Source organism: Varanus komodoensis, unplaced genomic scaffold (assembly GCF_004798865.1).
Source record: "Varanus komodoensis strain SLA01 unplaced genomic scaffold, ASM479886v1 scaffold37, whole genome shotgun sequence".
Lineage (NCBI taxonomy): Eukaryota > Metazoa > Chordata > Lepidosauria > Squamata > Varanidae > Varanus > Varanus komodoensis.
This window is the reverse complement of record NW_025335889.1, coordinates 473,543-527,289: the sequence shown is the minus strand read 5'-3', so window position 1 is coordinate 527,289 and position 53,747 is coordinate 473,543. Positions and strand designations below refer to the sequence as shown.

The 53,747-nt window shown below is 45.0% G+C and overlaps 1 protein-coding gene across 2 annotated transcripts; it reads right to left on the bottom strand.

The window, feature by feature from the left end:
• Window positions 1-6,199: 6,199 nt before the first annotated feature.
• LOC123028509 (plasmanylethanolamine desaturase-like) lies at window positions 6,200-36,504 on the bottom strand. 2 transcript variants are annotated; one of them, XM_044440386.1, is made up of 6 exons: window positions 36,177-36,504; window positions 27,761-27,880; window positions 11,754-11,845; window positions 10,086-10,230; window positions 8,635-8,847; window positions 6,200-7,333 (listed from the first exon to the last, which is right to left on the bottom strand). In XM_044440386.1, exons 1-6 carry the CDS (start codon window positions 36,487-36,489, stop codon window positions 7,212-7,214), a joined length of 1,005 nt encoding a protein of 334 aa, XP_044296321.1. In that variant the 5' UTR covers window positions 36,490-36,504; the 3' UTR covers window positions 6,200-7,211. The 2 variants fall into 2 exon arrangements, with proteins under 2 accessions (XP_044296321.1, XP_044296322.1); XM_044440387.1 differs by having other exon boundaries at window positions 8,635-8,844.
• Window positions 36,505-53,747: the final 17,243 nt, after the last annotated feature.

The window sequence follows — 53,747 nt, the reverse complement described above, 5'->3', positions numbered from 1 at the left end:
TAAATGCTGAGTGTCCCCATTTCTGCCATTGTCAAAAGGAGATTACTTGGGGAGACCTTTGAAAACTAAACAAGATTAATATATGCATGACTAAGCAGAAGAGATTCTAAACCTCTGCTCTCCAATAAATCTTTAGACAATAAAAGGTGCTAACCCTCTGGGAGTTCTCCTGCCAAACATTCTCTTTGAATGTTTGTTGTGCTGTTCCCATCAATCTTAATGGGGCTTGCTCAAGCAAACTTCCGAGCCTACTGGGATTGGAGTCAGTTTAGCTCTCTCTGTTGTAGGTTTCCAAATTCTAAGCCAGAGGTATTATTTTATTTATTTATTTATTTAGAATATTTATATGCCGTCCTTTTGCAGAGCCTCAGGATGGCTTACATAAATAAATAAGAATAATATAAAACATGATACAAATAAAATTCCAGATCCACCCTGGCTGCAGATTAAAACAAATATAGCTAATATTAAAAGTTATTAACATATTGTTGGAATAAAAAGGACTTAGCCTGGCGCCGGAAAAAAAAAACTTTGCCTCCTAGTATCTTTCACGAAGGGTTCCCAGAGGAGGGCCTCTGCTGCCTATCTCAGGGGGTGGGAGGGCATATATGGAAGAAGGCATTCCTTTAGGTATCCAGGTCCCAAGCCATTAAGGGCTTTATAGGTAATAATCAGCACCTTGAATAGAGCCTGGACTTCGATGGGAAGCCAGTGAAGCTGGTAGAGGACTGGAGTTATATGAGAATAACGCCCAGTCCCCGTCAGCAACCTGGCTGCTCTTTTTGCACCATCTGAAGTATCCAGACTGTCTTCAAGGGCAGCCCCACGTAGAGCGCGCTACAGAAATCCAACCGGAAAGTAACCAATGCATGTGTCATTGTCGCTAGGCAATCATCCTCCAGGTAGGCATGCAGCTGATGGATTAACCGAAGCGGAAGAAAAGCGCTTCTCACCACCGCAGTCACCTGAGCTTCCAGGGACAGCTCTGGGTCGAGCACTCCCAAGCTGCAGACCCTGTCCTTTAGAAGGAGTGCAACCCCATTCAGGGCAAGGTCCAAGTCACCTACCCAGCTCGAACCACCCACCAACAGGACCTCCATCTTGTCTGGATTGAGTTTCAGTTTATTGGCCCTCATCCAGGCCATTACCTCGGCCAGGTACCGGTTCAGTACAGCCACTGCCTCACCTGGATCAGTTGAAAAAGAGGTAGAGCTGGGTGTCATCAGCATCCTGATGATTTCACAGCCCACACCTCCTGATGACCTCTCCCAGCGGTTTCATGTAGATATTGACTAGCAAGGGGGACAAAATGGACCCCTGCGATACTCCATGGCATAGCTGCCATGGCGCAGAGCCAGAGTTCCCCAGCACCACCTTCTGGAATCGGCCGTCAAGGTGGAACGGAACCACTGCCAAGCAGTGTCTCCTACACCCAGTCCCGCAAGCCTATCCAGGATACCATGGTCGATGATATCGAAAGCTGCTGAGAGGTCCAGGAGAAGCAACAGGGATGCACTCCCCGTCTTTCTCCCTGCACAGGTCATCATACAGGGTGACCAAGGCAGATTCAGTACCATACCCAGGTCTGAAGCCGGACTGAAATGGGTCCAGATAGTCAGTTTCATCCAAGAGTGCTTGGAGTTGTCCCGCCACCACCCGCTCCAACACCTTGCCCAGAAACAGGATGTTGGCCACTGGTCTATAATTGGCGGCCATCTCTGGATCCAGGGACGACTTCTTTAGGACTGGCCTGACTACCGTCTCCTTTAAAGGAGTGGGCACCCAGCCGTCCCTCAGAGAGCACCTGAGGGATGGCCGGGTGTCCCTCAGATTGTGTGTGTTCCCTTCACAACTTGTGGCTGTCCAGATGTTGCTGGACTGCAGCTCTAATCATAGCCGACCAACATGTTGCTAAGGCATGGTTGGAGTTAAGATCCAACCATGTCTGGAGGTTCGTAAGTTGCAAGTGTAAGAACGTACCTTAGAGAGCATCTAGGAGGCCCAAGACATTTGGATTCCCAGTTTTGTTGGAAACAAAGCTCTGACCTCAGAGCTGGGGATCTGCATCAGTCCTCCTCCCACTTGCAGGTGGTCTAGAAAGAGCTGCGTCAGGGGGCACAAGGGATGAGGGGAAGAGACTGGGCCTGAGGTGTTCTCACAGTGCTCCAACCTCATTCCATCTGCTTCTAAAGCATCTCAGCAAGAGAGCCGAAAATGACCATCTAGCCACACTGTAGGGAAGTGCAGGGAGGTTCTCCTGCTCTGTACTGCAATGGCAGTAATTCTCCAAGTTCAGAGACTTGTGAACATCAAGGCTGCAACCCGCAGCACTACGTCCTTCTTGATCATTTCGACTTGCAAACATCAGCATGAAGAGTCTAGAATGGAAAAATTCACACCAAGTACTTGGCATAAATGGAAAAAATAAAAGTTAAGGAAGCATATATTAAAATATTAAAGATGAAAAAATGTAGGTGAAAGAAGCATTAACACAAACATTGCAGAGTTGGGAGAGGAATCAGTAAAGCTATATAGGAATTTTCCTCCACAAACAAAGTTCAACTGATGGAAAATATTTTCAATAGCTTAGATATTATGCACAAGATTCAAAATGCTGCACAGGGAATTAGCTTTACATAGCAAATGACTTTGGACTTGTATTCCTGAAACAGTACCTAATGGCAAACTACTTTTGAAATGGAGATACCTTTCCAAAGGTGCTTATGATGAGCTGTAGAGGGTCATACATTGATACAAACCTGTCACCCAGTTTAAGACCTTTTAGCATGCTTGAAGGAGGGATTGCATGAGGATTCCATTTGGGGATGAAGATTTTTCTAGTTTGACCCTGCAGATTTGTTCCATTTCATATATTATACACATGCCCTCTCTTGATGACACATAAAAACATGTGGAGAGAGGATCAAACTGCTAGAATATTTTCAAGACAGGAATATGCCACTGGGGGTTTACATAAGAGACTGGTGGACTTGTCAAAATCACCAAGAAAATATATATTTTAAAAATACAACACCATTTCCGCAAATGTTACAGTTGTTCTTCTGCTACTCCATGCAATTATTTTCTGGAATCAGACAAAAACAATTCAGCTACGTGCTCTTGCTGCTTACCAGAAGAGAAATGCTGCAGAATCCCAACTGCTTTAAGCAGAACAGAATCCCCAGCATCCCGAGCTTGAAGTACCTCCTTAGATCCCCTTTTTAATTTTTAAATGAAACTCCCACTTGTGTCCAGCAGGGGTCTCCATTCCCCTAAGAAAGTATTTCATCAACACTAAAATCCAATAGTTGATGCAAAAGTGGAGTCAGTATTTCCGTTTCTCATATATTAAATCACCACAGAATCATAGATTAGCAGAGTTGGAAGGGGCCAAGAAGGTCATCATGTCCAACTCTATACTGTTTCAGAACACCAATTTACACCATCCCACTCAGATGATTTTCCAGTTTCTTTTTGAATGTCTCTAGTGTGGGAGGGCCCATAACCTCTCCAGGCAACTGGTTCCACTGTTGTATTGCTGACAGTGAGGAAGCTTTTCCTGATATCTAGCTTGAATCTGGGTTGTTGGAACCTGAGCTGATTTATCTGTGTCCTACACTGTGGTATGAGAGAGAAGAGATCCTGTCTTTCCTCTTTGAGATAGCATTTTAGGTACTTACAGAGTGGTATCATATCCCCCCTCAGTCTTCCCTTCTCAAGGCTGAACATACTCATACCATACCATACCATGAGATTGACATGAATAAAGCTCACACAACTGGAGTGAAAAATACCCAACTGCCAAAAGCCACTCATATATACTCAAGTTAGGAAAAACATAATCAATTTGATATGATAAATCATGGTTCCTAAAGTATATTTAAAGAGCGTTCCCACTTCTTTAAGGTCCCCCAGATTCCTTGACCTACAACTGCCATCAGCCCTAGTCAGCATAGCTAATAGTGAGGCATGATTTTTTACATGATAGGTAAAAAAAAATCAGTTGCACAAACCAGGCTTAAATTCAAGGCATGGAGGGGTGAGGGGCTTCTCTAATGTGAATGGCCATTTTACAAAGAGGAACCCTGAATTCTAAAAGAAAATGGCAACAGGCTTTTGCGCAGTTGTCAAAGAGCACATTACAGCAGCAGCCTTCGATCACATTCAGTTCCACTGCCCAGATATACCCCTTTCACCCAACAAACACCCCTTTCTCCTTCACTGCCGTATGTCAGAAAGAAGGGAAGATGGACATCCTAAAAGGACTAGCTAATTTAGTTTGCTGTATGCTGGTTCAGCAGAAGAATACCCACTTTGTACGCAGAACATCCGAGGTTCAATCCCTGGCATTTCCAGGTAAGGGTGGAACTCGCAAGCTGCCACTGGTCACATCAGTACTATAAGGATCACAGAATGGACAGACCAATCAACTGACTCAGTGACCCAATTGGCATGATCAGTGCTGGCCACCAAGCTGTGAGCAATGGCATATACCAGACTGTTTCTGACTATTCAACCCATGGCTTGTCATGACATCCAAGTTAGGCCAGTGGGGAATGTACAAGGGTTTAAGAATCCTAGAACAGGCAATGGTTCCGGGAGGGTTGTTTATCCTTAACACAGCCCCTGCTGCCTAGGTTCAGAAGAGATCAGCCACAGCTGCAGCCTGATTTTCAAAATGGCCTTGCGCTGTTCAGGCATGCAAACTAGCCCAGTAGAAGGTTGCCTCCTATGTTCAGCACAATGCAAATTCTATGCATAAAAGGCAAGCAAAGTGTCACTTCCAGTTAGTGATTATGAGATATTGATACTGCAAAGGAAGCATATTAACAGTTCTTAGTTCAGCTTATCTTCAGTGAATTCAATCACATGGCTAGATAGTACAGGATACTTACTTAGCGCAACTGATTCTAGCTCAACTGTTTCACTGAAAAGCACTGAGATTTATTTGTCTGCAAAAGGAGCTCTGAAGGTGCTTCCAGAAAATCTTCATGTGTTGATTTGTTGTACCTTTAAGTCCAAAGGAAATTATACTAATTCCCCTTAATGACTGCCACTGTCCCAAATAACAGAGGAACAGCTGCCAACATCAATTTCTAGAGCTGCTATAAAAGGGCCTATGCCACCCCCTGCTCTGCCCCTGTTAAAGCCAAGTGCCATTACGTATTACTTTGAATTTGTGGAGAAACAGAATGAAATGGATGTAGCAAATGGCAAGAGAAGATTGGAAGAAAAGGGCACGCATGTATGTGCGACTACCATGTATCAAGTCAGTCAGAATCCAGGTTCCAAGATTTTCTGACCACCGATTCCCTGTATATGGGCAGGCATCCCACACTAGAGAAATATGTTGACACAGCTGCAAGGGTTAAAAGATGGACACACCTTTACATAAGCCCTCCATGAGCTGTCACCCACCCAAATCCCTTCATTATTCATCTGATGGGGGCAATACTTTCCACTCTTTTAAATTAAAAGACACCTTACGGCACCACTTTTCTAATACCAAGGATTGTTACTGATACAATTTCACTCACTAGTAAAAGGTTCACTGAATGTTACAAGTGCTCATTTTCTAGAATTTGTCCTTCACCGATTTTTTTTTTTTAATCAACACAACAGTAGTTACCAGTGGAAGACACACACAGTGACAGGCGGTGTGGCTCCTTTGCTTTCACCTGAATGTATCTGTACAGATTTGCATTTGAAATAAGATGCATCCACCTCTGAGAGGTGCAACTCAGCCACATCCTTAGAACTTACTATGAAAATGGAACAAGTGGCAATTTGCTGTCAACATTTGGTGGCTACATAGGATTCTGCACATGAGGAAGACGTCCCAATACTTATACAGAAGGGAAAGAGTGCAGGCAATAGCAAGTGTTAGTTTGAACAAATACTTACAAACATGAACAGCCACATTCCAGACACATTTTACAGAATGCTCATCTGTTTTGCAGGGGTGTTGACATCTGCCATACAGACAAGCATTTGCTTTGTAGGGCACAGAATAGTTCAACAATGTTGTATCTGTATCTATAGGAAATCCACCAATGGCTTCATGAATATGTTCAAGGGCTACTAAACCCTTGTGAATTCTAAATTCACAATGTGTTGCTTTTCCTGTTGATGAAGTGCTAGAGAGGGCATTTGATCCCCACCCCACAAAAAGAATAAAAATAATGAATTGCAGCAAGACTTAACAAAAGGCAATTAGTATAATCGAGTTGCTTGTTATAAATTATATACATTCAGACCATACATTAAAATATTATTCCATATTACACCAAAGAGATTAAGGCTTTATGATATTTACATGAATGAGCAAGCACCTTTAAAATACACACCATTGACCTATCCCTTCTAACATAAATTTAACAAGTGCCCAATTTTCTAGAACTACTTCAAACAATGATTATTGGAAAAGGAATTCTATAGCGACAAATCCAGTCACTGAACACTAGCTGACCTGGCCCAAGTGTTAAGGTTTGACACTTGTACAGAACATGTTCTGCATTTCCCCAGATTACTACCAAGTTAGTTACAGACTTATACAGCAATGGTCTGCTCAAATATCAAGGAAGTAAAACACTTGTTTTATTTTAGGAGACAATAGTAAGGATCCTTGATCCACTAGCAGAATGAGACTCCCAAATATTCTGTTGCACACCACATAGGACTAAGACTTGACATGATAGCGAGGGTGAAGCAACTGGAAGGTGTACCAAACACTAAATGCATTGAAGTGGTGACAATTTCAAAAACTTTCTTTCCCTCTATTTTCATGCAGTAAGTTTGACGCCGCTTCTTAAAATATAGTGCTTGTTATCTTTGTTACTCCACATTTTCTTAAAACTACTTTCAGCATGGTAATTCATGTTGATACAACACATTTTACTGTGCCAATGACATATCTTACTAGAAATGGTGCACTGTCTTCCTGAACTAATGGCTTTTTGAGTCTCGAGGATGACAACGTTCAACATCAGTTGATGTGGCTAACAGAAGGTGCTCAGCACAAACGGGAATGAGCCATTTGCATTTTCAAGTATTATTTTGAAGAGTGAGTCCTTTAACTGCAGTCTGTTAGCACTTTTAAAAAGCATTGTGCTTTAGTCCATTATTTCTTTGCAAGTCTTTAATTTGGCTGATGGCTTTTTCTTTTAAAAACATTGGCAACAAGTATAAGGACAACAGAAGCATGGCAAATGTTATTTAATTTTCTGAGCCCATTTCATGTCATCTGCTCTAGGTTTTTCTCCTGTCAGTCCTTGAATGATATTCTCGAGGAATCTCCAGAATCTGATTTTTTCCAATGGGTAGTTCAGCCAGCCTGAAAGATTGTAGAAGAAGGTGGGGGGTGTGATATGGATGTAAATTAAAATTTTGTAGATATTTGAATTGATTTGTTCCAAGAGTTTTAAAAACATTTAACACATTTCTTAGCCACCTTTCAAGATGGCTTTCCCAAGATGACTTACAAGCATAAAGGATAGGATACAATTTTGAATCAATATAGCACACTCATAAAACCATAAATAAATTTAAAATCAATGAACCAGTAAAAACATACACACATACCCCTTTCCAATAATAGTCAGCAGGGAAAAATCTATAAAAACAGAGGAACGCAACTGCATGCCTCAAAAGGGAGTTCCACAGGGCAGGGGCTTCCATCAAAAGCTCATTTTTACTGTCTACCAGCCTTAATAGTAATCCAGTGAACAGAACCTCTGACAGAAATCTTACCACATATAAGAGTACAGGTGGTCCTTTAAGGGAGCAATAGCCATTAGACAGCATCTGAGGAACCCTGGGAAAGTTTGGATTCCCAGCGCCAAGTATGACAACATTGCTCAATCCTGGAGCTGGGAATTGGAACTCTGCCCCCACTCCTCAGCCAGGGTAGAAAGAACTGTGTTCACAACACGACCTTGGAGAGCTGTAAAAGGGAACGCTCAGTGGTCGGGGACATGAGAAGCCTAGAGGGTTCAAGAAATGAGCTATTCTGAGGCCTCTCCAGCTTCCTTCCCTCTCCCACCATTTTCACTAGATGGTCAAACAAGCCCCTTTAACAAAAAATGGTGGCAGGTCAGGGAAGCAAAAATAGTCACCTCTTGCCTTAAACAGTATGCTCATAAATCTCCATGTTTGGGAGCTTATGAGCATTGAGAGCACAGTCCATAGGAAGGAACCCTGAGTACCCATGAGCATCAAATAAATGTCAGGCATAAGATCTGAATAATTTAAAAAGAAAGGATGTGCAAACCATTTTTTTGCAGGTTACTGGAAATAACCTGCCTGGAATCAATCCCATTGATCTAAGTAGAATGAAGTTCAGGTCAATGCAGACACACAAGCTTTATAAAGATGTGCACTTAACTGTAGAATTTCATCTTTGAAGTGCTGTGTGCGTGCGTGTGTGTGTGTTGTTCTACAAACAATATTTACGTCCAGTGAGAACACCTGGTCTGGTTAACAAGAGTCTTAAGACTCTCTTTCAAAACATGCTTAGTTCACTTCTTTGAGCACCTCATCCACACCTAAGGTCACATCCTGACCAACAGTCTGTTGCACAAAATAGGCGTGTGGAGTGCCTTCCATGTGACATGCAACAAGCATTACTTGGTTTACCTGTAGTAATACAGAAGTACGTTTCATGAGGAGACACATGATGGATCCTGTGATGTTTCCGTGGCAAGATAATGTGACAGTCCTGCAGGAAGGTTACCCAGCGAGGAAGACCAAAGTAGGTGTGAGACCACTTGTGAATCTGGTTTGTCAAAGTTGCAAAAACAGCCAGGGCAAAGACATAACACTCCCAAGGGCACGATTGGTGTAATGCTTCTGGAAACAAGAAGGAGCAGGCGTCACTTTACTCTCCTTGAATTAAGTTTACAAGAGAAGCTCATCATGCAAGGCAGGACAAAGCAGTTACCCCTTTCATTACTATGTCTGTTTCTAAGGCGTAATGACATTTAAGCACAGTGTTCTGCAATAACATACCTCCCAAGTCATCTCCAGAGACTGCCACAGGATCATGACTGATAGCCAGATATTCAGAGCAGGAGAGGGCTATCTCCATGCCCGATCTGCAGATTCCTCTGGACCAACTGGTTGGCTAATGTTGGTGGCAAGATGCTGCACCAGAGTAATGCGCTCTGATTCAGCAAGTCTGATTATGCTCTGATGACAACCCATGTTGTTCACTCTCTAGCTCCCTAGCATGTACTCAACACACATGAGGCTTTGGAGATGTTCTTCCCTTCAAATTCTCTTGCTTTTAAAACTCAACACTAGTGGGAAGTGTTCTACCTTCAAATTCCCTTCAACAAAGAGGCCCTTGAATTCAGTCAACTGCATCAGAGAAATGGTCTTATTCCACCCACACTGGGATGTTCCTACATTAAGTGGATTGTGTGTTAGATACTTCATTACAAACGAAGGGTAATATCCATCAGTGCACATGCTGAGGCAGCAGGATAGAGGCAGGACTGTGTTGCCACGGCCCTAGCAAGCTGCACAGACATTGGTTTATGCTAGTGCAACATCATGCACCAGCACACGGAACATCTGGATAGTATCCTAAGTCACTGAGGTTCCTTGAAGAGCTTTGCTTCAGGTGCAAAGTCACAGTGATCACATGTTTTTCACTCAGGGAAAAGCACCTTTCCCACTTTCCTTTCACCAGAGCAAGACTTAATGGCAGCCATTCTGGATTATTTTACTAATACATCCCTTTAATCCCAGGGGAAGCTCTTAGGTACCTTGCAGCCTATGGCTTTGTTTTTGTATTAAAAAAAAGCTTTACAACTGTGACAATAACATTTTCTCATTATTCTGCTCTCTTAATCATTTCTTTCATTGTTGCTTGCACAGGGATGGAGAACTGTCCCAATATAGCCGGACTGCATGTTTTTCAACCCTGCTCTAGCACTATCCTGCTGGGTGGACAGCGGGAATTACTTTCTCTGCAACTTCAGTTAAATGACTTCAGTCTGCCTCTCTTCAGAGTACAAAGGCCTATTTGCTGCACTTTGTGGAGGTTGCAAGTCCAGTTTACTCATGGATTTGTAGTCACTCACCTGGTGATAAAGAAACCAACTTGTAGGCCATGTTTGCTAATGGAAGTACTGCCAACATGCAGTTATCTCCATTGGTCTCTATGAAGTCATGTCTGGTAATTGCTGTTGGGTCAATGTGATGTTCTCTGAACGGTCGGATAAAAGCCTAAAATAATAAAAAAGCAGAAAAGAAACCAAGTTCATGGGTTTTCCTAGTCAGTACAAATTATACTAAGCTGCCAGCTCACACATAAGTGGGTAACTTAAGAGTTCAGAAAAGAACTACCATCCAGACTGTTTCTTGGAAGTGATTCTTGTTAGTGGCAGCCAAATACATGCCTATTTGCAAGCACAGTGTCATTACAATAAATTAATTAGGAGAAGTGAGATCATAATTGCCCCAAATGGCAGCTAGGAAATTCAAGTTACTATATAGCAGCTTGTCCTCTGAATTCATGGCAAAGGTGAAATTTGAATGTGGGAACTAAGGGCTCCAGATAAGCCACTTCATTATTACTGGCTTGAGTTCGTTAATGTAAGCATCTGTATTTATAGGTGGTGTGATCACTATGTGAGCAAATGACTAGCAGGTAAGTTGATGGTGAAATGGGAGTTAGCCTAATACTACACATGCTACAATCATAAAAGTCAGCATCAGGGGATGCTGATTGTGAGAAAGTGTGTGTGTGTGTGTGGGGGGGATATTCAGTCACCCCTGACATGCTCAACTTGGAACAAGTTTAGTCCAGCACTACATGCCAGTTTTACTCCAATACCACCAAGCTTATTAAGCTAGGATAAAGAGGTGAGGAAGAAGAGATCAAATATAGCCTTCCGTCAGGTCACCAAAGAAGGCAACTTGCATTAGGTGGCATTAAGACACTGAACAGTGAAGGGCTGTACAACTGTTTAGCACTTTGCGTTAACCGGTAACTTAAGCCACTCAGAACAAGGAGTGTATTGTATCTTTCTGTTGCAATATTTGCTTCTCTTTATGAACTGTGAAAAGTTCCAAGGCAGTCAGGAGATGGGCTGCATGTACTGCTTCAGCCTTGTTCTAAAAGAATGCACACCTAAGGAAGATATTTCCATGTGATAATTTGTCCTATTATCTGCCTTGGCATTTTAAAATGTCTAAAAGCATGAGGTTAAGCAACATCGGCTGGATTCAGGGGTTACACCCCAATGTGACGAATGTGTTTTGGGCTCAGACACTTCCTCCACCTTCTGTACATGTTTAGGTTTCCCTCACTTTGGGGTTTGCCATACCTATGGTTTCCAATGACACCTGAATCAGACAATAGTTTTTTCAAACATTTTTCAGCTCCAAACCAGAAGTTAGTTTGACACAGATTTCCAGTTCTGGTTTGGATACTGATTACAGTTTGCCATAATCATAGTTACTTAACCAAGACATCAGGGTGGACTGGTTATAGCAAACCAGGAAATGATGAGGGAATTAGAGGCAGTTTTCAAGGATCAAGTGAACAGCTGCACCATGGTTTGGCCAGGGTGTCTGAAGTCGGTCATTCTGAGAAGGTGAAACACAAGGCTCTCAAGCTACTTAGTGGCTCTGTACCCAAATGCTGTATATTCATAGCATAGTGTCCAATAAGCAGCAGCCATAAACAGAGCAAAGGTTCAATCAGGCAATCATGCAAAACCTTTAATTAAAAACAACAGTCAAACCTTTCCAACTATTGGCAGATCTACAGATCCCCACGTGTCTGCTCCCCAATGAACTAGACCCGAGACAAAGTCAGCAGTAATGACACCTGCAACTTTAAGATACAAAGGGGAGGGAAGAGAAAAGCAAAACATTAGACACTGAAAACAATACAAGCAACCCTTTAAAGAGGTTCTAACAGTATGGGTACTTTGACATATACATACACATTGGTATTGGGGAACATATTTTCCATACAAGATAATTTCTGTGACCAATTCCAAACCCAGGAGTTTTTGTAACTAATCATTACCCTCTTTTTGTTGTTTAGTTGCAAAGTCGTGCCCAAGCCATCACGACCCCATGGACAACATTCCCCCAGGCTCTCCTGTCCACCATCCCTCGGAGGCCACCCAAGCCCCCACCGACCACCCCAGTGACTCCAACAAGCCACCTCAATCTCTGCCTTCCCCTTCTCCTTTTGCCTTCAATCATTTCCAGCATCAGGGTCTTCTCCAGTGAGTTGTTCCTTCTCATTATGTGGCCAACGTATTTGAGTTTCATCTTCAGTATCTGGCCTTCTAAAGAGCAGTCAGGGTTGATTTCCTTTAAGATTGACTGATCTTAAAGGAATTGATCCTTTAAGATTTGATCGCTCATTGCCCTCTTGGATTGTGCCATATAGTCAGAATCCAGTTTTGGCCACCTAGGGAACTATTATTGAATACAGAATGCTAGGGACTGTTGCCTCCTATTCTCTTCATTCTGATCCCACCCACCAAATTTTCCATCCACCTGACTTCCCACCAGCAGTATAATTGTTGGTAGCGTAGTAAAGGCTGCTATATGGTTTTCTGCAAAAAAGAGTAGAGAACCTTTTCTCCCCAGGGATTCCAATATACATGGCTTTTTCTTCATTGCCACCATAATATCAAGATTACTGGAGAAGGTGGTGGAAACACATGGTATCATCAATTTCCCATCTGTACAGCCAACATACACTTAGACTAACTGTGCACTTTCAGGAGTTCAAAGCTAATCATATATATATATATACACTGGCTGGGTTCAGCCCACACAGCAAACAAGCCTACCTTGTTTCCACAACACTCGAATTTTTGCCGAAACAACTGGTCAGATGAGCACACGATCACGCTGCCTCCTGATTAAAAAGCCTCCTCTTACCTGGTCTGCTGTATTCCCGAGGTGGGTTCCCCCTTCCCCTTCCTGAGTGTACCTGTATGTCTGCAGTTCTTCCCAGCTGCTCCAGCTCCCACAGGGATTTTTATTAAATGAAAATAGACAGTTTTCTCGCGACTCCCCCCCTTACATGTATTTTTGCACTCTCTCCACTTCCAAAAGCAAGCAGGGAGATGAACACATCACTTGGCCAATGGAAATAAGGCAAGCAATGAGGCATCTGTGGCTAGGGAGGTGAGACAGTAGAGATCAAAGAGCCGGATGGCTGCCGCCGCCAGGTGACTCTATGGAGCTTCTACACCAACTGTAGGTAAAATGGCGATGCCAGGTCTGGACAACTGCAAAGGCTGTGGTGAAGCATGGGAATCTTAGAACAGACTGTGGATTCCCTCCGTGGTTTCAGAAAACTAATCCTACCAGACAGAAACTGGGTCCTGCCACTCAACAGATCTATAATGCTAAGATTCCACCATGGCTTCTCCTGCCATGCAAACCCGTATGTTCTTAATGCTGAAAGTAGGTCTGCATTAAACTTACATTGCAGGCTAACCATGTGACTAAACTAAGGCCTCCTGGTCATTTTACAGCAAAAGCAAGATTTCAGCTGTGAACTTTGAATCACAGCTCAACTCCAAAGCTACACTAGCTCTTGCTACAATGCAGTGCTACTATAATACAGACTTTCAAATGCCTTCTGCACAAGCCATTCATCTAATGGGGAGGCAGCAGGTGGGGAGAGACTTGAGAAACCAGAGACAAATTAATTTTTGACATGAAAAATGTGTACACACTCTTTTGGGACCTAATCAAGAGCCCAAAATTAATTCTGAGGCAACACAGTTCTCCTTCATCGGTAATGCAGAAGCAGTTTGGCTTCATCAGACTGAGAGGAAGTAACCAAGTCAACCAGGAATAAGAAAAGCTCCATTAAAATCAGATAATGAATTTTAAATAGTTTTAACTAAGGGGTGAGCTTTGCTTATTTTAGCATGGATTTTGCTCTGGAGAAAACAGTAGCAACACTTCTCTGCCTAAAGCTCTTGAAGCTGGGTAGGGGAAGAAACATAGAGCAGTGACAGAGCACGTGCTTTACAGGAAGGAAGTTGCAGGTTTGACCCCTGTATCTCCAGGTAAAGCTAGGAAAGAATCCTGCCCAAACCCAGAAGCATCTCTGACTCAGAGCAGAGCAGCTTCCTATGGGTGATCTCAATATTTTGCATGCTGCATCCAAACCAGCAATTGAGACGTTTGTCTTTAGATACTTGGAAACCCCTATTCCCAAAACACATGCAATCCCAGAAAGCTCAGTTGGCCCCTGAAAGTACAGTCACAGATCCATGACAAAGATGGATTTCATTTAGCCATCTCTGTTCGGCATAGCTCCATTCAGGTGTTTGCCTGATCATGCATGAGGTTAAGAGTGTGGCAGGGGGACATGCCTGCACCTTTAAGGACTGCCCACAGTGCTCCCCCCACCAATATCCAGGTAGACCTTTGCCCACTGAGCACAAAAGTCTGAAGACAGTGTGTTGAGCGGAACCCATTTACAAAGCACGCTCACGAAACCTGCCTCATCAGGATTTCTGGTTGGAGCTTAGCTGAACGCACTGACAGGACTCTCTTCAGATCTTGATGCCATGCACAAAGGTCTAATTGGTAGCCAGGTGAATGGGGGCAGGGCTCACACAGCCCTAAGCATTCCAGGCCAATGCTGTATAGGGCTAACACTGCCAGTTGTTTTAACTCCAGGACCCCAAATACTCAGGAAGAAATGAAAACACCTCTGTCAGAGATGGCACTATCTACTGAATGCACTGAGATGAAATGTGGGAGCAAGATTATCAATAAAACAGCAAAAGAAATGCTCAGATTTTCTTTTAGTCATGGGGCTTCCTGATGTGACAAATTACTCCTGAGGCACTAGTTATTTGGACACCTTATACACTCTTGGTTCCAGACAGAAAGCCAAAGAAGAAAGTCACTTGCTATGGATTATACTCATATACAGCTCCCTCTCTCCCACTGCTTCAGAATCTGAAGCTAGCCCCACTTCCTGGGAGACAAGGGGAGGAACAGTGAGAGAAGGCATGGCTATCCCAATTACCTGCAGCAAGGAAATGTGTAAACACCCTTATCTCAAGATTGAGGTGAAGAATTCAGAGAGCCTGGTAGTTGAGGATCTCATACCTTCACTGAGGCACGACAGGTTCTTTGCAGCAACTGAGTTTAGTAAGGTTCTGTAGCTACTGTAAAGGCCTATGATGGACACTGGGAACTGTTCACAATTAACTCCTGCTCACCATATCTTCTGGTTATCAGTCCCAATAACAAGTTTCTGGGCATAAAATACACTTCAAACCCATGGGGGTTTAATGTCATGTTTACTCTATGGTCTTATCTAGTCCATGTGCTTCTGCAAGTTTGGCCCTAGTCTGGTGTAATATAGGCAAAGGGTAGTTTTCCCATGTCCTTGCTTTAAAGAAAATTCACCCTTGTTGCTGCTTTCCCCATTGCACTGCTTATATTGCACAACCATTGACTATGCTAGTGAACCATCATTAGTACTAGTATCACAGGCAAATATACCAAAATATGTTTGCTTTTGAAACACAGGACAGTTTATACAGAGTTTACTCAGAGAATACCAGAGTGGTCAGGATAATAATGCAGAGGGTAAGGGTGGGAATGGCATAGGATCCCTTTCTAGAAGGGTCACGCAAAGCAAGAATTAGGCAGCGCCTTGATGGGAGCTCTACTAGCTGACAGAAGAGAAGGGGAAACGGGCCAAACTAAATGTGACAGTTGCATGAAAGCTAATAGCTAATTTGTAAAACTGCAAATAGCTATGACAAAGTGTCTGTGCGCACACATACGTACATGAATTTGCATACAAGTACAAACCTCTCTGCCAAAATCCTACCCAAAGGTGCTATTTTTCCAGAAAGGATGGTCCTATTTGGTGCCAGAAGGAGTGCTCCTCTGGAGCAGATAGTTACTGCAGGACAGGAAATGTTTGCTGGGACCATCACATGCAGAAGGAGCAAACCCCTTCCCCAAGTACTGCAAATGCAATTGTGCTTAGAGACTTCTGCAGCAGTCATTTAGTTCTTTTTGTTTTGTTTTTGTTTTGTTAAGCACTCCTGTGAGCTGCTTTCACACAACCAATGTCCTCCCTAGTCTGGCCCCAGTGCAGTTCCCAAAGAGGTGCTTGAGTCAAGTGCAGAGAAGGCCCTTGAGTCATAGATTATCCTCGGCCATGAGCAAATCCAAGCACGTGGCTCCCACAAATCATGACTGGTGAGCCAAACATCCCTTTCCAATCAGGCCACTTAGATCAGCTCTCGGAGATCCCAGTTAACAGGATTTTGTGCAGAATTAGCCGGATAGCAGACAGCAGATAAGTGCAACAATCCATAAGACAGGAAGCTACTTTTAGCAGTGCACTCTGCATTTTTTTTCATGTTTTTCCAGAAAGGAATTACATGGGCAAGACCCCTTTCCTACAACCCACGGCCAGGCATAGGTGACTTCCCCCCCTGCCCCCACCTGCCAGAAAACGTGCCTGAATACTCCCAGCCCCTGCAATCCAAAAGGACTCTGCAGAGCAGAAAACTCTCCCATGTGCAGGACAAATACAGACAGAGAAGGGTATGCAATCAAATCCAAGTGAGCTGCTCTGAAAAAGAAGCTGTGCCAAGAGGGAAAGGAGAAAGAGATCAATGGATATGAGAAAGTAGGTAAGAGGTGCTAAAGCCAGAGCCAGAGTGGTGCAGTGCCTAGAGAGCCATATGGAGACTTAGCAAAGCTGAGTTCTAGTCCCCACTGAGCCAAGACACTCTTGGTGCCTTTGGGCCAATCTCTGACTCAACCTAACCTGCCCCTTAGGGCTGTTGTGAGGCTAAAATGGAGAGGAGAAAGAGGACTGTGTAAGCTACCACAGGCTCCTTGCACGATGAAAAGTGCGATATAACTGAAGTAAAATAAAACAAAGAGCAGACCTGCTTACACAACACCCTGTTAGGGCTTCTTGCCAGGCAAAGATTTACTTACAGTGGGGGGTTCCCTAATGATTTCACTGATGCTTTTTTCATTGGACTGTTAGTTAGGATTCCGCATGTTGTCATTTGTTCTTCTGAAAGGGCCAGGGCCACTCACAGCAGCTGCAGCCCCTCACAAAGCAGCCTGGAGAACTGCAGAAACAAGGGGCTCCTTGTGGCTTGCCTGCTGCTGCCAAGCCTGGGACACTGGGGAGAACCTGGAGTGAGCACGATGCATCTCCTTTTCCTGTTACAAGGGCACTACAGTGATTTGTGTCTGTGGCCTCCCAAGAGTCCTGATAAGCTACAAAACATTCGGGGGAGACCCTCAAGACAGCCATCTATCTCTAAAGGCAAGGAAAAGCAAATCAAATTGGTAACCAGGCCCCTGAAGGACAAAAAACACTCTAAGATGACACATAGTATCAGCAGAAAAATATGGAAAAACTGCCGTATTGCTTAATACTGATACCTTCGTTGCAGCATTTGCACTAAGCCATATTATTATATTATTATACAGGGCATGGTTCACTGCAAGGCCATCATTTTCAAGTCCCATTAAACTCAAAAGGAGCAGAAAGACTTAATCATAGTATTTACCTAGTCCAACCATGTTCCCTTTTAAAAAGTTGTCACACCTGGTGCACCTATATTTCAGTCATCCACTCCCTTCTGTGCTCACCAAACAAGTGTCCTGCATACCAAAGGAAGGGCCACCTGTTACACAGGCTTGACACTCATCTCTATGCCAAGGGGAAAATGCCTACTTTTTAATGTGATTTCCCCTTCTTTAAAGGCACAAGAGCAGGCCAACTATCATTTTCTGTCAAATGGTAACCTTAGTTTCCAAATGGATGGTGCCTCTAGCAAGGGAAGAACACAGGAAGCTGACTTTTACTGAGTTAGACCCTTGACTGGAATTATTTTTATCATCACTGTGGGGCTTCTGGTCAAGTCACCTTGCAAGTGGCCAAGGCATTAACTCTTACTTGTTCAAGGGGTTGTGAGCATCTTTTTTAATATTCTAGTATACTAACATTAGCTGTATATAGGATCAGCATGTCCAAAGATCAGAAATTGCTGAAGTCAGAGCCAGACATCTGGAGGGGCACAAGTTCCCCACCTATGTCCTATATCTTTCTCTGGGGGGGGGGGAAAGAAAGAAACTTGAGTTACCTGATAACGTGCCTCAAACAGCTTATCAAAATTGCCAAAGACTGGATAGGGAACAAGAACCACTCTCATCTGAAAGGAGCACTTACTCTAGGAGCTTTTCGTGATTCATGTGTCAGGTATGGGGATGTCTGCTGCAATCAAGCAGCAGTTCCTTGTGGAGTTTGGCTCTTAATGGCATTTACATATGGTCCTTCAAAACAAATTAAGCAAAATGACTCAACAGGTCTCCTGCTGCTCGCAGCAGGCTGCAGTTCATTCCATTTCACTGTGAAAATCTAAGGAGGAAAATACTAAGGCAGCAGTTCAATGAAACATGGATCGCATTCAAGTCTTTATAAATCAAGGCCCTGCAAGAAGAAGTGTGTGTATGGATTACCTATCATGTGATTATGCAAAAGGGGTTAGCATCGGTTACACTGCATTAAAAAAGCCACTGGCCAATGGATGCCAGCCAAGGGACTGATCAAATACTTAATGAAGCCAAGGCGCTTCATTGTGCTAAGTAGCAAAATACTTTCGAATAGGCTGAGCTCCAGGAGCCGGCTTGACGTGTTCAGCCAAAGGTCTGAACTGTGCTTGACATGTGCAACTGTGCATGAGACGGGTGTTTAGCACAATCGGGAACTGTACACAAGGCAGGGTCACTATCGGCACACACAGCTGTACAAACATTTCTAGCACTCTGTGCCACTCAACATTCAGGGCAGGAGTAAGAGATCCTGGGTATTTGAGAAACTGTCCTGGACACTACCACAAAATGGCTGCCATGGGGGGTGGGCGGGGTGTCTAGTCAAAAAGGGACCATGACCAGTACCTGCCCCAAGGACCGAGTATAAGTCAGAGGTGGGGCCCAAGACCCAACAAACTAAGCAACTCTTCTGAGCCCTAACTCTGGGAGTCAAAAGAGCCCCTTGCTTATTTGCAAGAAATCTCAAACAGGTTTTTCAACCTGTGCTACAGCTGGTTTAAGAAAAGAAACAGCACGTATTTCTCACTCCTGTTCTTTCTGAGCCATCTGTGCAAGCAAGGGAAGATTGTACCTTTCTTCCAGCCTCTCTCTACTTGCTAGAGGGCCTGAGGAACTGCAGGAAAGAGGAACAGAGGCTGGACTAATAAGCCAACCAGATAATTGCAAAGATCTGCATGGAGTCACAATCCATACTTGGAACCAAGTGTCCCCACTAAAGGCTTTGGAGAATTCATGCCTTTCCCTTTGTGAATGGACAGCTCTTTATGGGCAAACAGAATATTCATTGTCAAGACATACATGCTCAGCCTTCAAGCAGAGTAATAGGTTCACTGTGGCCTACAGACAATGAGGTATTGAGTGCTTAACCTCCCAGTGTCACCTCATCAGCAAAACTCAGCAGGAACAGCACAGTCCCATGATCCTAAACGTTTCAGGGGTTCTTCTGAAGTACCAACATAGGGCAAACTTCCTGTGCACATGCTTTCAGTTCCCCAAGCATATCGCGTTTGCTCTCTTTTGGTGCCTTTTGCTCTCTCTTAACATGAACAAATTCAGTGCAACTTGTGTGACTCCTACTGCAGTCTCCTCCCTCTGTCTAAGATATTAACTCTCCCTCCCTCCCCCGTTATGCTCTCCAAGGCTGATTCCAGCATAGCTTTTATTTCTTGTTACTGTCAAATTTCCAGGCTGATGTAATCACTAGTTTTCTTTTACTCCCTGTTGCTGAAATAGGTTTCCAGCCCGTTTGGGCTATACAGCTGCAATAAGCACTGAGCGGCATCAAAACAGTCTGTTTGGGAGAGGGAATTCAAGGCAATGTACATGCTTCAGCCTTTAGGATAAGAATACTGCCTACATCGGAGCTGGCAACTTCAGATAATTTTTCCCATGGCTGTTCACCAAAACTTTAGCATCAATGGGAGACAAGAACTTCACTTGTTTCTCAAAATGCACACATTTGCACTAGGTATAAGTCAAAAGTAAGGAAGCTTACAAGATACAGGTGTCAATGGCCTTTGCACTGTAACAATTTGAAAATGTTCCAAAAAGGGAGTATTTCATTGTTAACACAAAGCAAATAGTTAAGGATACATACACATGGCACATGTATCAAAATATATATGAACAGGTCACAGTAAGGAAGTGCCTCACTTATTTATAGAGCCAGGGTGCCCAGACTTTTTGGGCCTGTAGATATATTTGGGAAGTCAAGAAACTGCTGTGGACATGACCAGAAAATAATCAGTAGATCCCCACTTTGGAATCTAGGCTTTGATTTACTCAGCAAAAACTTGTGTCTTTTGGACACTGCAATCTCTCTTTGATTAGGGATTCTCTGATTCAGCTACATAAGTTTTGGCAATGGCTGGACATCGCTTTTTTTTGGAAGGAAGTTATTGCACTGATAAATTTTGTATTGGAACTATCTTTAACATCTACATTCTCTTAAATGATTTACCTACTTCATGGACAATAACAAATGATCCATGTAAATTGATTCTCTGCATTCTTGACAGCTAAAGATTGTTGTTACAACTCTGGAAGGATACATACTCCCTTCTCATAATGCAGTGCTTACAACACTTTCAATTTCTGAATGAGTAGCATATAGATACTGTATTCAGATACTGTATTGCTGAAACCTATGTATAAATGCCAGAAAGCTTTATGTATTTCATATGTATTCACTGCTATGGATATTGATAAAGCCATGTACATACATTAAATAATAATAAAAAGTTTTGCAACTACCTGTGGGTGCATCAGTCAAGAGTTAAATTCAGGAGACTGCAGCATTAGTCTGATGCACAAACTAAAATAGTTTTGAGGCCATTGTGAAATAGCTGTGAAGAAAACGGATGCTGGTTAACTCCAACTCCCATCAGCCCCAGACAGCAGAGCCAATAGTCAGGAATTATGCCAACAACTGGAAACCTGCCATCTTGTACCACTTTCTCCTGCATTGCAGGAGGGGCAAATGAAAGATTCCTGAGGGCAGTGTAATCCAGGATATTATACAGTGCCAAATGTCAGGAGATCTAATCAAAATTTCCTCACATTATACAGAACACAACTGCTTTCCCGACATGGATGGTTCCAGAACCCAGTGCCTGTCCGTCTGGCCAGTGAACAGCACAAAAGACAGACAATAAACTGTCTTTAGTGAACATGGAGGAAACATTTGAACAGCCTGTCACCCAGTGCTCACACTAAAGAAAATGTGTGGAAAGACATTTGTATACCTGTCTGAATGTTATGCTGCCTAGACAGGTGAACAAAGGCGCTCCATTGCTGTGGAACTGCTGCAGGTTAGAAAAGGCAACTCCAGGTGTTTTGGGCTTCAGTCTCCCTTCAGCCCCAGCCAACTAAGCCAAGGGTTAGAGATCAGAAGGCCTGTCACGCAAAGCATCCTGACGGCACCAGGTTGCCCATCCCCTTCATACAAACAGTAACAGCAGCCAAGTTTGAGGTCCTATGGCTTCAAAAGCTGTTTACAACTAAACACTGAACACCTTATTGCCCTTTATGTAAATTTATTTGAAAGCCATTAATCTGTAACAATCACTTTCCTGACAGCATATTATATTTGTAACTTTCAAATATACATAATTTCATTTTCCTCTTTTCAATTTTGTTAGAAAATTGTCTGAAAGGTAAACAGTCATTGAAAAACAACTTGAGAATCCAGTACTGTACCTCAGAGGGACAGTTCGTTTTTTGTAACTGAGTGCATACATACTTCAACTAAATCTGACTTGCCCAATCAAAATCCCAGAGCTAATGAAAGGGTGATGAGAATACTCCACACTTGACAATAATATAAACAGACAGAATACTGGGTTATGAACTCTTGTGTACCGTCTTGTCAACATGCTTTTTCTGTAGACTATGATTCCAATTGTAGCATTCTATAATCCAGTAATACCTATGCAAAACAAAATAAAACAAAACAAAACAACCCAGGGCTACAATAGAATGGATGTAGGGCTGATTTCACCTGCAACAAAAGGGGAAGAACAACAGTTCTTAGGATCAAATCAAATCAATACCAAGAATGCCCAGATTTGATTTACTGTGCTGTAGAGCTCCAATAGTCTTGGGCTTCAAGCAATAGCACAATGTAAATAACCATTTTCCACTGCTATTTGTTTTAAAAATATTCTTGAATTAGGCCTCCAATAACTTTCTATTATCAGACATTTTGATCTCTCTACAGTTTAGGAAGCCAATCCATAGCAAGTGAAAGAATTCACTGCAAGTCAACAGAATGCAAAGCAGGGTTACTTAGTTGCCTTTCTAAGGGCCCCCCTGAAATAGAAACAAGAATTTGCAAAATGACTTTTTAAAAAACTAACATTCTGCCTTTTTCTTTTTTTTTACTTACAAGGAACCCAAGGCAGCTTACAAAGTCCTCCTCTCTCTATTTTATCCTTACAGCAACAGAAATAGGTTAGGCTGAGAGTCAAGGACCATCCCATAGTGACCCAGTGAACTTCATGGCTGGCTGGGAACCAGAACCCTCGATCTCCCAAGTCCCCAATCCAACACTCTAACCGCAGTTCCACACTGGTTCTTGTCAGAAAAATAAAAAGCCACAGCTTCTTTGAGAGTATCATACTAGCTGCTTCTTTGGACTGAGGCCACAGAATGCACATAGCATTTTAAATACCAGACCACCAATGGTTGCCAAAAGCTTCTGTTTACACAGAATCACAGTTCCACTATACTGTTGATTTACTACTGCTTAAATAATATTATCAGTACCTTGTTAACCTTGTTAAACTGAACTGATTAGAATTCTGCCCCCAAGGAAGTCAGGTATAGTTGTTATCAATTAATGTGCCTAACTAAACACAGTTTATTGTCTATTTATAATTCTACAAGCAAGCCCAATCCAAGACCCACAAAACTCCAACAAAAATGCCTTCCATAAAAAGGGAAGGGAGCAACACTTGTTCAACAAGCAGGATTTGCACTGAATGTATTATGCGGAGGTACATTTCCCTCAAAATGCAAACAGCAGCTCTGAAGAGGTGATTTTTGTTGGGGCCACGGCAGGAAGTGAGAGTGAACAGTCCCTCCTCATCTCCAAGAGCATTCTACAATAATGCAATTAAGGTTACATCCAGTTTGGCTTTGAGACAATTCAGTTAAGCAACCATTTACAACAGCATAATGGGCAATAACTCTGAACAGAAGCCCTCAACATAGGAGTTCCAAAAGCAAGAGACCGGGAAATTAATCTATATCAAGTTGCTTTTCAGTGTTTACTCTCAATTGAGACAGCTCTGGACCAGAACCCAGTGCCAAAGAGCACAAGGCACAAAATGCTCTTTCTGAGTGAGCTGCTTTCAGATGAATGATGGCTCCCAGGGAAGTTCAAAAAGCAAAATTCCTAATATAGTGTGTGCACCACAGGTTCTGAGGCATTAATTGCACTGACATTTCTCTGCTCCATTTTGAAAGGGCAACTCCAAAGCAAACATCTGTGATATTCAGAATTGAACCAAGGAGGTGGCTTGCTTTTTGCAGCCAGTTAAATGTACGCGAGGCTGCCCTCTTATTGCACCCAGGACTGTTAAAACAGCAGGCTTCTGGACTGCAGTTCTCAGAATTCAACTATTTGCCAGCCGGACCAACAAAGCAGATCCAGTAAGAATAGTTGGTAGGGCCATGTTTAATTCTCTCGGTGTGTGGCCCACATAACAAACATAATGCGGGTTGCACATTATATGCCTCCTCATTTTCTAAGATGTTTCTCATGCTAGCAGCATTATGAACCCACAGCATTATGTGGGTTGCATATTATATACCTCCTCATTTTCTGAGATGTTTCTCATGCTGACAGCATTATGAACCCACAGCATTATGATACATCTATCAACAGACAGGCATGAGAAAGATGCTGCAGTTTGTGTATACAGTGATCTGTTAAGTCCTCACAAGCTGCAACATACTGCCAATCAGAACAGTGCTCCTATGGGATAACCCACTGTGCATTTGCATGAATCAGCCTTCTACAAGACATTGCTTAGCCAAATCAAGTTCCTACACTTGGCATCTGGGGAAATGTTCCAAAGGATGCGGCACTAGAACAGGGCACAGAAACTTTTCTCGGCTGAGCACCATATTCTCTCCAGGGGAATGTGTTGGAGGGTGCATGTCACCAACAGGGCCACCCCGCAACTTTCTTTCACCCTAACTCAGATGACTGCTGGGGAGGGAGAAACAGCTCTTGCCGGAGCTGAAAACTGGACTGTCCACTGTGCGCATTATTTATTTATTTATTAAAACATTTTTATGCCGCCCCATTCGCCGAAGCCTCGGGGCGGCTTACAACAATAAATAAAACCACATAAGTTAAAATATACATATAAAATAGTCATAATAATTTAAAACCCACAATATAAAATAAGAAGCCCTGGCCAGATAAAATTCAGTAGTATTAACATTTAAAATGTTGCTTAAATAAAAAGGTCTTTGCCTGGCGCCGAAAAACAAGTAACGACGGCGCCAGGCGGACCTCTCTGGGGAGCGCATTCCATAACTTAGGCGCCACCGCTGAGAAAGCCCTCCTCTGAGTACCCACCCTCCTAATTTCTCTCCCGGAGGGCTCCCGGAGAAGGGCCTCTCCCGCCGATCTCAGGGGGCGACTGGGCATATATGGATGTAAGCGCTCCTTCAGGTAACCAGGACCCAAGCCGTTTAGGGCTTTATAGGTCATTACCAACACCTTGAATTGGGCCCGGACTTCAATGGGGAGCCAGTGAAGCTGACGGAGAACTGGAGTCATGTGAACATAACGTCCAGTCCCCGTCAGCAGCCTGGCAGCTCTATTCTGAACCAATTGAAGTATCCGGACCATCTTCAAGGGTAGCCCCACGTAGAGCGCGTTACAGAAGTCAAGATGGGAAGTCACCAGCGCATGAGTCACTGTTGCAAGGCAGTCGTACTCCAGGTAGGGACGCAGCTGATGAATCAGCCAAAGCTGGAGGAAAGCGCTCCTCGCCGCTGTTGTCACCTGAGCTTCGAGTGAAAGCTCCGGGTCGAGGACCACTCCCAAGCTGCGGACCTTGTCCCTAGGAGGGAGTGCAACCCCGTTCAGGACAAGGTTCAATTCACCTTCTCCGAAGCCCGAACCGCCAACTAACAGGACCTCCATCTTGTCTGGATTGAGCTTCAGTTTATTGGCCCTCATCCAGCCCATTACCTCGGCCAGGCACCGGTTCAGTACAGCCACTGCCTCACCTGGACTGGTGGAAAACGAGAGGTAGAGCTGGGTATCATCAGCGTACTGATGGTTCCGCAGCCCACACCTCCTGATGACCTCTCCCAGCGGTTTCATGTAGATGTTGAACAGCAAAGGGGACAAAATGGACCCCTGTGGTACTCCATGGCATAGCTGCCATGGCGCAGAGCCATAGTCCCCCAGCACCACCTTCTGGAATCGGTCGTTGAGATAGGAGCGGAACCACCGCAAGGCAGTGCCTCCGACCCCCAATCCCGCAAGCCTATCCAGAAGGATACCATGGTCAATGGTATCGAAAGCCGCTGAGAGGTCCAGGAGAAGCAACAGGGACGCACTCCCCCTGTCCTTCTCCCTGCACAGATCATCGTACAGGGTGACCAAGGCAGATTCAGTACCGTACCTGGGTCTGAAGCCGGACTGAAATGGGTCCAGATAATCAGTTTCATCCAAGAGTGCTTGGAGTTGTCCCGCCACCACCCGCTCTAACACCTTGCCCAGAAACGGGATGTTGGCCACTGGTCTATAATTAGGCCATAATTAGGCATTTGAAGTTAGGCCAAAGGTTGCACACCCCTGAACTTATTTGCCACTCAAATAAATTCTTTCAATTCAAAGTCTTATCTACTCATTAACCAAGTATGTTAATAAAGCAATTTTCACAGTGCCTCTCTGTTTTCAGTGCCGTGACAGGAGAATTAACTGCGAAGCTAGGCATCCAGTTAAGGACTGCATGCTAGGACAGTTCTCAGTATATATCCAGTTCCAGCTTCTCCATACAGCTAGTACAATGCAGAGACAAACCTGGTTTAGACAGAATCCTTACTTATGGCTTATTTAGCCTGTGGGTTACTGAATTCTTAGTTGCCAGCTATGGCTATGAAACCAGGGTTTGTTAACTGCAAACCACCCAGAGAAAGGACACATTGTTAATTTGGGGGTTGGGAACTCCAGGTTGTTTAAACCCGGAGCTCACCAAGGAAGGTGGGAAGTATGGTTATCCGCCCCCCACACACACACCCAAAGCCACCCTACATGCCAGTACTACCATACCACAACAGTGTTTGAGATATAGTAAGATGTAGTTAAAGGAGGGGGGAAACCAAAAACCTAGGGATTGTTGAACAGATTCTAAAATTCATGTGCTTATTCCAAGCAGATGGCCATCAATCTAACAAATGTCTCTTTACCGATTAGACAATCCTTTGCACTGGTTAATACTTTTCAGTATATGAATCATGGCTTAAGTTAAATCATCTGAGCTACCTCAAACCACCAAATTGTATTTTTATTGGCCATCTTCATACTCAGCCAGCCTGGAATCCTAGCTCCTTAAATGACAGTGTGAACAAGCCACATAAAGGTCACATGGCCCATTTACTCCCACTATATTCCTATGTTCACACAGCGAATAAAATAATCAGGCAGAGATAAATTCTGGCATGTCCAAACATGGGACAATACTTTATTGCACTCAAGCAAGCCAGGATATATTAAACAATGAACTCTGGTTTAAAACTAGATTTGAAAATCCTGGCCTGTTTTGGCAAGTAAAACATAAACTTGGCTTGGAGATCATGCTGTGCTATTCTCGCTTCTTTTCTGCTTCATGCTAAAAGAGAGACTGAGAAAGAGAACAGGAACAAACCAGTTAAGTGGACATCAAGATTCTTTACTCGATTACATGTGAATCTGGATATCTATGGTGAAAAAAGTATTTCTCAGGGAACTTGGCCTCCCACTATGAACACAGGCTGTTCCAGCCTTCTTTAGGAGTGGGGGAGAAAATCATACTGGTGAGGGAAAGAAATCTTCCACATCTCTGTGCTGAACTCCTTTCCCTTTCAGATGATACTGGTTATTCCCCTTCCCTCCAATTTCTGGGCTGATGGAACAGGTGCAGGCTGTTCTCATCACCCTTGCCAAAGGCTGAGAAAAGACTTGACGCTGAAATGCTGAAGCCAACCTACATGAGTTAATTTGTTATGATGACCAGATTTGTTTCTACCCTTGCTGCTAGCCATTTTACTGTTTGTACTCTGAAAGTTTGTAAACAGTGCACAGAATTTCACTGAAGGGTGGAAAATTAAACAAACTTTGCCTAAGTTAATTGTTCAAATACTTCAGAGTACTGAATAGGCAGCAGATTTAAACACAATACAGCATATGCTGCAGCTAGATTTATGGACAACTAGGAAAGATTTGGGGATGGAGGAGAAAAAAAGCCAAAGTAATAGATCTTGCGGCATCTAATTCATATTTAAAGATCACACACTACCTCTTGTTAAGGCACATAAACACAACTTGTTTATGGTGGCATTTTGTTCCCATGATGCACAGCAGTAATTGCAGAACATATCACTTACTGTATTATCACTTGCTAAATTATTTCATACTTACATATCCCAACAATAATTGAGAAGGCATGTTCTGGTCTCAAGCAGAAGAGGAGATTGTAGAAGTTGAAAGACATCAGAGAAAAACACAAGATGACACTAATCCATTCTTGCAGCCTCTTTCCTGTACAACAAAAAGGACAATTTTAAATTATGGAAACAAACTTTGAGAGTCAAAGCACTAAACTTTTTCCTCCTCCTCCTCTTCCTTCCTATTACATTACATGTATATTTCACCCTATTTCCTCTTGTGAAGAACCCAAGGCAGCTTGCATAGCTTAATTTTATTTTCAGAACAACCACCCTGTGAAAGGGGTTAGCCTGAGAATGAGTGACTGGCCCGAAGTCACCCAGAACTTGGACCTCCCAGGTCCCCAGTCCAACGTTCTAGCCATCACACCAAAGGGTCTCCAATATTTTGTCATAGTACTGAATGTAGCAGCCACTGTGATGGAACAGACCCGACACATCAGCATTCTGTTCCCCATAGTGGCCAATCAGATGCCTGTGTGAAGCCCACAAGCAACTGGATGGCCAAATCCCTTCTTTTCTTGTAGTCACGGAACAACAGAATAACAGTTACCAGCAGCGATACTGCACAATGGTCTGTGCTGGGCTGTTAGTAGGAACCAGATGATATAAGCAAGTTTCCTTCGCTGCATCATCCTTTGCCTAGTAGAACAAGGTCCCACAGTGTTGTTTTGTTCAGTGCACTTATGGTAGCAGCTCCCATGTTTTGGAAACAATAGCTAAAGATCCAAGACCAACATCTGCCCAGAAGCCAGTATGAGGGACAGGCCTTCTTACAAGTTCAAGCTTCAGCTGAAATCTCTGAGGAAGAGGAAACAACATTAGGTCCGTTTCCACATTAACAGTGACACATTATACGCCATGATTTGCTTGGTCACGTGTCACACAAGTCATCACTGCTTTGCACCACCATCTTCCTGTTGGCTCAGCTGGATTTGTGCTATGCAAATCCAGACACAATGGCTTATTCATGGGTTAAACAACCCCAAGTTCATCCAAGAACCAATTGTAGGTTGAGTATACAAACTGGCAGCAGGTTCTGCACACGTGATAGATGGATGGACTCCCCAATTCCTGTCCTACTACCAAGATCTAATGTTAACTGCTACAAATCATACGAAGGCTCATTTTACAATGCATTTCAATTATTGCTGGAAATTGATGACCATCACAACCACTGGGCCTTTGCCTACATTCCAATGGCACACCAACTTTACAGTAATTCTATCTGGCAGGTAGCGGGGGCAGCTCAATTCTCTTTTATGCAAAGACAACTTCAGTCCCCTCAGATACATTAACCAGAAAAACATCAGGTTTACTCAAAAGGAAATCATGTGTGTCCTAGTGAATGGAATGCTTTGCTAGTTTTGTATTATGTTTCAAATTAATTAAACAAGCCCAGAAATGTAGCTTCTAAGCAAACGAGAAAGAATTTCAGAGAAGCCAATGCAACTTGTTCAAATCCACGGCTGTCCTGTGGGTACAGACACAATGCAAGACTAAGCAGCAGTATATGTGGCCGCAATAGCATATTTGGTCACCAGAAAGGTGTAAAGCCAATCCAGCTGTTATTCTAAGTCTCTGCGATATCCAAGTAACTGAACTAGCACCCACATTCTGCACATGAGCAACTGTGCCCTAAACAAAAGAGCTTAATGCCCAAGTCCACAAGGAACAATTAAAGTGTGGGAAACATTGTGGCACTTGCATGCATCCCCCAAGAGAAAGTATGTTGCCCTGCCTTTTTAGGTCAAAGCTTGGGATTTTTCAGAATTAATGGAGCCAGTGCTCAATTTTTGTGCACATTTCTGTACAATATCCCAATTATGTTCCTAAGGAGCATAGCTGGAGAAATGCTTAGGCTAGGGCATTGGGTGCTAATAGCAACCCTGGAGCATTCACGGATCCGGCACCACAAAAATTGTGTTGTTGCAACATTTTTTAAAATGTGAATGGCTACCTCTATCTCCTTTGCACCAGAAGTTGTTGGTCTTGTGCTGCCAATGAAGAAGGGGCAAGATCATAACTTTTACCCCAGTTTAATCCATGCATTGCTTTTATGATTACTGGTAGGCCTTTTGATTCATAAGACTCGACACAGCCCACAAGGGGCTTGCTAAATCTTTGCTTCTGATTGCCAAGAAGAAGCCATTATCAGGCACCTGGCAAAACATAGTTAATGGCACGTTTGCTGGATTTTGCTTGATGGGTGATGTAAATCTAGTAGGTCCACTTGCAGACCACAAGCCACAAGGCTTAAATTGCTTATCAATTTTCATATATGATGGACAAACAAAATAATGGTGCTCCTGGCTTAAGAATTGAAACACTTTGCACAAATAGCTACCATCCTCTAACATAGAGCCGATATTAAAGCAAAGGTATTTTAGCATCCTCTTAAAATTCAAATACAGGGATAGCTATTTGATTTGTTGACAGTTGCACAATGCTTCAGCAGTGACTATTAAGCTGGCATAGACTAGCCAGCAAGGGCTAAATAGCAACAGAAACTGGAGAACTTGAGATTTCTAATCCAAAGAATGCAAGGCACTCTTTTAATGTACATAAACCCTGCCAGCTAAGGTGTTTTAGCCAAAGAGTCATTAAGACTATTTTCACTGAAAGCAGCAATAATATTCACAGCTACTAAATGCTGCAATTCATTTTCTTCTCTTGAAAGATTTAGGCTGAACTATGGAGAAAATATGCTGACAGTCTGCCAGAGACACCCACAAGGATCCTGTGATGAAAAGCAGGAGAAAAAAGAGGATCATGTGAAACTAAATTGTAGCTGCTATTGTGAATGTCCTGACTCCCAAATGGGTAGCCACAGGTTCACAGACAGTGAGTTTCACAGTGAGTGACACATGTTTATGGCATTGGGAAATCCTAACAGGTTAAAAGTCAAATACAGATCTAAGTTCCCAAGTAGTATGAAAAGAAACATAAGGTTGTGCTCCAGATTTACTGAGAGTAGTATACGTAAACACAGAACAAATCAATAGTAGCTAAAAGTAGAAGTCCTTATTATAAATGAAACAATTGGAGCAGTTCAATAAACACAATTTCTCTAATATGTAAACACATTAGAGAAAATATGCAACACACTCAGACCAAAAGTATGCATGGCATGAAGGCAGCACACATAACACAATGTCATTATGATGCAGGTTCCATTATGATGGAAAATCTTCATATGAAAAGTATTTGTGCAAAGCAACTTTAACCAGATGCTTTCACAGAATCATAGGATAGCAGAGTTGGAAGGAGCCATGAAGGCCATTGGGTCCAAGCCCCTGCTGTTGCAGGACATCAGTTTACACCATCCCACTCAGATAGCGGTCTAGTTTCTTTTTGAATATTTCTGGCATGGGAGAGCCCAGCACCCCTCTAGGCAGCTGGTTCCGCTGTCGTATTGCTCTGACAGTGAAGAACTCACTCAGTTCCAGGTGCTGGAGGACACATTTTACATGTTGTTTAACACCTTCATGGAACAGTTGGGAGTGGTCAGCAAAGGATCTGGGACAAGGTGCAAACAGCAGTCTGATGGTGCAGAGCCTTCTCTTTCCTACCTAGCAGAATTAGGTGAAGCTATGTAGATGTTTGATCACTGTTTGTTGGTAGAAAGGACAGACAAGATGAGGTACTTTGGATGGGTGGCTGCAGGCACAGGAAATACTGCTACCCTGTATGGGGTTCCTCTTCCAGCTATATCTAGTTCCTCAGCCACATCTGTTTGTGGACAGGAACTGCCTAGCAACAGTAATTCACGAGCTGCTAACTTCCTGATCAGACTGTTGTAATGTCTACAAGGGGCAGCCCTTGAGCACCCTTCAGAGATCATGGCGTGTGCAAAAGGGCATCCCAAAGACTTGACAGGTCCAGCAGTGCAAGACCATGTAACACCAATTTGGTTGCCTGTTTGCCACTAAGGCCCATTAAAACCCCACATGGCTTAAAATCTGGATATCTAACCATAATTTCCCCCTTTATCTCCTTGTCCATGAACTGAGATCCACCAGGAAAATATTTGGGATTATAGAAAGCTCCCTTATATAGTCTGGACTTCTTGAACTCCTAACAGGACTTTCTCTGCAGCGGCTCTGCAGCTGTTAATGATCTGAAGGGCAAGCGAGCAACTAAATAGGACACCTTCCAGTTTCAAGTGGCAACTATGCATTTTCAACATGCCTTTTAATTATATAGCTGAACCAACACATTAGAGCTGAACCAACACATTTATTTTTTTGATACTGACAATTATACATTTTTATTAGTATTCTTAATTTTACTTAAAGTCTACTGTATTCTGCCTGAGAACATTTTGTGAACTTTTAGGAACACAAACACAAGCACGAACTGACTGGCTGCTCTGGGAACAGAATGCTGGACTACATTGACCTTTGGTCTGATTCAATTCAATAGCTCTTACATCTTCTAAGCATTGCTGCTGGAAGAAGTAGAGTCAACTCCATCATGGTTTTAAGCTCTGTGTTTTTATTCTCTGGGTCACACTGCTGTCATATTGCTGCATGCATAAACACACAGAAGTACATGAATGTGTGAACCAGTTACAGTCATACCATCAAAACTGTTTTCTATGGCCGTTTAATCGGTCCAGATGTCCCTTGCACATTTCTGGCACAGCATACATTCGCAACTATTTAGAATGCTCATCCCCCCTTTTTAATGTTACCTTCTCTGAATATTATCCCAGCCAGCACTGCTCATATTCCACAGATTAATGAACAACAACCTTTTGCAAATTTGCCACAGATGCAAGAATGTGTGGATTTAGCAGTAATGCCTCACTGGTAGTAGAACAGAACAAGATGCCCCTGGAATGTTTCATCCACACTCCTGTTAGGTAAAAGGGGACAGCCTTTAGGCAAGCCAAATCTACTTCCTCCAATAAAAATCTGCAGTTAAATCATACATTACAATGCTTTTTGCAAAAAAAAAAAAAAAAAAAAAAAAGCTAAGGAACTTAAAAGATTCAAGAAATGGGGATCATGTTGACGCATTACTCCGAAGCAGTTAATTTACTTTTATTCATTGTAAGTGGTGCTGTACTCAATTTGCAAGCATTTCATAACCTTTTCCATCTCGGGCATCACATGACATAGGTAGGTTGCTATGATTCCAGTTTCATATATGCATGTTTCAAATTTATGATGTGTGTTGGGTTATCTGCAGCTAAATGGCTATGAATACAGAAACCCTAGATTCAAGTCCAAAACTTCATTCATGCAAGCCACAACAACACTCTCAAATAATGGAAAAATATCGGTAAAGCCTTTATGACCATAACCACTTTAGCCCTTGATCAACAACTAGATTTCTTAGACACTTCTTTTGTGAACCAAGCGAGGGGTGAAGAGCCAAATCTCACATTTCATCACTCAAAACAGCATGCTGGCAAGTCCTGCTGAAACTCTTTTCATACTCACATCTTGCCTCTGAGTTGGCAAACGGGGGTCAGGTGGACACTACCCTTTTATAGTACTTGACCTGACCTGGAGACATCCAGTAGCCCTTCATACCTTAAATCCTGACTAAGGAAACAAACTCCTGCATTATGGAAAGTAGAACAGTCTCAGCTTTGCTTTGACCTTGAACAAGACATCATGCAGGACCTTCAATTAACTGGAAAAATGCCAGGGCAACGCCAGCTCTTTTGTGTGAACAGAACAGAATCCAAATAACCAGAAATGTTCTTTCAACTACTGGATTTCAGTGTTCAGCCATTTGTTGAAACATCTCACCAGCATGTTAAAACTCGCATTCTGTGCTCAAAGTACCTTATAGGAATAATCAAGTAATTGGGCAATGAATATGTGTTTGTGCTAAAGCTGGGAGTAATTCATCTATGGCGACTACAAATCACATCCTGGTGACTACAAAAGGAAGCCAGGCAACCACATGAGTCGGGATACTTTGACATGGGCTAGCAGCTCATGCAATTAGTTGCACACTGGTCTGAAGAAGTCTAGTGTAGGATGGTTCACAATGCAAACAAGACCACAAATGGTTCAGATTAAGATTCAAACTTGGAAGGGGTGTCAGCTCTGTTCAGCAGTGGTAAGATGCCATGCGAAAAACAAATCAGGCAGATCAGTTTGCACTGTAACTGCATCCACCAACACTTGTCATCTACAGGACCTTAGTCACTGGAGCCTGGAAGGGGTGGGGGTTTGTCTTTCAATGCAGCAATAAACTGACCTAAAAAGCACACTTACGAGCCTTAGTCACATGAGACTGAACAAGTTAGTAGAGGAGATGCATGCTATTTCTATAACGAAGGAGGGACTTGGATTCTTACAGCATTGAAGGCCGAACAAGACAGTGTGATATGCAGAAATGGTGTCCAAGTTTCTGAATGCCAGAAATTTTAGGGCCTGTCATCATTTTTTAGATCCCCTTGCTACACAGATCTGACAAATTTCTTGACAATCATGTGAAAGACCTGGGACTACAAAATCCAGCAATCTTGACCTCTTTTCTCCTTCACTGGCCTTCCACCTTGCCACATGCTATTTCTTAAACTCTCCATGGGAAATGAAGACCTGGTTAAAGTTGCTGAAATATCTAAATGTTGTGGGGAGCTGCTCACACATGAACAGCTGACTGAACTTGTAAAGAACCAGTTCATTTTTTTTGCTGGGGTTAGTGATAGACATGCCCCCCCTTAGTCCCCAATCACACAAGTTCACCATACCCACAACCTGGAATAACAAGCTTGAAACTCCTACTTTGTCCTCAACGAACTCCAAATAGAAAATTAATGGGGAGAGAAAGGACTTCAAATAATGTATCACTCTCATTTCCCTAACTCAGTCCTATCGTACAATTTTATGGCTCCTTGGGGAAGCCAAGTCTGAAAAAGTACTGTGGCCTTTGCACCATTTTTAAGGCAACAAGATTTGAAAAGCACATTAAACAGGGCAGATTTACAGCAAAAGAGAGAATATGAAGACTTTGCTGTACTTTGGCTATACATCCTTTCTGCAACACAGGAGATGGGCACCTACTCATATACACTACTCCTTCAAACCTAAGTCCTATCATGTACCTTTGAAGACAAATGAATATTCTGTAGCTTCCATAAGAATACAGCAAGAAATACGTAAGAGCCCACCCATTTAATCTGCTTTCATGAAGTATCAGAGGACCCTTTAATCAAGGATGAAACCATTAAGATGATTATGTTGATGGGCAGCTTCATTCTAACAACTTTGTGAAGGAAGGGTAGCTGCATGGTTGTGTTTTTCTGCAGTTGCCAAGCCACAAACATGTTGCATATATTAAATGAATCAAATGGACAACAGAAGAGCTATTAATATCTGAAGCCCCAGTGTACCTTTCCCAGATAATCATCCCCATTTCTGTCACAGCAAGAGCTATTTTTTACCACACCCACTTAACTGAAAGGAATATGACGGGGCAATTTATCTTTGCAGCCCACCCTGTCCCAAGACCTTGAAGTGAGTAATACTATGGATTTCATAGTAATCCACTGGTGATTCTACACTGGCTGCTGAAGAAGAGATGAAACCTGCATGCCTGATACCACTTCTATAAGATAGACAGTCTAGAAACTTCTATAGGGACATAACCTTCAACTTGAAACTAAGAATGTCAAAGAATCATCCAGCCATATTCACTGATCTTGATCATATGGATATGATACAAGAAGTGCCCACTTCAGATCAGTTACTAGAAAACTGAAGTGTGTTTGTCAGTGTGAGCTTCAGAAAATCATTTCATGTATTATGTGACAACCATATGGTAGCAGGAAGCAGCGAACTATACAGATTTGAGTGATTAAGTATACTTCCAGTTATACATGTGCTTGCTGCCTTCATAGGACGCACCATCTCTTCCTTCTTTTAAGAAAGTTTTTTTTTCTAAATTAAGTACAGAAGCAATCGCCATCTTAAAATCGACTAACCAGACGAACCCCCGCTTTTAAAACTAACCCATAACGGGGGAAGGGGGAGGGAAAGATCTTCCCAAGCAACCAAAGAGAAAGCCCCGATTACAACTCGCAGTCATGACCGGGCCACGGCAAATCCGCGCCACGCGTAAAAGCAACGTTCCCTAGCGCAACCTCCGGCGCAGCGCTCTGTAAGGAAGCCCGTTCACACGTCCATCGCCCGCTCATCAAGTGCGCAATAATCGCAGGGCGAGGAACCCAAGGATGGGCGTTTACGCGCGAGTATGGCTAGGGGCGCTGAGCACCTCGAGACACAGCCAAGCTCTTCCCCGTAATAATGCGAAGCGCGGCCGTCACGCGCGCAGCTGCGGCCCTTCGCTCGCCCCGCAGCGCCGGAATGGCTCGGCTCGGCTCGCTTCGCCAGGGGCGGAGGATGCGGCGCGCGTTCACTCACCCGGGGAGTAGAGCTCGGCCAGCTCGCGGGCTCCGGCGTGCTGAGCGCCCCAGCGGGCACAGGCGCCCTCGGGCTCCTCCTGGGCAGCTGACGCAGCGGCCTCCGCCTCGCCAGCCGCCCGGCGCGGGGCGCCCTCGGCCATGGCCCCGGCGCGGCCTCGCGAGTCCTCCTCCTCTTCCCCCTCCTCGCCCTGCCGCTCTCGCCGGCCAGCCTCGCCTTGGAGCTCCGGCCCCGCCGCCCGTGCCCCGGCCCCGGGGGAGATGCCTGGCGCCAGCGCGCGAGCCGGCGGCGGCGGCGGCGGCGGGAGCAACATCGCGAAACAACCCGCCCAAGAGGCAGGCAGGCGGGCGGGCGGACGGGCGGGCAAACGGAGAGATACCCGGCGCTGGCCGACCCCTTGGCCCGGCCCGAAACAAGCGTCAAGCCGGGCCACGCCCCTCTAGGGAGGGCCCGGCCAATCGGCAGACGCCCCGCCTCGGCCCGTAGCGTCAGAGTAAGGGCGGGCCCCTCCTCCGGCCGTTCTGGCCCCGCCCACCTCGGGGAACCTCACCCTGGCCCCGCCCCCTCTGCGTGACTAAGGAAGGGCGGCGGCGCTTCTGAGAGAGCCCACGTGCGGCTGCTCCGGGGCGGGGGGCGAGAAGGAAGACTCGTGTAAGAATGCCTGACGCGTGTCCGCAGACTTCAAGGCGAGCCTAAGCCAAGCGGGCCTGTTTATGTAACAGCTAAGCCCAGGAAGTGGCTGTGGTTTCTTGCAGAGGTGTTCGATCGTGGCAGGCTTTCAGGTCCCATCAGACTCGGCCAACATTGCTAATCTTCACGGATTCTGGGAATTGTAGTTCAAAACATCTTGGGGGGCGGGTACCAGGTTGGAGAAGGCAGAATTATGTTCTGGGGTGGTGATTGCAGAGCCTAAGAAACTTCCTTCTGTGCAGGGAGGACCCTCCTGTTGGCTTCTGGAGGGTATTAAATTTCATTACCTATTATTATTAATCGTATTGTTTGGGTCTTATGGGAGTCCAGCAACAGGGTGAAGAACAGGGTTTCTTACTTGCACACTACCAGGTTTCTTTGACTATGATTTCATGGCCCAATTAGGGAAGTTATCATCCAATGCAATTGGAAAGCATCGAGTTGGGAGAGGTTGTTGTACTTCGTTATCATGGGAGGTTTTCCGTGAAAGATCCACTTTGCCATGCAATGTTGTTACATGCCATCAAGTTGTCCCTGACGTATATGGCTTGATTCAGTCTAGGAGCTATTTGTTCATCTTTTGATCAGCTGAAGGTATTTGCAAAGCTCTCCTTCACATTTCAAATGAATCAATTTTCTTCCTGTTAGCTTTCTTTATTGTTCAGTCTTAACATCCATGCATGGTGATCAGGAATATGATCCTAGGGATGACCTTGGTCTCCAGTGAAACATCCTTGCATTTGATAATCTTTTCTAGTTTTTTGTTTGCGTCCCTTCCAAGTCTGAGTCTTCTTATTTCTTGGCTGCAATTTTCCTTTGATGATTAAGCTAAAATATGCAAAATCTTAGTAAACACTGTTGAATTAATTTCATTGAATTTAGTGGGTCTTTGTTCTGAGTAAATTGGATAGCACAGGACTGCATTCCTGCAATCTTATGCATACCAAGTTTGAAGTCAAAGGCCTCCTTGGGATTATACTGAATGAATGTTTCAAAATTTTGTATGTGTGTTTGTAGGAAATGTTGCAAATTTTTGTATGTATCCAGTTCTGCATAAATTGTAAATAAGTAGAAGAAATACACAGTTGCTAACACGTAAATCTTTCTACTCTATGAAGAATTCAGGCTTCAAAAGCTTCCAACATATTTTAAACACTAAGAAGGTAAGAAGAACTGTGCTGGATCGTACTCAAGTCCTGCAGAGTGCAGCCCACAAGCCGAGCTTGAGTGCAATGGTGCCTCCCTTTCCGCAGCCAAGACCCCAGCAATTGCCCTTTGATACTGGAGGCAGCATATAGCAACATGACTAACATCCCCTGATAACTTTGAGAACTGCCCAGAGAGACCCTGAGCTATGGGGGCAGCATACAAATGCATAAATAAATAAAATTCCATTAGTTCAATTAAAAAATCACACTGCTTTTGTGTGTGTGTCCATTATGTTAGACCATAAAGACCCAGCAGCTGCGGTTAGAAAGTGAGGTCTAATTTGCTTTAATATTTCTTAGCTGGCTTTCTTTAAGTATTCCAATAATCAGGTTTTAATGCACTGGACAGTAGAAAGCAGCAATGACTGGAAGCAATGCACAATGGAAGTAAAAGAAGTGCAAAAGCAGGCCTGCAGGTGAACATCAAGGTGATGACAATCGTGACTATAGAATTATGCAATTTTACTGTCAACAGTAAGAACTGAAACTGTGAAAGGTTTTGTATACTTTGGGTCAGTCATCAATTCAAAGGAAGACTACAGCCAAGAAACTAAAAGAAGACTAAACTTTGGAAGGGCAACAATGGAGGAACAGAAAAGATCATTCACTGAACAGCAAGGCCAAGATTTTCATACTATTTTATTCCCAGTTGCTACGTATGGACGTGAAAGCTGAATCATGAAGAAAGCTAAGAAGAAGAAAGCTGATGCATTTGAAGAATGGTGCTGGAAGAGAGCTGTGCTGGACCCTAGACCAACGGCAAGGTTAACAGGTGGATCCTAGATCAAGTTCAAGTCAGACCTTGTTCTGGAAGCAAAAATGGTGTGACTAAGGCTGTCATACCTCGGACCCATCATGAGAAGGCAAGACTCTCTGGAAAAGAGAGTCACGCTAGGGAAAGCTGAAAGTGGAAGAAGACGACCAACAGTGAGATGGTTCAATTCCACAGAGGAAGCCACAGCCTTGGGTTTACAAGATCTGAACGGGGCTGCCAAGGGCTGGGTTGCCAGAGGCTGGAGACGACTTGATGGCACATAACAACAACAGGCAGTAGAAATTACGTTGCCCCCACCCCCTCCTATTCACGAGGAGTCACAAGCAAGCCCCTCTCTGTTTGGCCAGATTCCCAAATGCATATGGTTAGGACTGCAGCATTAAGCAACTGGGGTGGGGGGAGTTATTGAAGCTAAAAATCTTTATATTCTGGGCATCCAGTTTCTGAATAAATGGCAACAAAAGCCAGGAAAAGGTTGTCGCTTTCCTGTCTTGCTTGTGGTTTTTCTGGAGGCATCTGGTTTGCTTTTGTTAGCAACAGAGACCATAATTTAGCCTTCCCCACCTGGTGGCCTCCGGTTGTTTTGCACTGTGACTCTCAGAATTCATGACTATTGGTCATGTGGGCTTAGGCTGATGGGAACCAAACACCGAAACGTCTGGAGACTACCAGGCTGGGAAGGTTAGCATAAACTGAAGACCATTATAAGGAGAACAATAGCACAACTTTCGAATCATATAAATCATTTAGCACAAGTGCACTTACTAAAGTCTGCATGCATGCATCACAAGTTCTTGCACCCACAAGCCACACCTCCATTTTCCATCACGTGCACCAGTAAGGCTGCCTGTGCACAGTCGTGGTACTGATGCTGCCATCTCCTGCTTCCTTAGTGCCACAACAAAGGAAGGGCTGCGCAGGCATTCCCTTCCCCACCTTGGGTCGCAAGCACGGGCAGAAGCTGAAGCAAGCAAGCCAGAAGTTGGATGTTCTCATTTTGAGATCAGCGCTGGCTGGCCACTTTTCTCTGCTCATATGTCAGAGCAATTCGTCAGGCAAGCATGAGTGACAGGGCCTTCTCAGCAGTGGCCCCCACTTGTAGAACTGTGCTTTACTGATCTTTGCCAGGCCCCACCATTACAGATCTTTAAGTGGGCCCTAAAATTTACTTCTTTACCTTGCCCTATAAATTAATTAGGATTTTATTGGGCGCTGATACGCATATGAAGCTAGTTAACTTTAAATGTTAATTTTGATATGATTGTCATTGCTTTCATTCTTTTTATTGCATGTTGTGGTTTTACATTTTGTTTCAGTCTTTGGAGAGTTTACTGCAAAAGATGGCTTGGAAATGATTCAAGTAAACAATAAAAGAAACAAACATTTCTATTAAGCCTCCATCCATTATTTTCTGTGCTTCTTACAGCTTGATCTTATTTGTGTCTTCACACCTTTGCCAGGCACTATTATGCGGCATTTGTGAAGCTACCCATTCTAGTGCAGTAACACTGACTCACAATACAGTGTCAGTGCCATGGCATGGCATGGCATGGTTTGGTTTGGTTTGGTTTGGTTAGCAACACCGTGTTACGGGGGCAACACTGCACCTTGCAGTTCTCCCTCTTCCTAGGCTGATTTTATGAATTTAAAGCACGTTCCTATACATTTTAGGCAGGAGAAACAGCCCCAAGTTCCCATGGCTGAGGCATGCTGGAATCCATAGGCCTTCTTTTAATTTTCTGTGTAAGTATCCATAGGGTCCTACCCCTAATGACCAATGCTAATTCTTATAGGGCTAGGCTGAAAAGGGTCACCACCAAGTCATATATTCACACAATACTGAGTGAAAACATGGGATGCTCAAAGGTCACTCAGAATTGGGTAACCCAACAGAAAATGTTTGCCCATTTTTAAATATTTGGATTGATATTAATAAAGGCATTGTCCAGCTATGGAGTTTGGATTTGTTCGTAATTGCCAAGGTCATTTCAGTACATCGTTGGCCTGCATGCAGGTTTTGGGGGCCCATGGGCAGGACACCTGCAGTGAGCTCCCTTCTCAGCAGCTCTGTCACCATGTGCCTTCGCTCCGTGTCGTCTTCCCCCTTGTGCTTGCTTCCATGAAAGGCACAAGGCCAGGGAGCCAAGAGGTCATGGCACCCCCTCCATGGTCTGGATCAGGGCACAGGGCAGGTGAACAGCAGGTTGCAGAGGGGAAGAGGAGGAGCAACTCCAGGGAGCTCCCGTCAGTGTGCCCCTGGTGAGGTGTGAGCCCCAGCAGGGGCCCGGTGGTGCCCAGCCCTGACACCCATCCCATGAGCAAAGTTGTCTCACCAGCCTCGGTGTGAACGTTCTGGAAAGGTGTGATGCTTGGCACCGTTTTTGTGATCATTGGCCACATGATTGCTCAGATTGCTCAGATTGCTCAGATTGTGCTGGGACAGTGATTGTACCCTGGCAGCATTGAAAAGGTGAGACATCTAAAGCCATATTAGCTATCCTAGAATGCGGTGAGCTCTGAGGCTTCATTCCGTCATGGTTTAGAACAGGACTTTTGAAACAGCTGTCCTGCCTGGATACATTCTGAAAAAGGTAAGGTAAAAGTCCTTCTGGGCATGTTCAGAACATCGCTACGTGTTCAGAAAAAGTAAGGGTGGGGATGGTACATCTCAAGAAGCAGTGAATCTAGATTTAATCCCAGTAGACCCAATAAAATGCATGGGACTAAGCTGATGTGACTAAAGCTGGATCCAACCCACAAAGTGGTTCTGAATATCACAAAGTGTGTACAGGGGCTTTCTCTCTCTCTCTCTCTCTCTCTCTCTCTCTCTCTCTCTCTCTCTCTCCCCCCCCCCCCTCATGCCTCATATATATATTTCCCCCCAAAATGTATGAACTATGATCATCTGCAGCTTAGGTTGTAGTAGTCCTAGGGTCACTCATAAAACCATCACTTCACCCTGCAGAGCCAAATTGAATGCCTTCCTCTTCCACGTCATCTTAAAGTTTGAGCCCTATTCAGTTATTTGTGGGCAGGATCGATTGGGTGAAAACTTGGGGTCATGCATGCGAGGTCTCTGGGCGCACTTGTCTTGCCCCCTCCATTCGTTACTTTAAACCCTTGTACATTCAAGCAAGCAGGACTTCTGGCCAGAACATCCAGCCAGTTTTTCCCTTCTTGTTGCACCCCACGCCTCTGCTGCCACGCTGCTCATGAAGAGATCTCGAGATTTTGAAAGGCTGCACGTATTTGCTGACCATTGAGTTGGCCTATTAAATGCATTTTGCTGTCGTTGTGTGCCAGAAAATCACCCCCAACTTATGGAGACAGCTCTGCTGCAGTTGTCTCCTCGGGAGGTGGTTTATAAGCCATGGCTTGTCGTGGGATTCTTGACCCCGCCATAATCTAGTGTGCTGCCTGAACCACACTGAGTGATGGGCAAGCCCAAAAGGGCTGCTTCTGTGCCCACGGGGCTCTAGCCTGCGGCAGCCAGCAGTGCCGAGGAGGCACGTCCTGCGGCTGCCATCGGCTTCCCCCTCTGCTGTTGTGCTCCTGCCCGGGCTGGGAGGCTGGGTTCCGTTGGGAGCGATCCCGCCTTCCCTGCCCCAGCAGGAAAAGAGGGTGGAGGGGAGCCACTGGGCTCTGCTGCTTGCCGCTGCTCAGCCTGTTGCAGGTGGGGGTGGTGTGTGGCAGGAGAAGGGACCACTTGCTGGGCTTCCTCACGAGGAAATGAAGGCAAGTGGCTGGTTCCTGCCTGTGGCCGCTGCGGCAGCAGGCATGCAAAGGGACATACTGGGCTAGCCCTGCAGAAAGGCGAGCACTGCAGGTCTGTTGAAATTGCCGCCTGTGCAGCCGCAGCAATGAGGAGGGGGCAGAAGAGGAGCAAACTTCTGCCATCTGTAGCTCACTCCCCCCACACTGACCCCGAGCTGCGGGCACAGCTAGCCAGCGGATCAGGATCCTAGCCTCAGCTCATTGGCTCCTGTTTCCCGGTCGTTCCGACTGGCCTTCCTGATCTTGATCTGGGTGGGTTGCTTGCATGCATCACCACTGGAGAGGCCAGGAGGAAGGAGTTCGTTCAGCCGCCCAGTGCCAGGCACCTCAGGTCTGCCCCTTGCTCTGCACGGCTGGCGTCTGCCCAGCCTCCTCCCTCCTCCCAGCAGGTCTGAGAAGCAAGACCAGAAGTGCCACCTGGCAGTCAGCGATTCCGCTCTCCTGGCATCAGCAGAAGCATGGGCAAGGACAAGGCTGCCAGCTGCCGGAAATGCCTGCTGGAAGGGAGCAGGGGTGCCCCGTTTGGGTAGTGGGCATCCCTGCTCCCTTCAGTGCTGCTGCAAGGAAGGTGGGCAGAAGAGGTGGCTGCTGCGGCTGATCGCAGGGGAACCAGCTGGGAACGTTGACCATGGTGTGTAGCCAAGCTACCCAACAGGTTAAAGGTGTTGCCTGAACCACCCGGGGGACCAAATCCAGCCTGTCCAGGGATGCAGTCTGAGCTTCTGGGGCGCTGCAGAGGGCAAGCCCCCTTTCGCACAACACCAGGTGGCTCCCGCTCTTTCCAGCCACCCCATCATTCGGTGGTTGCACAGCTTTTATGCCTCTCTCCTCCTCAAAGGTTGAAAGTCCTCTTCTAAGCCATGGGCCAGGGATGGCCCCTCCCATAAGGCAAGGGGAAGGCCCCACCCCGGGCAGCTGAGCAGGAGGAGTGGGAAATCGCACCCCACTGCCTGTCAGGAGAAGCCACCACTGCCGTATCTCCAAGCCTGCCCCCCATCCGAGAACATAAGAACGTAAGAAGAGCAATGGTGGATCAGACCAAGTGTCTGTCCACCAGCCCTCTGTTCAGATGGTGGCAAAGCAGCTGCCTCAGGATCCCTCAAGCAGGACGAGAACAAGAGTTCCACCCAAGAAAGCTCCTCAGCCATTGATGCCTGCAGGTGTGCCACTTCTGATAACGGAGGCGGCACACAGCCAGCAGAGCTGGTGGCCACTGAAAGTCACTTCCTCCATGAATCTGTCCAGTGAGGAAGCACCTGCTGAGCCACCAGGCACGTGGGAGTATTTGCCTCTCCGCCTTTCCAGCTGGCGTGGCTCCTTAGAGAGCTCAGCTGCCCTGTGGGGCCGGCCACAGCAGAGGCAATCCAGAGGCCGCTGAGGAGAAGAGGGAGGTGGACCAGGTGGGCAATCAGGCAGGGACCAACTGGGGGGGGGGGGCAGAGGCAGTGGGCACAGGTGACAGGTGGAAGGGGGGATGGCACTTTGGATTGGTGGTGGCACGTGCCCTTTCCCACCCTAGGCAGTTGGGTGGTTTGCACCAGGGCTGGCTGAATTACTGGCCGTAAGTGCTTTGGACTATGATCTGCTGTCGTGCTTTGTAATTTTGGCCCACTCCTTTGCATTTGGCTGAGCTCTGTTACACCTCTGCTCTTGAGACCTCCTCCTAAGTGGAATTTGGTGCTCAGGCTGAAAAGGGCTGAACATCCTGGATTACGGAGTGGGGAGGAGCTGCAGGGCCGCGTGGCAAAGAACAGCTCCTCACATCTCCTCCGACTGGGGCATCTTTCGCCAGCAAAAGAGGGCTTAGTATATTGAGTTGGGTTATGTCCACCCAAGAGGCTCTCGGGGTGTCCTTGGCATGGCTCACGAGGACCGTTCTGTGGCAAAGAGAGAAGAGATTTGGCTGATGTTCCCTCCCCTCGCCCAGTTGCAAGGAAATGGGGAAAGACAGACTGTTTCCTTCTAGTTGTCCTTCTCCGTGATAAATATGGTGGATTAAAACTTCTACAACAGCTCCACCTTGTGGCTAAATTTGGTAGGTTTGCAGTTCTAGGCAACGACTTTATTTGCCCTGTATCAGAGCCCTCCTCAACCTGGCATCCTCTAGATTTGCTGCACCACAGCTCTCACTATCCCCTGCCAGTCAGACCACACTGGCTGGGTGATGGGAGTTGTAGTCTAATACATCTGGAGGGTACTAAGCTGGGATAGGCTGCCCTAATAGGCTGCTCTTCAACTTTATTTGGTTATCTCTGTCTCCAACTGAAAAAAAGTATTATTCTAGAACATAAGCAATGTTATAAACAAATGCAAAGGCAGATTAAAATAGATGAAAGGTCTGCAAAAGACTCATGCATGACCGGGAGAGAGGCCAGCGCTAGTAAAGCTTCATGCACGGCTCAAGGACGAGTCAAGACCCCTCCATCTACTTTGAGGGGACACACGAGAGAGGTGTGTATGGTCTCGCATGGTGCAGGGAAGGTGGGGAAACACTGTTGGACAACACAGTTCAACTGTGGACTTCACCTTCAGGAGGTGTAGTGATCAGCACCAATCCAGATGGGTTTAAAGAGGACTGGAGAAATCATGGCAGAGAAGTGTGTATGGATAATGACTGTACGCCACCTCCAGGGACCTTGAGAGGCAGCATGCCCGGTTGCTGGGGAGCATGAGTGTGGGGGTGCTATTGCCCTCATGTCCCTCTTACAGGTGTCCTGGGGCAGCTGGGTGGCTGCTGAGGGGACGGAATGCTGGGCCAGATGGAGCCTGGACCTGAGCCAGCATAGCATTTCTTGGGTTCTTGTCTGTCGGAAAGAAACCTGCGGCACGTCTGTTCTACATTTGAGACTGGTTTTATGCAACTTTACCTTTTTACATATATATACATATACACCCCCCTCTATATATATATTATTAAGATTTTTATCCTTTTTTTCTTACAAAGAACTCAAAGTGGCTTACATAATACTCCTCCTGCTGCTCTCTCTTACCCCTGCAACAACAGCCCTGTGAGGTAGGCTGGGCTGAGCATCTGTGACTGGCCCAAAGTCACCCAGTGGGCTCCATGGCTGACCGGGGACTAGAACCCATCTGTGCATTTGATACACAAGTTCCTACATTTGCCATTTCCTTGAAACAGTTGAGTAAATAATAACCCCTACCTACTATATAATTAATACCATATTTTTCCATCTATAAGACACCCCCATGTATAGGACACCCCCACTTTTCCTACTGATTTCCAGTAAGCAAGCTGCTGCTATGTGGCCCCCCCGCCTGCATGCGCCACTTCACGGCCCCCCTGCAGTGCCTCACCACCCCCCGCCCATGTGCGCCACTTTGCCGCCCCCCCCGTGCATGCGTGCGATCGCGCCAGTCTCCCCCCCTCCCTGCATGCACACAATTGCCCCAGTCCCCCCCCCCCCACCCCGAGTGCGCCTGCGGTTCTCCTCTTGGCCTCCCATTGATAAGATGCACCTCCATTTTTAGGTAAATGTTTTAAAGAAAAAGTAGTGTCTTATACACAGAAAAATATGGTAACTTCTTCCTTCCACGTAGCTTGAAGTGCCTGATCCTAGCAAATCTTGAAAGCTAAACAGGGTCTGGATTGGTCAAAATCTGGATGGGTGACTTGATTGTTGTGAACCACCCAGAAAGCTTTGGCTACGAGTGATGTAGAAAAGTCATGTCATGGCGTCAGCGGCAGCGTCATCATCATCATCATCATCACCATCATAGTTTTTGTTTTTTTCTGCAGCATCTCACTAGATGGCAGCACGACCCCACTTTTACCTTTCTGGAAGCAGTTAAATGTCCTGTGATCCTCACTGCGAGGGAATTAAAGTCACTTTCCGGAAAGGGCCTTGTATGTTAAACATGCCGAATCACGAGCACACCTGGAACCCAAAAGCTACAGGGAAGCTATCCCGGGCCCCTTGCTGAATGGGCCCAGGCTCCAGTGGCAGGTTCACCACAGGTAGCGCAGTCCCAGGCGGCAGAACCAACCAGTCCAACGGAGTCGGCAACCGCGCTTAGAGAAGGTCTCACCTCGCACTTCCTTGAGCTATCCCTTCTAGGGAAAGAGACCCCCTAACTCTTCCCCATTTGGTATTCACAGTTGTTCTGCACTGGGGTGCTGATGCTGTTATTCAGGTCAACTTTTTGGATGATGGACCAAAGCCAGCCAATTAGTCAAGAATGACTTGAGTCCTGTGGAGAAGGATGGGAACAACACGTGCAGTGCAGTCCCTCCTCTGCACTCGGCATAATGGGGTTAGGACCAATCCTATGCATGTTCAGATAGGCCTGCAGGCATGAAACCAAATCCCGTGGGTGTGGGATTCTGTGGGATTAATGCTGCAATCTAATGTGCCTTCAGTGGAGAGCATGCACCTAAATAAACTTCTCACCTTGTTTAAACTTGCATGCCCATTTTTGTTTTCCTGCCGCAACAAATGTGGGCCCAAAAACGCTTACAAAAATGCAAGCAGAAATAACATCAAATCATTTGCCTAAAGGGAACTAATAAAATGCAACCACACAATACGAAGTTGGCAAGGGAAGCATCACCACATCAGCAACAGTAAACTCCAAGCAGCACATAAACATGCAAGTGTTTTACTGACTGACCAATTATATATGACACCTTTCAGGATATAATGTTATCAAGATTGCCTGTAAATCACATAAAAGGATAAAATCACTATGAACCATATTAGAAAATAAAAACAAGCACAGCACTTCCTTCAAGAGAGTGGATGGAAGGTGGTCCAGGGGCAGGGAGAATCCAGCTGGAAAGGGGATGGGTGTCTGGAGAAGTTCTATCTTCCTTCTTTTCTCCTGGTTATGGTCATAGATGGCCCTGGAGTTCATCTTCACCCACTTCTCTACTGGAATTCTGAGTGCATCGTGAAGGACTGTTAACCTTTGCTGGATTGCATGACATGAGCCAGTGCAAAAAAGTTGTGATTCAAGCTGCAATCCAGCCCTTATTTCCATTTGGCAGTAAGTTCTGTTAAGATCAGTGGGGGATTATTTCTTGGAGCTCATTGCTCAGCAGTGCTAATGAAACTAATAAATTTATACCGCATGTTTGGCAAGCATTTTCCCTAGCTGTGGATGGTGGAGCTGTCCATTAGTTCATGATTAAAGTCTAATTGAAAGTATCCAGTGATGTTAGAGGTCATTTTTCCAAATATCACCACATCTCACTTCACTGGCAGCTTTAGACTGCAATCTTATGCCCACTTACCTGGGAGAAAGCTCCACTGAATGCAATATTTAATTCCAGGTGGACATAAAGAGAATTGTGTTGTCAGTGGCAAATCCTACAGAAAAATGCTGTCAAATATTGCTTTCTGGACTTTAGTTGTCCCAATCCAGAGTATTTTACTTTCAAGTAGATGATGAATGTTAAATTCATCTCGGTCCCTATAGTGATACGGAAGTTGCAGTTTAAAATTTATATATATCAATAAATTGCCAGTAAGGTTATTTTAAACAAGATCTATTTTAATCTCTAAGCAGTATACAGAATCACACTTTTTTCAAAGTGACAGTATTATTGATCCTGTTTTGTTCTCAGAGGGTCTGCAGAGTCTTGATAGAGTCTTCAAATTGGAAAACCTTTTGTTTTGCAGCTTCAGATTTTGTCTTATTCATGTTAAAATGGGACACTTTTTCACACACTTGGCTATAGAAAAACTGCAACAAATCAATGCCAAGAGGGCGGTTTTACTAAATATGTTCAGGCTGGCAAGCTATGTGCGCTGACCTGTGTGCTGAATGATTGTATGCAAGTTTTACTTCCAAAGCCGATTTGTAGCCATCCATAGGACTGTGTTGTTATTCTCTTCTGAGTCCATTATTTTAATAAAGCAAAAGAGAATCTACCTTTCTACAGAAAAAGAAATAAAAGCCCAAAATCAACACAGAGGGTTATTGGATATGCAAAACAAAATTATTAATAAATGATATATGCCATTTTTGTGATGAATGTACTGGCTCAATGCTTTAGAAACTGAAGCACAAATCCTGTGCGTATTTAGGCAGCTCAGGGCATAGCTGGCTGGGAAGAGGGCCTTTTCTGTCTAAGCATGGATAGGATTGTGCTCTTAAGCACTTGTTTCTATGGTTCTTTGGACTGCAATCCTACATTCAGGGGCCATAGGATGTTTTAGATCTCCTCCTCCAGGGGCAGAAGGAAAGGCTCAAGGGGGAGATCAGACTTTGCAGTCCCGTCCCCGCCACACCACCACTTTACAGACCTCCACATGGCCTCGCCTGCCCTGCACTGGCGCACTGACACAGGTAGAAACAAATAGGAAGCACACCATGTGCCAGTCTTGCAGTTGCCATATGCAATTTCCTTCCCATTGCTGTTAAGTTTGCAAATGCATTACTTATTCGGCCTCATAATGATGCAAGCAGGCTACTGATATTCCTCCCTCCCTCCCTCCCTCCCTCCCTTTCCAAATGGGAGCTGAAGCTGGACAAAAGTAGCTCATTAAAGGTCATTGAATGAGTTCAGAGTTGCAGAGGGATTTTAACCTGCATCTTCCAAGTCAAAGCCTGGACTATTCTGTTGCAACATTTCCATTTTCCAACCCGAGTGAAACCTGCAACAAAATGTTGCGGCATAGAATGCCCCCGTTCAGGGCTCTAACTAACCAGCCACCCCCTTTTCCAGGGCACACTGCAATCCATTTGCTCTTCTCCTGGTTTACTGCTTTTCCTTCCTCAACAAACACTTAGTATTACAGGCCACAGAGCATGCTCAGTTACTCAGTTGGGGGGGGGGGCGGGGGGGCGGGCAGTATGGTTAGGATTTCTCCCTTAAAGACTTTTTATACTTCAGATAACCTTAGGATTTCCCCATGCCTGCTGGTATCTCCCCTCTTTTTCTCAGCAGCCCTAGTTCAATTATACGGCTGTCATTAATGCAGCACTTAATTTCACTATTAGTGTCCTGTGAGCAGCATGTCATTTTCTAGAAACATCGTGCCCCACTCCGCACCTGGAAAAAGAACCCTTCGCTCGGAAGCCATGAACAGCCAGCTCTGAACGAGCTCCAGAGGAAAAAGTAAAATGGTTATGAGTTGTCACTACTTTAGGAATTTCCCAGCTAAATCGCTGCACTACCTTCATGATCACTTGAAGTTTCATATAGTCCTGTGGTTTCCCGTTCAGACCAAAATTTCGTTTTACCTGGCAATGTCTTCTCTTTTTTATAATGTAAGGCCACTTTTGGTACTTTTGCTATTTGATTCTTTCCTGCTGATTTTATCTCACTTGATTCTTTGCTGCTGATTTTATCTTTATTTTATTCTGTGCTAGTCTGATTCTTGGTTTTAATGCTTGCATTCTTTGCTCTTAATATAATGCACACAGTGCACAGAGAACTGTGATTATTGGCTGGTTTAAAGATACAGTAAATAATGAGCAGAAGTTCTAGACATCTTCTACAGGGCTGTAGGATTTTTCACAATCCCTGCTCCAACATTGGAGTGAAACGCCGCACCCTGAAAACCATCCACCGTCTGGCAGAAATGTGTACGTTGTTTCTCCATGGCTATACAAGTGACCTCAGAGAAGGGCTTTTGGGGGTATTCCAGAGGACACGGAGTGCAGAAAACTGGCACCACCGAAGTAGATGGTCTCCTTGAAGGACTTCAGCCTCCTTCCCATCTTCTCGGAAGCACTGCAGTTAGCCGAAATTAGCCATGCAGCTGTTTTGCAGAGTGGGAAGAGCACAGAGGCAACTTTAAGTCTCCGGTTTTGGAGGGTTATGGGCAGCCTCACTGCACTCAGATTGAGTATGTCAAGTCTTGGACACCTTCTTGCAGTCCCCATATTCATCTCAAATGAAACCTTAGTATGTGCCATTGTAACAATCCATAGACCGGACAATGGCATTTACAAATATTAACGCTGGTGTGCTCAGGCTGCAACACTGACTGAGTACCACCACCTTCATTAAGCTTCTGGTGGCTGACTTCACCTTGTGCGCAGAATGTTGAACCTAAGCATGCACTGGTAACTGAAGTCTGGTCTAGTACCAGAGAGTGCAAGGTGTGACAACTTTGGTCCAAATCCCACCACAACTTTGGTGTCTTGCCGTAAAGAGAAAAGCAGGTATCTAAATCCGAGTCTACAGTATGAAAATGCCAACACAGATCTAGTTCACAGAGCTAGTCTAAGGATTACTCCATTTGAAATACAGTCACAGGCATTGCTATTCATTCAGTATGGGCGCGTTTCAATTGTGTCATTTGGAGTACATAGAATGGAGCAATACACGTGCACTTGTGGGTTGTTCCTTTCTTTTCATTTATCAAGAGAAGGTCTATTTTCTGCCCTACATCAGAGGGTAGAAAATTGTACAACCTGATGTAGGGCTGGGAGGCTCATATACGGTGGGAACCGGGGGCCAGACATGTGCAAAGGCACAAGCACTGCCTGTTGGACTTCAGGGAAGAGAGGATGCATTGTGGGCAAGCAGTCACAGGCCAAGTGCTGTTCACCCCTGGAGGGGTTAAGCAACAGTGCAATCCTATGCATCTGAAGGGGACCTACAACTCCTGCATAGCTGGCTGGAACATGCTGGGAGCTGCAGACTTTTTTCTTGTCTAAACATGCGTAAGATTGTACCCTAAGTGCTCTCATAAACATGCCTTGAAAAAAGAGATGTGTGATATACAAATGGACCTGGGAGAACTCCGTGAGGCTTACTTCTGAGCAGACATGTACAGGATTGCATTGGTAGATTGTACTTCAGATTCCTTCCACGGGCAGCAAATTTCTTTTTTATTATTATTTTTTATTTTTTTGACAGGAGGGGCCAGAAAAACTTGCAATCAGTTGCCATTTCCTGTGGACTACAACAATAAATTGATAAGTACTCCACTCTTGTTTCAATCAGTTGGCCAATGATGACATGGAATCTATTCAACTTTAAGAGGGATTAACAGTCAGAGAAAACTGGTTGGCTCCTGATTTAGGCTTATTTGGAGCTGATCCACTGAAATAAACAGGTTTTAAATTAGTAAAGTTCATTGATTCCAAAGGATCTACTCTAAAGTCGGACTAAGTTTGGAATAGACCCATAACTTCTCTTCCAAGCTGCTGCTCTCCAGATGTTCTGGACCACAACTCTAGGCATTCCTGGCCAGCAGCCATGCTGGCTGCAGCTATGGAAGTTGAAGTCCAAGTACCTGGTGGGCCCAAAGTTGAAAAAAGCAGCCAATATGCATCATTACCTGGAAATAAGCCCCACTGAACTCATGGGGGGTTCCCAAGATCAGACTACAGAAATGCCCAAAGAAATGGGTGCTCAGCCCATTTTGCACGTGGCGACTTCACAGGTGTGTTTGCATTAATGTCCTCATGAAAGACCAGAAGCTTAAACTGGAGTCAACCAAAATGCCACTAAACTGCCTGGAAAATCTAATCTGACCTGCACTAAAATGGCTGGTCAGTTGTTGTCTGGCCAGCCCTTCTGGCGGTTTCCTCCACAAAGCCTGAAATGCAGCTGCTCGTTTGACCTTTCTGCTGCACTGGAAATTTTTTGAGAGTGGAGGAAGGCATTTCGGTCATGTTCTCCCACAGGCAAGAGACCAGAGCCACCTATCGCCGGGTGACGTCTCTCATGCACTCTCTAGGGCAAAGAGCATCCTTTGGCCAGATAACACCGAGATTGTGCAATTTCATGTGTTGCAAAAGTTGGGAGCGCCAGGTCTGAGGCGAGCATGCAGCAGGATGGGGTTAAAGGACGGCAGAGCATTGCCCAGGCCACCAGAAGGGAGCGGGCAGAAGTTCTTCAGAGGAATCCTGTTCTGGGTTGTCGCTGATGTTAAGTGGAATGATTCTTTTGAGTGAGGCCCTGCGGAACTCACTGCTGCATGCATCAGCTCCCCACAGTTTGTTCTCATGCAATGTGCTTTACTACGGAGACGGCACTGCTGCCCATCCCTGAAGGAACAGAATGGCAAAGGTCAAGAAACACAAAGTGGCCAAATGACCCCAGTGTGACAGAGAGGTTAGGGTGCCAAGCTGGGATGCCAGAGTTCTGTGTTCTAGTTCCACACAGTCATGAGACTCACTGGCCCTCACAGAGCCAGGCCCTGACTCTCAGCCCAACCTCCTCCCAGGTTGCTGTTGTGAGGTTAATAATGGAGAAGAGCTTCTGTAAGCTGCCTTGGGCTCCTGGCAGGAAAAAAGGTGGACAAAAACAAACAAATGCCTTTAGCAGAGCTTTCCCCCAACTTGGCACCCTCCAGATGCAGCAATTCCCACCAACTGCAGCTGTGTGCCTGGGCTGGGTGGGGATGATGGGTTGCCATTCAGTTCATTGGGAAGGTGCTAGCCAGGTTGGGGAAGGCTACTTTAACGGAGCAGTTCAGACTGGCACGTGAGTGTGCTCATCTGTAGACTCCAAGGGACACGATTTGGGGAAAGACTGAGCACTTCCAGGACAAAGCAGTGGATTGTGGCCTAAGCTTCATGGATTTGGAGCTCACTTCATCAGGGGCTTCTGATCAAGTTGACCTTAGTGCAGCGGTGTTCAGTCTCAGGCGGGAGGGCCAAACCCCGGTCGGGTTGATAGGGTTCTCCAGAGGCTGGTTTATTTGGTCCAGCTGCATTCATTTGCCTGCATAGCTATCCATTGAGCTAGCAAGTTGAGCCACCTTCACCAAACTGGAAGCAGAGTATCAAAATGGATACTCTATACCCTGAGGCAACCTGGAAGCTGTAGGGCATTTTTCTGTCTTAACTGACATTTATTCTTTATTATATTTATACCCCACCTTTTTCTGGCAAAGAAGCCAAGGCAGCGTATATAATCCTCCTGCTTTCCACTCTATCCTCACAACCACCACCCTGTTAGGTAGGGTGGACTGGGAGTCAGTATGGGCCCAAGGCGAACTCTATGCAGGGAATGGTTTTGAAGGGGGATTTGAACTGAAGAGGGACAGCTTACCCCTCCTTTCCAACTTACCAACTTTACCCTCTGGGACATTCCCCTTCAGCAGGGGTTGCCAACCTTTAGCACTCAAAGAGCCATTTGGACCCATTTCCCACAGAAAAGAAAACACCGGGAGCCGCAGAACCCTTTCGACATCTCAA

Excerpts from the sequence above, each read along its gene's own strand:
- LOC123028509 (XM_044440386.1), bottom strand. The coding sequence starts at position 36,489 with ATGTTGCTCCCGCCGCCGCCGCCGCCGCCGGCTCGCGCGCTGGCGCCA. Across the intron at positions 11,846-27,760 it reads CTCAATTATTGTTGGGATAT|TTGCAGGTGTCATTACTGCT; the intron begins GTAAGTATGAAA and ends TGTATCTTAAAG. Across the intron at positions 10,231-11,753 it reads ATCTGCCAATAGTTGGAAAG|GCTTTTATCCGACCGTTCAG; the intron begins GTTTGACTGTTG and ends TTATTATTTTAG.